This window comes from Arachis hypogaea, chromosome 15, assembly GCF_003086295.3.
Source record: "Arachis hypogaea cultivar Tifrunner chromosome 15, arahy.Tifrunner.gnm2.J5K5, whole genome shotgun sequence".
Taxonomy (NCBI): domain Eukaryota; kingdom Viridiplantae; phylum Streptophyta; class Magnoliopsida; order Fabales; family Fabaceae; genus Arachis; species Arachis hypogaea.
This window is the reverse complement of record NC_092050.1, coordinates 141314333-141386421: the sequence shown is the minus strand read 5'-3', so window position 1 is coordinate 141386421 and position 72089 is coordinate 141314333. Positions and strand designations below refer to the sequence as shown.

The window sequence follows — 72089 nt, the reverse complement described above, 5'->3', positions numbered from 1 at the left end:
GTAAAGAAAATATGGTACACTCATTCTCTTTGTATCTTTTTTCTTTTTGTTTGGTATATGCACGATAAGAAATATATATGCAAACAAAAATAGAGATAAAATAATTGCTAAATATATATGACTCTATTATGTAGTAGCTAGTAAATGCATAATTTGAACTTACTCTAGCATAGTACACAAATGGATACTAACGTGAATTTGATCGATGAAGTTGTTATAAGTACATTATTATTATTCTCTTTTAAAAGTGGTACTAGATTCGAGTTTTAAGAAAGAAAAACTTCGTCATTTGAAGTTTTTTATTTTTGTTTTACATGATTTCATTTGGTTGGTATAGTTAATTTCTAATAATAAACCCTAAATGTTATATTATTAATTCAATCGAGACCTAAAATAGTACACAATTGGACACGTAATTTTACATAATTGTATGAGAATCATCTAATGTGAAAACTTAGGAAATAATTTTTTTATACACGAAGGAGGAATGCGCACTTTATTAAATAAAAAAATTGAAATATTTTAACTTACATTATATGGAGTATTACAAAATTGTCATAAGCAAATTTAAAAAAGGATAGTTAGTTAGTGTTGGCTTAAATATAAGACAAATGTAAGAAGAAAATATTCGTCACCTAATATTTTTTATATTAAAAAAAAGCAGAAATTTATTGAAAAAGAAACATATTAACTAATTAGTGGGCGTTTATTTCATAGAATTTTAATTTTATTGATCGGAAATTGTCCATGAAAATAAATTAATCTCATGTTTGTTTAAACTCTTAAAATCTAATCATTAGGAATAATTTCTTGCTTAAAATATAAAATTTTATTTTCATTCAAAAAGATGAATATTTAATATTCTCGTGTCAAATGAATAAAAAGATTATTAAAATAAACAATTATTATTATATCCCTCATCAAATATTATATTTTTTCATGGAGATATATATAATAAAAACAATTATATTTTTAGGAATCTATTGTATTTCTTGTCATGGGAATATGTATGATAAAAATATGTACAGTAGATTAAGATATAAAATTATATATTATTATATCCTTCAATTATGATAAAAATTAAGAATCTATTTTCTATATTTTAACTTATTCTTGATAATATTAAAAATATAATCCTCAACTATTTGTAGTACTAAATAAATAAATTTTAAAATAATACTCAAATATAATATTTTCAAACATAATAACCGTAAAAATATAATTCCTTAAAATAATTTTTTAATTTTAGAACACACACCCTGACACCCAGTTATATAGACCAAATAAAAAAGTTAATTCCTCAGTTTTTTCCAAGTTAAATTTTTGTTGACCTTAACGTAATCATAAAAATTAGAGATTCCAAAATCCACTAATAACCATTTAGTACTACTAATGAAAATGTGTATGTAGGTAACACAAAAATAAGCATAGAAAAATACATTATTCAGTATTCACACACACACAAACCCACACAAAGCTTTCTCTCTCTAAAACAAGACAGGCTAGTCAACCTCACGTCCTCGTCACTTTGTCCCATGTTGAACCAACACCTCATCTCTTTCTCTCTCTTCCCACATGCTTTCAATAGTGAGTGATCAATCCCCATCTCTGAATGTCTGAGGCACAACACACACACACACAAAATACTTCAAAGTTTCAGCTCAAACAACTTCATTTTCAAGAATGGTTTCTTTGCTATACCCCTATAATACCATGTATGAACTTTGTCCACTTTTCATTTGAAGTATAGCTAGGACTTACCACAATTTTTTCATGGTCCCTCTTCCCCCCTTTGCATGCTAATACCACCTACCTATTCTCACTCACCTCTCACAACACTTCTCACTCACTTTTTCTTTTCTCTCTCTCTCCTCTTTTTTATTTTTATTTTTATAACTTCAACGCCATTCTAGTATACTACTGCTACATACTCTATCAGATCAACATTTCAATTCCCATTACCAAGTGACAAGGTATAAGATAGAGACACACACAAGTGAGAGAAAAAAAAAAAAACACTATTTAAAGCACTTAAAGCACTCCTACTTTATATGCATAATAATAATAACTTACCCTTTTGTTACATAAATATTCCCCTTTCATTAGTACTAATTCCCATTTATATATTATAACCTATAGTAGCTCCATTCATTCTCCTACTTATAAGCATTTTTTCTATCCATCATCATATATATATTTGCATAACAACTACACAAAAGAATAATAGTGACAAAAAAACCCTAGGTTCTTTCTTTCTTTCTTTCTTTCTTTCTTCATTGGCCTAATAGCTACTATTATACACAAAAAATGTGGATGGTGGGTTACAATGAAGGTGGAGGTGGCGATCATCATCACCATCAGTTAAACATGGTTGTTGATCACCATCCTCATCATCACCATCATCATCCATTCGGAGCTTCTGGAAGGAAGCTAAGGCCTCTCATGCCAAGACCAATGACTTCTCCTAACAACTCAACAACAACGACAACAACAACAACCAATAACAACAACAACAACAACAACCCATGCTTAAGCCTTGTTCATAATCAGGGCAACGATTTCTTCTCTCAATATCACAACCATTTATGTAAGAAACTAAAAGTGTTGTTATGTTATATGCAAGAAATGAGACTGGTAATAACGGTATGCTTTGCTTTTTGTAGCGACAGTGGGAGAGCAGAACAAGAGGGAAAATGGTAACAACAACAATAATGGTTCGGCACCGGTTGTGGTGAGTTCCCGGTGGAATCCAACGCCGGAGCAGCTGAGAGCGCTTGAGGAGCTGTACAGAAGAGGGACTCGAACGCCGTCGGCGGAGCAAATCCAACACATAACAGCGCAGCTGAGAAGGTTTGGCAAGATTGAGGGCAAGAATGTCTTTTACTGGTTTCAGAATCATAAGGCTAGGGAGAGGCAAAAGCGTCGCCGCCAGATGGAATCATCTGATAACACTAACAATAATCATAATCATCCACTTCAAAACAACAATCACCACCGTGATTTTGATTCTTCTTCTGAAAAGAAAGAACTGGGTATGTAGTACTAGTAATTGTTTTATTTCTTTTTTAATTCTTCAATTGTAATAAGCTTTTTCTTTCTTTGTTTCAAAAACAAGTTTTTGAGTTGGTGGTTTTCTTTGTTAGGAATCTGGAATCATATGTTTCTTGAGAGAAATGAAAAGTTGTATTCTTTTTCTGTGCAGCAGCAAGTAGGACAATGGTTGAAGTTGAACAGACCAAAAACTGGGCATCCTCTACAAACTGCACTACTCTTGCAGAGGTCTTAACATTTTCCTTCTCTTTCTCTCTCTCTCTCTTTTGTCTTTGTCCTTTATTCATCATCAACTAATACTACTAAACCCTTTTGTTCTTTTCAACTTGGGATTCATAACTTAATTGACCAAAAAGTTTTCAATGTTATTAGTATCCCATTAAGCAGTGATTATTAATTATTTGCATATGATTACTAGCTAGAGAGAGAGAGAGAGAGAAAAAAAGAAAAGCAAAATAGTGGTAGTAAGAAAGAAAGATCATAGATATTAGCTATAGGGAAAGGACCCAACAAAAGCTTTGTTTGTTGGGAAATGAAAAGGGCCTAAAAGCTGCATTCCTTCCTTTCTGTCGGGTCTGCTCTATGTTTATGAAACTTAGTTAATTGGTCTTTTGGGGCTTGTGCATGCATATTCATATTCATCTCTTTTACCTACCTTCACTCCTCACTCCATTTTCTTTTCTTTTTCAAAATTCTCTTGGGACACCCCCTACAATATTCTTTAGTACTACTACATGTTTTACAACATTATATTCCCACCCCCTTCTTTAATTTCACTTCTCTAGTTACACCAATACACACGCCTATAACAAACTTTTATAATTCCTTACTTTATCCTATACTCACAGATCAATTTTTTTATCAATTTAAAATATATATCAGTAGTTGTTAGATTTCTTTGTTAGTTATATATATTTAATAGCACTAGTCTTCATTTATTCTCTTACCTTGTTAGTTAGTGGTAGAATTCAAGATTGAATTCATTACATCTAATAAATAAAGCCATAAATAAACAATAAATGGCATCGTGTGTTGTACAATATACGTGTTTTTAAACTAATTTAAAATTTTTTAATTACTATTTATTTTATTGTGTATATAAATATCATATACATAAAATAATAAATATTAAATTAAATAAGAAAACTTGTACTATTACTTTGATATCATCATTTCATATTAGGAGTGGCTAGTTGAAATGTTCCCTCCCCCTACCAAAGATTTTTTTTTTCTTTTAAACATATTATTATTATAGTGTCTAAACTCTAAAGATATATAATTATGAATGCGTTGATTTATTTAATGATGGAATGAAAATTACACACAAAACAGGAATCTGTTTCAATGGAAAGAGAGGGAGGAGCAGGAAAAGCAGGAGTGGCAGAGTGTAGAGCAGATGGATGGGTCCAATTCGAAGAAGGGGAATTACAACAAAGAAGGAACTTTATGGAAAGGAATGCCACGTGGCACATGATGATGCATCATCACTCCCCATGTGCTGCTGCTGCACCACCTGCACCTGCACCACCTGTCACACACCTCATAAATGCCCTTACTCCTCCTCCTCCTCCTCCTTCTTCCTCTCTTCCTCTTCTTCTTCCTCTTCAACCATCAAAGCTCATTAATAATAATAATAATCTCAGCTTCTTTATTTCATCAGAAAACAATTACAACAACACCACTCTTCTCCACTTAACCACCACTCGTAGCAATGAAGATGATGATGATTTTGTTGATAATAGTATTATTAACATTCATCATCATCATCAGAATGAGAATCAAACCCTTCAACTTTTCCCTCTAAGGAGCGGTGACGATCTTCATCATCACATTAACGGCAAAGGGACAGAGATATCAGCATCAAATGATGCCATCACCCCGAACCACCATCACTTCTTTGAGTTCCTTCCTTTGAAGAACAACTAACTAACTATTTCAGGATATTATATTATATTTATTTGCTGTGTTTCCTGTTTAGTTTCTTTCTCTTTATTATTATTGTTAGTAGTAGTAGTAGTAGTGGTGATGTTAATGTTACAAAAAATTAGTGTTGTAATAGGACACTGAGTATGAAGGAAAATTTTAAATGTGTTACCTTAAAATGCATTTGGACTATGTTGGTTGAATCAAATTAAAATGACTAGCTACCTATTTTTATTTATTTTCACATACTTTGACATTTAAAGTAACTTGAAAAACATAGCTGCATGTGGAATCTGAATAATTGAAGCTAATAAGGTGAGTTTCATTAAGAGTGTGTGTATAATAATAAGGGAATTTGATATGAAGGTATATATGATATGAGACATATATATTGTATCTGAAATTAGAACATGGACGTGACAGAATTGCATGATGATGTTGAAGTAACTATTAGTTTGGGTTGGGGAATTTTTTTTTGTTCTTTTGTTACATACATGGAAACTATATATTTATTCAATACATACAGGTGGTGGTGATGTTTGTATAGTGTAGTTTTTAATTGACAATGAAGAAATCACATCAATGCTAGAAAAAGGGACAGAAACTATAGGTGCATTTAAAGTAAAGTTCATGAATTCAATTGAAAGATGCTTTCAATCTCGTTTGAAATGTCAAACCAAGGCTATATATATGTCTATATATATACCTAGCTTTCAAATGTCAATTAGTTCTAAAACAATTATTTGCATAACGTCACCTATATATGTTGTGTTGTGTAGTTCAAATAAACAATTATTGTTTCGTAAATAAAATTATTGTTGTTCTTGCTTTACAACAAGTTTGACCAAAAATAGATAAATAAATGATAAAATATAAAGTAAAGAAAAGAAAAAGAATCAATTTCAAAAGGTATCTATCTTGGGTTTTTGGTTGTTATGTATGGCATTTGAAAAGTAGAGAAAGTGAAAGTAAACGCAAAACGTTTTCGACCCGAGTACGACGATGACGAAGGATTCAAATTTCAGAGTCTTACATACACACATTATTAATAACAATAAGTCAATGAAAGCAAGTTTTGTCTATAATAATTTGGCACACATGTGAGTATTATTTCTGCACATAAGACAATAAGATCTCATAAACAAATGAAAATGTACCACTAAGAGAGACACAAAATTATTTAATAATCATCATAAGACAAAAAAATATATATTTAATTATGAAATGCGAGTATGCACCAAAAGTAGATTTGCGTAAACATTTCTCGGTTTTCCAGATTTCTACTGTTTAGATAATACTCCTATATTCGCACAGAAAAATATGCATAATCGATAAATCCCCATACTTCTACATACGGTTGTGCATACCTCATATACCATTTGCAATGTGACATTTTATTTCCTCTAGATAATGAAAATAGAAAAAAAGACTTGGTTTGTATATTTGTTTTGTTGTTGTTTTTTATTTTTAAAATTTTATGAAAAAAATAAAATAAGAGATGAAAATAGAAAATATTTTTTTTATATAATATGCAAATTGATAATATATTTATATATATGAATTAATTTTAATATATTGTCAATATTAGTTTTACATGTACATCAAAATACATAACATTATATTAACAAAAATAACTATTTTTTATATTAACTACATGAATAATTATTTATTAAAATAGATATGATTACAATAATGTAAAATATTTTATACTATTAGTGTATATATATATATATTCCATATTAATAATTTATGGTCTCTAATAAAGTCCTACCTATTTCAAGCTTGAACTGGTGGCACACTGTGCCTTCAGATTGATATATATTAGCCTATGATTATGAGCTTGCCGGATAAAAAAGAAAAAGAATATCTACCCAAGTACCCAACAAAAAAAATTGGTGGTTTTTAAATTGTTAACTCGATGGATAGGGTTTCCAAGTGTTTCGATTGTGTGGTGCATATTGTATATGCCTATATGGTAAAATAAAACTAGTACCAATTCTTATGAATATATAAAAATAAGATGTATCGATCTGAGCAGAAAAGTGCTGAAAATTCCATGAGCAAGTTGTATGGACAAGCTGTTATTCAGTTTGCCTAGGGTTTATAATAATATTCCATGCATATACACATGATATGATTATGTTATGATCCCCATTATATATCATATGTTCATTCAAATACCCTAAAGGCTAAGACTAAGACGTGTCACATAAGAGCCGTCACGGATCACCAGACATCAGGGGCAAAATAACCCTCCAAAATATTCCCGCTACTGCCATTGAATAATTGAAATCTAACCTCTTATATTGTAGGGGACCATATAATAATTTTACTACTGCTAATAATAATAATGTATGTCCATGCATTATTATTAGAGAAAATAAAAAGAATTTAATTTTGATGCACTATCAATATAAAATAGTTTTATACATGTATTTAATTACATAATGTCGTATGAATAAAAATAATTATTTTTTATATTGATTGCATAAATGATCGATCATCGAAAGGAATATATGTGATAGCACAACGGTATAAAATGTTTTATATTACCAGTATATCAAAATTAAACTCAAGTAAAAAAATGTACATTATTTTTTAAAATATAAGACATCTAAATTTTATCTCACACTTTAAAAAATTAGAGACATTTTTATATTTTTAATTAACTAGAGATTTATTTATTTTTAAATTAAAAAGTCATAGATTTACTTATAAATTTTTTATTATTAATTTTTTATTTTAATTTGAGTGTACTACACAGTACGCAGATTTGCCTAGCTAGTTAGTTCCAAAGGTTTACCTAGCTAATTAAGTGATAGGGGGGAAATCAAATGTGAAGATTCTTTCCTAAGAATAATTAATATAATTGATTCTAATGTTTAATTGTCTGAAACATTGGAAGATACGTGCCCAAGCAAAATATACATAATTTTCTAAGGTTCTTTTCCAAAGTAGAGAATGTGGCTAAAGAAGAATATCCGTTTGGTTCTGAACTCCAAATCCAAGACAAAGTAAATTGTTATTGTTAGTGATGAAGACAAGAATTAATATATATAGTATTAATTAATGAGGCTTTCATCAAATCCATATATCAGAAGGACCAATTAATGTGATCAGAAAAAGGGGTTCATTGATCTACACACAAATTTGCAGAAGATAGAAGATGCCTTTTCCCTATATATTATTAACCCCTTTTTATATACGTTTCTCAGCATTGGGTCATTTAATCTCTGACCACAGTGCTTGCTCAGATTTAGCATAATATGGTTCAAATATCTTTATCATTTTGGACCCCTTAAAAATGAATCAAATAAAAAATAGTCTAACATTTTGACAAGAGAAATCAAATGTTGGATTCTAATCTCAACTCTCTCAAACACCAAAAGATTGATGAATAAATGACTCAGTTTAAATCAACTAGAATATAACTCACTGTTGGGGCTGTATCTACTAATTGAATTAAGTGATTTCTGAAAAAAGCAAGATTATTTTGACGAAAAATTTTCATGAAATATCCTATGCAAACAGATTTATTTGTAAAAAACGAAAGTTCATTTTGTATTTTAAAATTTAGTCTAAATAATAAATTTATCTATCAAAATTTAAAAAAAAAAAAATTCATGTTACATTACATGTATTTACTCTTATTAATTTAAATTTTTGATATAAATGATTTCATGACAAATATATTTGTTTTTTAGTAAAGCTTTTGAAGATATTAAATGAGTTTTTAGTTTTTCAAAAATAATATTTTTTTATGATCTTTTGTGAATATTTTTGTTGATATAAAATATCTTTTATAAATTCTTTTGTCATTTCTTTCTTTAATTTGTTGCTCTAATAGCCTTATCTATTCTGATTTATGAAATTATCTTTTCCAAGAATTGAAATTACTCTTTAAGTAAATATGTATTATGTAAGATGAGTGTTAGAGAATCAACAAATTTTGTGATTTGTAATTATTAATTAATTATTATTAATATTTTTAATAATGTGAAATTATATTAAATGATATAGAGAATTATTTTTTTTTTTGTTTATTAAGTGCTAATCAAATTTTAATAAAAATGTTGTCCTTTAGACTTTTTCAATATGTAAAAATAGACGATTAATTTTTATATCTAATATATATGGTCTTTTCTTTTTAAGAGACACATACAAGAGCAAACAAGGATGAAGCAAAATTGTTCCCATTACAAAAATATTTGTGATTTCGAAAAATAAAAGAAACAAAAAGAGTGATTGATTATTTATTTTTAGCTTAGCTAGGTTATAAAATGCACTCTTTATATAGTATAATTGTTTCTTCTTTACTCTGTCTGTGTCTATATATATAAACATATGATAATAGAAAAAAGAAAAAAAAAAAAGAAGAAAAATTCATGGCTAAATCATATATATATTGTAAATTGTGACTATTTATAATTATATCTAGTTGTATTATAATTTTTATTAATATAACTAAGATATATAAAGAATGTATGAAGATTTGTACAATATTTAAATTGATCACGGGTGGGGTTTTGTACATAGAGCAAAGGGTTGATTACTCTTTAGTCTGTGTAGCAAACATAACAATTTGGCACTGCATCATCATCTGCAAACATAACATAGGTACTGTATCTGTAATAATCTGTGTTTTCTGAAACAAAGAGAAGAAATACCCAATGCTACTACTGATCCCTTTTAAAGAAAGGTAACTGAAACAAACTTATTGGGAAAATCGTAATTAACTAGGACACTAGTTTGGAGGAGCTAAAACATTTTCACTTTTTTCCCTACCTATTAATACTCACATTCAGCTTACTATGACACATCATTGTTTTTCTCTTTTTCTTTAAAATAAATATTATTTTTTATTTCTAACCCATTTTTGGTGACTGGTTTCATGTGTGCTTCTGGGTGCATGACCCTATTTAATTGCGGAAATAATCTATTATATTATCACATCAACTCTACCAAATACTTTCATGAATTTTTTCGCATTTAATATACTAATGAAAGCACACATGATCCAACATTTCACTTATCATTAATGAACTTGAATAAATATATTAGTCAAAGATTCCATATACTTAATTATTATTACGAATTTAGTTATTATGTGTCTTAAGGTACATTAGGCATATAATAAGTTTATCGTTAATAAAAAATTTTAAAGATTTTTATTTAATAAATATAAAATAAATATATTATTAAAAACTTAAATTTTTTATATTTTGAATAAAAAAATATTTAATTTATAAATTTAATATGTATCTTTAAAATACAAGACGCGTAGTAGGCTGTAAATTGTTCTTGACTGGGTCTTAATTCGCCAGGGGGAAATTGTCCATTTGTCCATGCCACGATTCGTATCTCGTGCATGTTTTTCCACCTCAACTCAAATCTAGCAACAACAGCAAATTTTCCAAGCTGAAAGAAAAGAAGAAAAAATTCTAAGAAAGGGTCACATACATGTAAAAGGGAAAACATGGGTTGATGCGAATGCAAGTGTGTTAAAGAACTATCCATGTCCATACAGTTATAACTCAATGTTCGACACGATGATATTTACATATGGACTAGGCATGTCGATCTCCAATCATAACTCTTACTCTCTGAAAAATCTAGAAGCAAGGATAAGAATAATTTCCAATGCACTGTGGACCCCCTACTTGTCACAAAATAATGCCCTTCTAAAAGGCAATATTATGTGACACTTGACACAGATTAAGTAGTTATTAATACTGAAATGCTCCAATAATGTAGCTTTTTCTACTGGATTGTCTACTCTCCACATATAATTGAGCTCGACCCAATCAAGCAGCAATCATCCGTAACAACCGTCTAGCTATTTGATATGATATGATATGATATGATATGTGATATATTTAAAAAAAAAAATTAGGTGAAAAAATTTAATAAAGTGAAAAAGTGATGGTATAATTATTATTGAATTTATAATTTTTGTGATGTGAGTCTTATTATCTTAATTTAAAGATAATTAATTTTTATTCTACTAATATTCTCATTTTAAAAGAATTTAATCCGTAATTTTATAAAAATTATAGAGTATTTTTGTTTTTTTCTTTGTTTTCGTTTTTGTAAGAAAGAAATTGTAGAATGTTAACAAGGAAGTCGGTTTTTTAATGAGTCTAGTGTTTAGGGCTTTTCAGCAAGTGTCTGTCTATAAAGTAGTTGGGTGGATTGGGCTCTGTTTGGTTTCTTTTTCGGGACCTCAGATTGTGTTATGATGCCTCATAATAAGAAGAACAAATTTTAAAAGGCCAGACCAAAAAACAAACAAAAGCTTAAGAAGGCTACAATGAGTCCTGTAAAAAGAAAAGCTACAATGAGAAAACTTTAAATGACTATCCAGGCCCAAAAAAAAGAATATCATTTTTTTGTTGTGAAAATATTATGGTTCAAACTTTAGTAAAAAGTCTTGTTCAAAACACAAAAATATCAAGTAAAAACTAAAAATTAGTATTAACTTAATTACTTTTTTGTTTAGTAACCAAGTTGGATTGGTACAGTAATTATAGTTCACTTTGTGTATGTAACAACACATTAGTCAGTAACAAACTCTTGATTAGCTCACTTTTTTATTTACTTCTCTATTTTATATTTATCAGTAACAAACCCTTTTTTGGAGGGGTTGGAATGGTGCATAACTGCATACAATGCTACGAATAACTGTAAGTAAACTTTACATTTGCAATAACACATACAATACTAAAGTCATCACTTTGATAAAATTTTACCAAGCCATACATCATTCCTTTCTTCTTAAAATTGCATGCACAATTATTAAAAATAAAATAATAAATTGAAGGGAAGCCTTGAATATCCATTCAATATATTTTCAATCAAATATTTTAGGGACAGGTTCTAACATATAATAAGACAATAAAGAATACTCCACGCTATCCATGCCTGTATGGACATAAGCAAACTCTTAATGATCTTTCGTTATCTTATTCAAGATAGTAAGTTATAGTAGTTGGTTTGATTAAATACACTATATGTTTGTTTGTTTTAAAAAATGGGTAATTAAATAGAACTACCCAAATAAAAAGAGTAAGGCCAAATTACACACAATTGCTACATTTTAGAAAAGTTAAATCTAATTCTCTTATTTCTAGAAATGTACATTGACTTATTCTTTTATATAATATTATATTCAATATATTTGTATTTTTAAAATATTAATAAATATTCATATAAAAATAACACTAACTACAAAGGCGTAAAATATTTAAAGAAAGATCAAGATAAATAAGTATAAAAAGTCAGAGAGTACAACAATAATTAAAATCTTATCTCATTACGTGAGATCGGCTATAAAAGTGCACAGTAAATCTTAGAAAAATATAAGTGTAGTTTGATCAGAGTAAATAATGTTGGTTGGTCAAATATTTAATTATAAGAATCAGCAGCATGCCACATTATTTAATTAACTTTGATATTTTATCTAAGTTGTGAGAAATAGCAAGTAATAACCAAGTGTTCAAAGTTGCAACCATAATTACCTGTCATACAATTTTTTTTTTGGCCAAACCCATCTCAATAATAAAGACATCTAACCACAAACTCATGATTACCTGAAACACTACTAAGTGTTAATTTCCAAAGTGGAAGTAACTTGAAATCATTATCCTTCAACATACATGTTACCCATGGATAGCTATGATATAAACCAATCACGGAATGCCACATAAGCATGATAGCCCACTTTCCAATTTGGCATGGGACATGTAGAACAGACGAACAGCTTCACAGGGAGTTGTTTGCAAATATACAAATATTAAGGTGTAGTACCTAATAATAATGTCTTTGTCAATAGCTTAATTCGTTTCACATGTAGATACTCAATACCCTCCAAAATCAACTACTCTAGAATTTGATAGTGCTTCCACTTTAGTTTTTCAAATCCATTACCCACACATTTTTATATATATGATCATGACTTTTATGCACTCCTCTTACATATCATAGTTTTCTTCCTCTTTCCCTCTATAGTTCAATTCATAACCAAAAATTTTTGTATCCCCCCCCCCCCTTCTCTCTTTCTCTTGGATACAAGTTTCTTCACGTCTTCATTAAACTCCTTTTGAGCATAGATAATCAAAAAGAGACATAGACATCATGTTATTTTAACTTAACAAGAGGTCTTGAGTTCGAGTCTGAGATCATACGAAAGAGAAAGAGTCTCTATACCAGAGTAACTATATTTTCGTCGAACAGGATCGTTTTGATTCTAGAGTATGTGAAATTCAAAAGGAAGCTAAGGTTGGGATAGAGAGAAAGTTGTGATCATAAATATATATGGCTGATACATTTGATGAACAGTGTGATTATCTATTCAAAGCAGTTCTAGTTGGGGACTCTGGAGTTGGGAAATCAAACTTGTTATCAAGATTTGCAAAAGATGAATTCCTTTTAGATTCCAAACCCACCATAGGTGTGGAATTTGCTTACAGGAACATAAGGGTCAAAGACAAACTCATCAAAGCACAGATTTGGGACACTGCTGGCCAAGAAAGGTAATCATTTCTTTTCTATCATCTATATCCATTTCCCAATAAATAATAATAATAATAATAATAATAATAATTATTATTATTATTATTATTATTATTATTATTATTATTATTTGTTTTTCTTTTCAATTTGCCATCACTTAATTATAAGTGTTATTTATTTATTTATTTAATTTGCCATTTTGTCTTCACATAGGTGAACCAAAATTCATAAGTTTCATAGAAGCAAACCCTTTTGTTTTCTTTTTGCCGTTCTTTTAGATGTTAGTGTTTTCTTTTCTTATTTAGTTTCTTCCTTCTTTGTCTCAATCCTATTAAAGCTTTTTCTTATATCCGTGATGAAAAAGTTAATGCTTTTTCCAATTGGCATTTTCAATTTCAAAGTGTCTCCACTCAAAAACTTGGTTAGCTTATCATAGAAGTATTTAATAATGAATTCGGCTAATTTGACTTAATTATTATTAGACTTCCAACCCTTTTCAGTTTCATCTCTTATCTCATTCTCCACTAGCAACTTGTTCCACTTTTCAACATTTTTTTTAGCCGGCAATTTTTGTTAGCTAGCTATGTTGCCCTGTTTGCTTTTGTTTAGTGTCTATAAGGGAGGAGTTGGGGAAAGAAAACAATAATAAAGAAAGAATTGAAAAAAAAAAAAAGAGAAAAAGAATTAATTTGTATACAGTATTTTGCAACTCATATATCACAGGCTGAACTTGATCATATCTCGGATAGGATAATACAAATAATAGTCCAAGAATTTAAATTTTTATGCACCGCCACAAAATTTTATATAAATATTTAATAAATTGCTTATTATTTTAAAAGTCTCATAAATACAAGTATCTAATTCAAAACTTTTTTAATATTAGTGTATAATAATTACACTATCTTCACAAGTACAAAGTAAGCGCTGCAAGCTAACTGAGTAAAGGTTTGGTTTTGTGATGAAAATAATGTATATATAACTATAATCCTTTTCAAATGGGACCCGGAAAATACTGGAATAAATATTGAACTATGGATTACTAGCTTGGATAATTGGATTTGGTTTTGTATATGTGATTTCTGGTTTAATTAAGATTTAAGAGATAAATTCTTAAAAATGTGTTAACTTCCATCTTAAGGCAGGGGATTTTGTTGGAATAAGACCTAAGCTTCTCTCCTTTATTCTGCATGCTTCATGCAATATTATTAATTATGTACAAAGAAAAAGGGTTTCATACTTAAAAAGGAACTTTTTGAAAAAAAAAATCATAATAAAACAAATTAAAAGTCTCTTTCCATCTCCATACCTCTGTTGATATATTTTCTTTTCCATCATATCCGTTTTGAGTAAAAACTAAAAAGCAATTATGAATTCTCACCAAGACGGCAAGACCTAATTGAATAGATAAATAGAAATGCTTTTTTCTCCTAATAAATCATTCTAAAATATTTTAATTATCAAATAAAATATTAATTACTTGTAAAAATTTTAAAACATTGATTATATTTACTTGTTAATTTTGTTTAATATTTAAGAAGGTGTTTAAAAAGATTATATCATTAGTCTAGTTAATATAATGGTCAATTCTATGGTGTCTATGAGTTGGTGTCTAAATTTTGCCTAACTAATTTTTTATAATAAATTTTGATTTTTTAAAAATTATTTATTTTTATATATTTCATAGTGCCTGTGAGTTGGTGCCTAAATTTTACCTAACTTACTTTTTGTAGTAAGTTTTGATTTCTTAAAAATTATTTACTTTTATATTTTTTAAATTAAATATTAATTTTTAACTTTTTTTTAATAAGTAGGCACAATCTTTTAGACATTATAGCATTTACTTAATATAATACTTAAAAGGAACTGGGATGTGGGATCTCACTGGCAGCATAGTTGAAAAATAAATTTATCAGTGTACTATATGTCCCATTTATTGACCTTAAATTTGAAAGAAATGATATAAATTAAGTGAAAGTTGTAGAACTCACTATCAAGTGTAGACTGTCCAACAAATCACTAATTATTTATTTTATTTATTTATTTAGTTAAAGTTTAATGCATACATAAATAAACAACATAACTACAGGGTAAGCCGGGTCCAAGATATGGGTTGGCCATTTCAGTCTTTAGCCTAAGCTTAAGAAAATGAAGGTTAGAACTTATAAATGATTGTGACAAAGAAATTAGGCAAACAAATTCATGTGAGGTGGTGAAGGTCTCGGATTTGGTCACCAACCCCACAATCACGCACACTCTTAACTCTAGCTGTTTATGATCATGTGATATCCATCTACACCAAAATTCTTCATTTAAATCACAAAATCTTGTTAGGTGCAATAGATTTAACACGAGCAATATTATATTCCTTGTTTGAGCAATGTTTTTTATTCAATATTATATAGGATTGGCTTAAAACAATTCACATAATCATGTATCATGTCTTCAAAAAAGAATAGTATGTTGTTTGTGTTTCTTTTTGGCCCAAAGATGAAAGTGGAATCGGTATATATCAAACCTCTAATCCAACATTAACAATCCCCCAGCACAAGATTTAACAGAAAAAGGAAAAAAAAAAGTGTGAATGAGTTATAATTCATTGCCTCGGTGGAATTATTTTAGTTATGCTAACGATGTATATGAAACATTTAATATTATAATGTTCTTTCAAGTTTTTTTGAAACATTGCTTAATTTGGATTTTAAGAGTGGATTAACATAATAATTCAACCAAATGGTTATGTATTTCACTCTAACAAAGCATACATAAAATTTTGTGGCAGATTTAGAGCTATCACAAGTTCATACTACAGAGGAGCCTTGGGAGCAATACTAGTCTATGACATAACCAGAAAATCGACTTTCGGAAACGTGAAGAAATGGTTGCATGAGCTAAGAGAGTTTGGAGGTGAAGAAATGGTGGTCGTTCTGGTCGGAAACAAATCTGATTTGGTTCAGTCAAGGGAAGTTGAGAAGGAAGAAGCGAAAGGGCTTGCGGAAACAGAAAGGTTATGCTTCATGGAAACATCTGCTATGCAGAACCTGAATGTTGAGCAAGCATTCTTGCAAATGATAACTAAGATCCATGACATCACAAGCCAGAAAATGTTGGAGGCCAAGAAAGAGAATGGCACAACATTGAGGATTTCAGGTAGGAAGGAAATTCATGTAACTGATGAAGTCACTGCTACTAAACAAGCTAGTTGTTGTTCAAGATGAAAACATACACATCATTGAAGGTGCAAATACTTTCTGTATAGGAATTGTTTTGTATGCTCATTTTACTATCTCACACTCCATCTAATAGTATGAGTGTATGTTAGCTCAATGTAGGTGACAATAATGAAAACAGATAACACATCTCATTTGTATAACTGAGTTCTTGTTTCTTCCTACTTCCCCACTTCTTCCTTTCCTGTCTTTTTTGTTTTTTTTTTTTCCTTTGTCTTTTAGATCACTTGATAGTAGAATGTAAATGATGATTTTAATGTTGATTGTGTGTGTACTAGTGTTGGAATTAATGTCTCGAGTAAAGTAATATCCATGGAGTAGAAGAGGGAAACATTAGAAGATTTTATCATCATAATCTTCAGGTTTTCAAACAATTATTATGAACAAATTAACAAACATGGGCTGATTAATAACAGTTCCAACATGCTTTTGTACAGAGACACTACAATCTGTGTGTGGAATTGTAGACATGATTTTACCTCCTTTATTGAAATAAGGTGAACAATCAATGTGTCAACAAAATGTGGCATACTCATGACTTCCAAAGCTTCCTAGTACAAATCAAAAGTTATATTCATGACTTCACACAACTACCATCAATAATTTCTTTTGTAACAAAAATTTGATCATTTAACTAATAAATATCAACATACTCATCCCCCTTGTATAAAAAAAATTAAAACATTTTATCTTTGCTCACAAGAATATCACCCTATTTTTCATTCCTGCAGTGTTATTATGGCCGGGGATAGCCTTAACTTTTTGAGAAGACCTCACTTGAATAGTTTAAGGTAGCTTGAAAATGATTTTTGATAGTTAGGATGGAGAAATGGAAGACAATACTTCAAGTAAAGATGATCCCATATCAGATCGAGGTTAAATGCGTCAATAGACTCAGCTATGTGACGGTGATGACTTTGCTATCTTTGCTTTTTTCTTGGTCTGAGCCTCTTAAAGGCCATAAAAGTAACTGCTGCAGAAAGAGAATACCTGCTCCAAACAAAAATAAATAAAATCAGATTCATAAAGCAAAATTTGATTTTTAAAAATACAAATAACACTATATTTTGATTAATGCTATGGTTAGTTGATTTTAATAACATATTATTACTATATTGATTTATTCTAGAATAATTACACTATTATATGACCAATGATTTAGCCTTTTTAACTAAAATACAGGCAGTCAGTATCGTGAATGGCCTATGGATGCCTGCAACCATAGTTATCAAAGTCGAGAGTTCATCAACAGTTGTGGAGCTTAGGTAAACTTGAATTGTAAAAGCCAACACGTAAACTCAATTTTATGACCTAAAGAATTATCAACTAAAGTACAAAAGCATAGGTAACAAGAACCATAACACAAGCACAGTTGTTCGATAAGCAAGGAGAGAAAAATTTACACACCATGTCAATGTGTAGTTCAGGTGGTCTTGAGGCATTACTGAACTTCGAATTAAGGTATTGACATCCTTGGGAATAGGGTAAGGATTACTTGGATTCACATTTTCATTAGCATCTTCAATATAGATAGTATTTTCAGGAAGACCACAAGCACGCGCAATGGCAGGAACATCGACATAGAACCACTGGGAAGATTCAGGATCATTTGCCGGGACAAATATGCTTGGTTTTTCACTTCCACGAACTATGCCAACTACTTCTTTCAGTGTAACAGAAGGGGTGTGATCCTGTAAGTTACGCAAAATCAAAGTAAGTTTGAATCTTCAATCTTCTTCATCAAAAAATGACCAAGGGCAAGAAAAAAACCTCCGCAACGATGGGCTTTTTAGACCAAAACCTCCTCCGAGATGTAGTTCCATCATCCTGTGAAGGAGAAGGAACTGCATTCGGGAACTTTTCATCTAGTGTAGCCTCTACAAATTTGTCTTTCCAACTACGAGGAACCCATCCTCTGTTAACAAGAATGGGAAAAGTGACACTACAAGAAGACAAGTTTAAAAAGTTATAAAAAAAAATAATAATTAAAAAAAAAAGACTAATGAGCAATGACTAACCCAATAAACATGTGACTGATGCATGCATAGCAACATATGTAGCAATCTGTAGCTAATGATTCAGATACAATTCTAGTTGGTATAAACATGTTATCTTAAAAACTTGAGGACTTAAATCTTATGAAATATGAAGCCTAAAAAATTATGGCCAGATTGTGCCCATGAATATATTGAAGCTTTTCCCATGAATGGATTATTTATTTTTGTTATGAGTCTTAATTATTAACAATTCATTCCAATAGTTTATTAAGGTTTTCCTTTTTCTCTGTCTCAGATCTCTTTCTTTTAGCTACCGGCCCAAACAAAAGAGATTATGAGCAACAATTACAATTATCAGTTTATATCAATTGGTATCTGTATTAGTTAGCCCTAACAATAATCACAATTTACAAAGCATTGTGAGATATTGAAAGTTTATGACTTGAAAATTGTTTTAGTAGCTCAAGCCAATAATAATTTAAGAAAAGCACTATTCATACACCCAACACTCTTGACACCCGTATAAAAATACGGTTTTTACTAATTAAATGTGTATTTAAATTATTTTTTAATTAACAAAACAAAGAGAACCCCTGTTTGGTTGCTAAGAAAATAATGGTGTCAAAATGGCGTTTATTATAGGGTGTACACGTAGCGGGATTGATAATTTAATACTGATATTTTACCTGTCTGGATGATTCTCAACTGGCATAAGAGGTGTTATAACATAGTAGCCATTTTCAGTAACTCCTGAAATGCTTCTTGAGCGGGGTCCTACAAAGATTGATTTTTTATCATCAAAAACTCCTTTGCATACCACCTTCCTAAATTCCAGAGTGTCCAATTCCTGAGTTGAAGGATAACTGCGGAATTGTAAAGGTTCCATTTCCAGCCTCTTCTCTCTATATTCCAACAATTTAATCTGTAATATTGAAACAGGGAAGTAACAGTCAATGTGCTAATCCGCATGGCTAGTACCAAGACATGCAGTAATGTAAGTTCATCTAAAATTGACTGGATTACCAAAATTCGAGCAGAATATTTATAACAAACTATTAGGTTGAAAGAACATGAATGAGATCCCTATCAACTACCTTATCAAACTTCCATGATCCAATATATGTAACTTACTAGTGAAGTATATGGTTTTGAATTTAATACAATCATTACATCCAATACAATCTCTATTCTATCAGTCAATCATGGAGATGAAAATATAGACGGCATAATCCAAAACATATATTTATCATTAGGAAGGGTTTTGCCTATAGAGTAAGGGGTATACCGGCACAAGTATTATAACTGTAAAGTGAAAATAAGAGCAAAATGCCAACATATATTGATTGTAACAAACCTAATTAAGTTACCTAGTGAAATCGCCAGAATCAATTTGAAATTCACAAACTACAATTAATTACCAGTTCTTAGATTAGTCAGTAGATACTTCCTAGATTGGTCCATATGGCTTGATTAGTAGCAGAGCACATCACATTTCATGTCAGGTTAGTACTTTACTTGAGCCTCATCACAAACACATTCATATTTTGCTGAATCACTTGCCAGGACCTTGTTGACAAAGCGATTCGAGAATAAAATCAACATAATGTTATTTCCACATACTTTCACTTATACAACTCGCACAATATCAATCAACACCATTTGTTCCATGGCTTCCTTCCCTCTTCTTACAACTGGATGCTTATGTGAGACTATACGAACAAAAGTTATGAGAAACTGGCCTGGTTAGTTTCAAAAATACATCTTCCATTTACTTTTTCTTTTTCCTTTTTTTATTTGGTGGTGGGATGAAATGATGAAGGAAAATGAAACCATAAAGTCAATGTGTTACATTTATTTGAATTCAATCTTAATAAACCATCCATAAAAAAAATGCACTATTGTGATACCAGTAAACAATCTCAAAAATAAAACTGTATGCTTAAATGAAATTGAGGAACTCTTTTAGCTCACCAAAATTAATCTCTTTTTACCACAATAAAAAATGAGAATATATATATGCACCCTAACATTTTCCTAATCATGATGAAGTTAATGCTACTAGTAGAAGAAAAGCACACCTTATCTTGTCTCCTAAAAATCTGCCAAGTCCCAAGGCCAAAAGTGATTGCTCCAGGTAGAAACAGCAACCATCTAGATCCTTTTCCTTTCAAAAAATAAAAATAAAATAAAATAGTAAGTTTAATAAAAGAAGAAGGTTGCATGTTTGTGAACACAAATTCAGCATTGCGAAAAACAAGATCGACCGAACAGATAAAGAATCAATAGAAGGCGCATGAATACGTACATACCGTTTGATCCCGAAGAGGAAGAGAGTGTTTGGTCGGAATCAGATGATGTAGCGGAAGCGGCGGCGGAAGTAAACGGCTTAGATATGAGGAAGTAAGCGTAGCTCCCTCTGCTACTAGTGGCGGCAGCGGTGCTACGACGGAGGTGTGCTAGCGTTCTGGCGGTGGAAGCCATTGCTGTTACAATGTTTGATGTGAGAGCGGAAGATGAAGATTTGAAGGGTTTATGGAGTTGGAATATGGTGTTTGCGAGAGCACTGACCGCTTTGGTGGACCTTACAGAAACTCCTTTTTTTTTTCTTCCACTTTGGTGGGCCTTTCGGATTTTATACGGGCCTTCTACTTTTTTTTTGTTTTTTGTTGTTTTCCTACATAACTCCCCTCACTCGGGTGGAAGCACTCATCAACCCAGCGCACTCCGAACTACCCAGTTACCAACAAACAGCAGTTTTTCGAGTTAATACTCATTTTGACCATGAAATTATCGAGCGGCCTCAATATGGACCCCAAAATTTATAGTTACCCAATTAAAATCTTGAAATATTGAATCGTGACCCACGTTTGTCCTTGTAGCTATCTCCATTAAAGTAACGCTGATGTGGCACGTTAAATTGACACGTAGGAAAGCATAAAACGTCGCCGTTTTATGTTCTCTCCCAGTTTTAACTCAATGTGACGTCGTTTAAGGACTTTATTGGGTTAAAAAAAGTTGGGTCAACGTGTAGATGAAGTCACAGACGTAGATTGACCCTTCTTCTTCCTTCTCTTTGTCTTCTATTCTTCTTCTCCACGTTGTTGTTCTTCTCCATTGCTTGACTGTGAAGAAGGAGAATCAGAGTAACATTGTTGGTGTATTGGACTGCTGGGTGAGGTTGCTGACGAACTAACATGGGCGCAAAAAGAAACGAAGAAGATCAGGTTAGGAAGTGAAGTTTTATTTTTTTTTTCACAAATTTCTTAATACTCTGTTTTTGGCTTTTGTTTGGGTTTTTGTATTGCATTGTTATTGTCGAAGCAAGGTGCTGGTTATATTTAGGGCATTAAAAATTGTTGCATGTGAATGATGCTAGGGGTTTTTTTTCTTTGATGAAGAAGAGAATGTCGATTTTATCTTTTGCTGTCTGTGAAAAAATGTTATCATGTGTGTGTTATTGCTTGTGTTTAAAAAATTTGTTGTTTTAAAATGAATGATGACCTATTATTCTGTTTGGAGTTTGAAGTCAGTTAAGTCAGTATGCTTTGTTTTTTAAAATTATTGTTGAGATTTTTGTTATTTTGCAATGTAGATGGATGATGATATAACAATTGTCATCCACCATGAAGGAAGTTTTGAGACAAAAGAAGATGGAGAAGTTGTATATGTTGGAGACTAAATTGAATAGTTATTTGGACTAGAGGAAGATACATTGGATGTGTTCTCAATAAGAAATTATTACAAGGTTCTAGGATATGACAACTTGAAGGAGTGCTGGTGGCTAGCTCCTGGAAGGCCCTTGAAGACTGGATTGAGAGCACTGTCACATGACAAGGAGCTCTTAGAGATGTGCTTTCACGCAAAGAATAATGAAGGTGTAGTGCATGTATACCTTGAGCATGGAAATTCTGAACATAAAGGTGATGAGGTTCCACAACTGGTCCCTATGACCCTCAATCCAAAAATCATGGTATCTGACACCACCTCAAATCCATCCTCATGTATTCCAAATACAGCCCTTGAACAAAATACAATCACATTCCCTGAAGCAAATTCTGTACCCCCAGGCCAACTGAACTCTGCTCCTCCAAGTTAGCCCCACTCAAAACCTCAAACCAAACCCACCTCAAATTATCCAGCCCAACCCACCTTTGAACCTGTAGCCCAACCCAAGTCAAAGCCTGCAGCCCAGCCCACAACCACACCTCCAGCCCAGCCCACATCCACACCTCCAGCCCAGCCTAAACCAATGCCTATTTCTAATCCATGTTCTTCTAAACCAAAAAATAATAAATCTGAGAAGTCCATTCCACCCACCACTACAAAGAAGTCTGAAACAAGTGTCAAAAAGAATTCAAAGTCTACCCCAAAGAAAGGTACTGTGAAGAAGGTACCGATACCACCACCAAAATGAGTGACACGATCAGCTTCAAGATTTGCACCCAAAGGGAAGAAGGTTGTTGGTGAGGTCCCATCCGTGACATTAAGCAGTGACAGTAGTGACTCGTATGAGAGTGTGGAAGATGAACTTTATAGGCCTGGACCCGAGGCTTTTGAGAGTTCAAGTGATGATGAATCTGATTCTGAAGTTGCTACAGCAAGACCCAGGGAGTTGAAAATGAAAAAAAATAAGGCAAAAGGTAAGATATGTCTCGAAGACTTGTGTGAAGAAGATGAGCTGATAGTTCAGAATTCTGATGAGGAAGTTGATCTGGGCCAAGTGATTGGAAAAGCCCCTGAGGTCCAGCCACCATATGACGCCTTTGATGCATACCACGATGATTCTGATGGAAATGACTCGTGGAAATCTGAGGAAATGAAGACCCCACCTAATTCGGACGAAGAATCTGATGCGGATGAGGACGATGCTTTTCCAATGTTCATGGAGGGATGATAAACCACTATTTTATGGTTTATATTATGTTTAATTATGTGGTTTTATCATGATCCTTACCCACTTATTCATTAAATTAGCATGCATTCAGATTTCCTTCCTGAATTTATTACATGTTTGAAAACTGCTTCCTAGAGACTTTAATTATTTATTTTTAATTCTCCTTTATTCCATTCGGTGCCGTGATCTGTGTGTTGAGTGTTTCAGACTTTACAGGGCATAAATGAGTTGGAGATTGGAAAGGAAGCTAGCAAAAATGGAAGGAACACAAGAATTTGAGGAGATAACCAGCGAGAAGTGACGCGGTCGCATAGCTCACGCGACCGCGCGAAGGAGAGCAAATCGCAGTGACGCGGCCGCATGGCTAACGCGACCGCGCGGATTGGAAAAGCTCAGGCGACGCGGTAGCGTGGACGACGCAAACGCGTGGCGAGGAAAAGCGCGAATGACGCGTCCGCATGGACGACGCAATCGCGTGACATGTGCGATCTGCATAATCTGCAGAATTCATTGGGGGCGATTTTGGACCTTGATTCGGCCCAATTTTCGGCCCGGAACAGCAGACTAGAGTCAGAGAACATGCAGAAACAAATAACACATTCATTCAGTCAACAGTGGAGAGATCTAGTTTTACTCTCTTAGGTTTTTTTCTCTCTAGGTTTTTAGAATTTTAATTTTCAATTGGTTTTAGCATTGGAACATTGAGAAGAGTTATTTCCTTATCAAGACTTCATCATTCTAGTTTGTTTTCTTAACTTGGTTTCATTCTTCCATGTTCTTTGCTTTGTTCAATTTTGTCATTCAGATACTTTTATGATTATTTAATGCAAGGATTATTTCTTTTTAATTCAATTTCAATTCCAATAATCATGTCTTCTTTTAATTCCCTTTCATGTGCTATGGATTCTTTATTTACAATGCGTGAGTAGTTTCCTTACTTGATGGGGAGTTGATTAAAAGGAACTCTTGAGTTGGAAGGATTGAAAGAAAATTTGTAATTGGGTTAATTGTTGGATTGCTATCCTGTCACCGACGCCAATCCCCTTGAACTAAGTGGGTTGCAACTTGTGAACAGATCTGGCATTCCAACTTGTTTGACTTTTCCTTACCTAGTAAAGGATAACCAAACAGAACAACCATTAATTATAAATTAATCTTACAATCACCCCATCAATAGTAGAAATTCCAACCAATCAACTCCCAGTCAAGGCTTTTATTCATATTATTTAATTTTCCTCAATTTACATTCCAATTTACTTAACTCAACTTCTTTGAACATCTGATTAATAAGATAGCACACTTTTCTGCAACTCGTTGGGAGACGACCTGGGACTTAAAACTCCCAGTGATTTTTAATTTAACTCTCTGTGACATATTTCTAAATTGATAGGTAGATTTTCGGTGAGTTAAGAACTATACTTGCAACGTAACTATTTTAATAATTTTTAATTCACCAGCTTCTGCGTCTCATCAATTTTTGGCGCCGTTGCCGGGGAGTTGCAATAGAGTGCTAAATTTATTAATTAGAATTTATTTATTTTCATTTTATTTTATTTTGCTACTATGAGCTGCATGTTTCTTCCGTCAAATGACGCGCTCACTTCCTGATCCGCGCTTGCTAATACTCGATCCTGAAATTGAAAGGACAATTTCATGAATAAGGCGAGAACAGCGTCGGTTAGCCCGCTCTGAGGGCGGATCTGAAAGTGAATCTGAGGAAGAAACCAGCCCCCGTTCTACTGATTCGGTTGTTTTACGTGCAGAAAATATGGCAGCTAGGAGAGTTACCATCCAGGAGGATGGAGCCCCTGATTTTATAATGCAACTGTTTCAAGCGCATCATCCGGCGGTAGCTACAGATTTTGAAATAAAGCCCGCACTGCTAAATTTGATGCCTAAGTTTCATGGCCTACCTGCTCAAGAGCCTATCAAGCACTTAAGAGATTTCCAGGCAGCCTATTCTACTGTCAGGCGTGATGGCACTGATGAAACTTCAATTCTGCTGAAAGCTTTTCCGTTTTCTCTTGAGGGAAAAGCAAGAGTGTGGTACTACACTCAACCTCTAGCAAATGTATCCAACTGGGATACACTCAGAAAGGAGTTTCTGGAGAAATTCTTTCCATTTGAAGTTACTGATAAGCTAAGGAAGGATATCTCCACAATTATTCAGGATGACAATGAGACTCTCTTTGAATATTGGGAGCGCTTCAATAATCTTCTGGAAGCATGCCCTCACCACATGATTGAAAAGATCGTGCTACTCAGCTATATTACACAAGGTATGAGGCCCCAAGATAAAACCATATTGGAAAGTGCCAGCAATGGGTCTATGAAGAAGTACAAGACCACCGATGAAGCTTGGCAATTGATTAGTGATTTAGCTGAATCCACTAGGAACCATAGACAAAAGCAAGGCCATTCAAAAGCTGTTGCAGAAGTATCCTCTAGCAGAGAGACTGCTGCTCTAACTCAAAGCATCTATGAAATGACCAACTTGTTGAAACAAATGCAGTTGAATCAACAAGCTCAGCAAGCTCAACCTCCTCCACCACAGCAAAGCCAACAACTAGTCCCACAAAGAATTTGCAAAATCTGTGCTGATTATAGCCATTACACTGATGAATGCCTGCAGCTCCAACAAGAAGACAACATGGTGGCATCCACTCATAACTTCTATGACCGCCCCAACCAAGGGTACAATCAAAGTGGAAATAATAACCATGGATGGCAGGACAATTCAAACCAGAATTGGAGGGACAATAATAACAGAGGAGGCAGAGATAATTAGGGAAATCAGAGGTGGAATAATAACAACAACAGGCAGTAAAATCAACCTTACAGAGCACCTCACCTGAGGCAGAACCAAGGACCACAGAACAATCAGCAGCAGACCTCTCAATTTACTCATTCTTCGTTATCTTCTAATGAAGATCTACTACAATCTTTTGAGAAAAGACAACAGACCATGGAAACCAACATCATGAATAGTATCAATGCCAGTCTGAATGGTCTCACCTCTACTATGCAAGCTTTTATGACACAGTTTGTACCAGCACAAAATTCCAGTAACCAACCTTCAAGCACCACTGGAATCCCCTCTCAACCATTACCCAACCCAAAGGGAGGCATTAATGCTATCACCCTGAGGTCCGGAACCACACTGCAGGAGAGGAATCAGGAGGAACCAAGCTCACCAGAATACGCCTCAGCTGAAGAGGTGGTAGGAATCGAAGATGTTGAAGAGGAAGAGGATATACAGGACATAGCTGAAGAAGAGATAGCTCAACCACAGGAGGAAGCACCAAAAAGCGCATGCACCACAGAAAACACCACTCCCATTCCATTTCCACAACTTGCAAGAAAGCCCAGGAAGCAGCTGGAACCCGATCCTAAAATGATAGAGATATTCAAAAAGGTTGAGGTAACTGTTCCCCTTTTTGATGTTATTCAGCAGGTACCTAAATATGCAAAGTTTCTAAAAGACTTATGTATCCATAAAGATAAAATTAATGAATTAGAAACTATTCCTTTAGGTAGTTCTATATCTGCTTTAATGGGAGGATTACCTGAAAAATGTAGTGATCCAGGTCCTTGCATAGTTAGTTGTACTATTGGCGGTGTAGTAATTTATGATTGCATGTGTGATTTAGGAGTATGTGTCAGTATAATGCCTTTGTCTATATATGATGTTTTGAGGCTCCCTCCCTTAAAAAGGTCGGCAGTTCGTTTTGTGTTAGTAGATAAAAGCATTATTACAGTGGCTGGAGTTGTTGAAGATGTTTTGGTGAACATTAAAGGGCTCATATTTCCCACTGATTTTTATATCTTGGAGATGCCCCACAATGATTCAGATAAGCCATCATCAATCCTACTTGGAAGACCATTTCTGAAGACATCAAAATTCAAATTGGATGCTTTTTCAGGAACATACTCCTTTGAAATAGATGGCCGCATAGTAATCTTCAATCTGAATGGAGTCATTGACAACCCCCCAGAAGATCGTTCCATCTTCCAGTGTGATGTCATAGACGAAAGTGTGGCTGAAGTTCAAAAGGAAGAGTTTGAAGAGAGGCACACTGGACAAGGTCCAAGTGTGGGGACCCTCTTAACTGATAGTGAGGGCACTTCGCCATTTTCACAAGCCCCAGATAATCCAGAGCCCGCCCATGATCAAAAGTTAGAATTGAAACCTCTCCCTCCACATCTCAAATATGCTTATCTTGAGGATGAGCAGAAGCTTCCGGTTATTATTGCAAGGGAACTGACTTCTCAACAAGAAGAGCAGTTGCTTGATGTACTGAGGAAGCGTAAGAAGGCAATTGGGTAGAGTTTGGCAGACATAGTGGGAATCAACCCTCAAGTATGCGAGCACAGAATATTTTTAGAAGAGGGAGCAAGACCTGTCCATCAACCCCAAAGAAGATTGAATCCCACCATCTTGAAAGTTGTCAAAAAGGAAGTGACCAGACTATTAGAAGCAGGTATCATATATCCCATTTCAGACAGTGAATGGGTAAGCCCAGTACAAGTGGTGCCCAAGAAATCTGGAGTCACTACAGTGAAGAGTGAGCATAGAGAGCTCATAGCAACTAGAGTTCAGAATGCTTGGAGAGTCTGCATTGATTACAGGCGTCTCAACCAAGCTACCCGTAAGGATCACTACCTACTTCCATTCATTGATCAAATGCTGGATCGCCTGTCAGGTAAATCACATTATTGCTTTTTAGATGGTTACACAGGTTATTTCCAGATTCATATAGCTCCTGAGGATCAGGATAAGACTACTTTCACATGTCCTTTTGGGACCTATGCTTATAAGAGAATGCCCTTTGGCTTGTGCAATGCACCAGCTACCTTTCAAAGGTGCATGATGAGTCTTTTCTCTGATCTTATTGAGGACTGTATGGAAGTTTTTATGAATGATTTTAGCGTTTATGGTGATTCTTTTAGTCTTTGCCTAGATGGATTATCTAGAGTATTAGATAGATGTGTTAATACAAACCTTGTATTGAATTTCGAAAAATGCCACTTTATGGTAAAACAAGGGATTGTATTAGGACATGTGGTATCTAATAATGGCATTTCTATAGACCCAGCAAAGGTAAATGTTATTTCTAGTTTACCTTACCCCTCTTCTGTGAGGGAAGTCTGTTCGTTCCTTGGCCATGCAGGTTTTTACAGGAGATTTATTAAGGACTTCAGTAAGGTAGCACTTCCCTTATCTAGATTACTGCAGAAGGATATTGAGATCGAGTTCAGTGAGGATTGCAAACAAGCGTTTGATAAGCTGAAGACTGCTCTAACTCAAACCCCTCATTGTGAGAGGACCAGACTGGAGCCAGCCGTTTGAAATCATGTGCGATGCTTCTAACCATGCAGTAGGAGCAGTGCTGGCTCAACGTGAAGGTAAGGATTCTTTTGTTATTGCCTATGCGTCTAAGACTTTAGACACTGCCCAGTCCAATTATACTACTACTGAGAAAGAGCTTCTTGCTATTGTTTTTGCTCCGGATAAATTCCGAGCTTATTTACTTGGTACTAGAGTAGTAGTGTATTCGGACCATGCAGCTTTAAAGTATCTATTAGCTAAAAAGGAATCCAAACCAAGACTTATATGTTGGATACTGCTGTTACAAGAATTTGATTTAGAAATAAAGGATAGGAGTGGTAATCAGAATTTAGTAGCAGACCACTTGAGTCGCCTTGAACATATTAAGGATGATTCTACTCCTATAGATGATAATTTTCCTTTTGACAACCTGCAAGCAGTATCTGAGGTAGTCCCTTGGTATGCACCCGTCGCTAATTATTTAGTTAGCCGCACATTCCCTCCACATTTTTCTAAACATCAAAGAGACAAGCTGAAAAGCGAGTCTAAATATTATATATGGGATGACCCATATTTATGGAGGTGTGGCGCTGACCAGATCATTAGACGGTGTGTGCCTCAATCAGAATTCCAGTCTATTTTAGAGGCCTGTCACTCATCTGAGAGTGGAGGACATTTTGGCCCTCAAAGAACAGCAAGAAAGATCTTAGACTGCGGATTCTGGTGGCCTACTCTTTTTAGAGATGCTGCTGAGTTTTGTAAATCTTGCCCCCCATGCCAGAAATTTGGTAATATATCCAGGAGGGATGAGATGCCTCAACAATATATGCTTTTCTGTGAAATTTTTGATGTTTGGGGCATTGACTTCATGGGTCCATTTCCAAATTCTAATGGATATTTTTATATATTGTTAGCTGTGGATTATGTTTCCAAATGGGTGGAAGCAATTCCTACCCGCGCTGATGATGCTAACACTGTTGTTTCCTTTGTGAGAAACCATATTATATATCGCTTTGGATCACCACGAGTGATCGTGAGCGATCAAAGCACCCATTTTTGTAACAGGAGACTAATAGGATTGATGAAGAAGCATGTGATAATCCATAAAGTTGCAACAGCTTACCATCCCCAAACTAATGGGCAAGCCGAGGTGTCGAACAGAGAAATCAAGCGTATCTTGCAAAAGATAGTAAAGCCTCATAGAAAAGACTGGAGCACCAGGCTACAAGATGCACTGTGGGCATATAGAACAGCATACAAGACACCCATTGGGATGAGTCCCTTCCGCTTGGTTTACGAAAAATCTTGTCATCTCCCAGTTGAAATAGAACACAGAGCCTTCTGGGCAGTTAAGGAGTGCAACATGGGAATTGGGAATGCTGGAGCTGAAAGAAAGTTGCAACTGCAGGAACTGGAGAACCTTCGCCTAGAAGCTTATGAGAATTCCAGAATTTACAAGGAAAAGGCGAAAGCTGTGCATGATCAAAACATCAAGAAGAAAAGTTCCAACCTGGAGATTTTGTCCTTCTTTACAAATCTCGACTGAGGCTCATGCCCGGTAAGTTGAGATCAAAATGGGAAGGTCCATACAGAGTAGAAAAGGCTGAACCGTACGGAGTTTATCACCTAAGCCATCCTTCAAGCTCTGAACTTATTATGGTTAATGGACAACGCCTGAAGCTATACCATGGTGAGAAGGTGCAGAAAAATAAGGAGCTTGAGATCTTCCGCTTGGAAGATCCCCACATAGCAGCAGATTGAGCTAGTGGAGCGTCCAACTTACGGACGTTAAAGCAAAGTGCTTGGTGGGAGACAACCCACCATGGTATGATCGTTCTTTTCTTTGTTTTTCCTATTCAATAACTCTTCTCTTTATTAGTACTTTTGTGCATTTGCATTTACATGTCTTTATATTTCTTTTAAAAAAAAAAAAATTTCGCCACGCGACGCGATCGCATCAGCGACGCGTCCGCGTCGCAGAGGGGGTGAAGAAAAAAAATAAATGAACAGAGAGTCCGGCTGGATCGTGGCTGGAGGCGTGCCAATGGCACAAATCGACCCACGCGACCGCGTCCCTGACACGTTCGCGTCGCATGGGAATCATGGCCTTCCACGCGACCGCGTGCCCCACGCGGCTGCGTGCCCTGAGTTTTCGACGTAAAAGGGTGCACATCAACATTTTGTGCGAGAGTGATGCTGGATTGGTGCTGGAAGCACAATCCTTGTCACGCGATCCCGTCGCCGACGCGACCGCGTCATCAGTTTTCTGACGCGCACTCATGCGATCGCGTGACCCACGCGATCGCGTCACCCCAATTTGGCAATTAAATTAAACTGAACAGAGAGTTGTGCTGGAGCGAGGCTGCACTCGCGCCAGCAGCGTAACACGGGTCACGCGACCGCGTGACCGACGCGATTGCATCCCCTTACCTGACGCGCACTCACACAAACGCGTGTCCCACGCGGCCGCGTCGCATACGCCGCACAGCTCAACCTAAATTGCCAAATTATCTTATCTTTCTCTCTTCCAAATCCTAATTTTCCTTTTCCCTCCTTATTTATTCCTTCCCCCTTCCCCTTTCTATCTCACCTTTCACTCTCTATCTCTCTCACCACCATTAACAAGGTTTTACCTTCTTCTTCCTTCTTCTCTTTTTCTATCATTCTTATTATATTATGTATATATATTATTATTTTCTTTTTCTTTTCAAATTTTTATTTTTCTTCTTCTTCTTTTCTTTTCTTTACATGGTGTTAGAAACCTTTTGAGTCATCATCCCTCATTATATGCTTGTGGATTATTGCAAATTGTTTGACAATTATTTTTCTCCCATTTAAGGGATTGCTTGCATGTTCATCTTCATATTTTCTATACCCTATTCACCATGCATGCTATATGTTTGTGAAAAAGCTCATGTGGCATTATGCACTTCTCTATGTTGCTATACTATTCAATGCTTGCTTTTCACAACTTTCTCTTATTATTTTATTAATTAAATTTAATTGTCAATACAAACGTGATGGTTTGTTATGAAGTAATGCTTGGTCTATGCTACTCGTGCCCTTTGCCAGCATGCCAATAAACACCTTGCATTCACTTGTTTTTATCTGCACTAGCTATTTTCCATTGATGGCTTTTCATATGTACTCGAGAGCATGTGTTCATGTCATCTACATTTTACTGTGCATCCATCACCCTCTTTTCCTTCCTTGCTGTATATCTCTTTAAATTTAATTTTCTTTCTCTTCCCTTCTTTCAGGATGGCCACCAAGAAAGGAAAGAAGAAAGCAACTTCCAAACCACCAGCAAGAAAAGGAACTAAAAGAGCATTAGTGGCAGAGCCTTCTTCAACCGCAGAATTGAGCGAAGACAATGGGGTTTCCTACGGAGACAGCCAAGGCAGGTCAATCTTTCTTGGGTAGTTGAGTTCTACTCCAACTTCTACATGCCGACCCTGCAGTCTGTTTATGTCCGGCAGAAGCAAGTCCCCATCACAGAAGAGGCCATTTAGCAAGCTCTGAGTCTTCCCCCCATTCCAGCAGGAATGGACGCTTTTCAAGAAGCCGCCCTTCAGCGCCAGAGATACCAATTTGACTGGAACTCTGTTCTCGGAGTCATCGCATTACCTGGCAGCCGTTGGATCTACGGATACCACCGTACCCGCCCTAAGGGAATCTTGGCTTCAGCACTTACCTTGGAGGCTCGCGTATGGGCACAGATCATGTCCCATTACATCTTTCCGAGCACTCATGAGTCCTCTTTCACTGCGGACATGGCTGTTCTACTATGGTGCATCCTTACAGACCAACCTCTGAATCTCTCAAGACATATCTGGAATGCTATGGAACACGTACAAATTGCGGGCAACCTACCTTTCCCCGCCTTGGTCTCAGATCTTGTCTCAGCAGCTGGAGTCTCCTACAGAGCTGGGGACACCAAAGCCATGCTTCCACGAGATGATCAATATGTCCCTAACGGAAAATACCTCAGACTCTCAGCAGCCACTACAAGCCTTCCTACTGCTCCAGTTGAAGATAATCCTTCTTCAATACCACAAGCATCTACAACTGAGAAATTACTCCAGCAGATAATCGAACGGTTGGATCGACAAGAACAGAAAGCAAAGATAAGAGAGCGCCGTAACGAGCGCCGATTCAAACACCTCAAAGAGCTACTCAAGGGACGCTTCAGAGACTCAGACACCCCGGACTCCACTTCCTTTACTAGCACTGGGAGCCATGACGGTCCCGATGATAGAGATACTGCTACCAGCCCACCCCTGTTCCTGACAGATGGCACCGAGGACGGTGCAAAGCCTTAAATGTGGGGAGGTCGGTCAGTACCTGACTTTCGGAGGTAATTTCTCTTCTCTAGCACCAATAATTAGGATATTTTAGTTAGATTTTCTTTCCTTTATAGAATAGAATAAATTGCATAGGTTAGAATAGTTGCATGCATGTTCTACTTGATTGAAAAGACAATAAGTTTCTTTTAAAAATCTATCTTTGGAACAAAATTTCACTAATTTTTCAAAAATTCTTATGATAAATTTGCTTGAGTTGTATTTGGAACATGATATTTAAGTTAAAAAACACACAACCTGTGAAAGATTTGAGCCTTTATGAATGGTTACATTATTTAACCATAATTATTTCATTTCTGTGTGTTTACTTCTCTATGATTGTGATCTATATTTTGTTTTATCTTATATGTCCAATAGCTATTATATTTGTATGCTTGCACATGATTGAGGCCATTATTTATTTAAACTCACTTATCCAAATTAAGCATACCCTTTTAAATTATCTTTGTTAACCACTTTGAGCTTTTAATTCCCATTTGTTCGATATTTCACCACATTACTAACCTTAAGCCGAAAAACAATTGTATATCCCAAATTGAATCTTTGGTTAGCTTAAGATAGAATTGTGTGTGCTAGTTAAGTATGGGAAATTGTGGGAACAAAAGTTGTTAAGGGAATGTATAATGAAAAATTTTAAGGGAATTTGGATACCTACTCATGTGAAATTATAAGAATGAAAAATCTATGTGCATTGATAAGCTTTATTTATTTTAAGCAAAAAAAATTGATAAATAAATAAATAAGGGGACAAAATTACCCCAATGTTAAATTCAGAATTCAAAGATCAGTGCACATATAATAGAACCAAAATATAAGTTGATACATGAGTATGGATTGAAAAAGGGAATTCTGGGTAGCTAGGTATGAACTTTAAAGATGACATTAAGTGTATACAAGTTATGTTAGAGCTTGGGTTAATTAAAGATTCAATTTATTAGCTCACTTGACCAAATATACACCCCTACCTATGCCTTAGCCCCATTACAACCTTGAAAAGACCTCATGATGTTTGCATTGGTATATTAACTGTTGTTGATTGGTTAGGAGAAGAACAAAAGTTAGAAATCATGATTAGAGAAGGATAGAGTGACCACCCTATACACTAGAGGTTAGAGCGTACATACATTATCAGCGAGGGTTCAATACTTGAATTTTCAAGTTCCCTGCTTTCATGAGCTATCTTCTTGCACTTTTATCTGTTTTATTGTGTAATGATAAAATTAGTGGAATTTGATTTGTAATTATTTTGAAGAGCTTATTTACTTTTGATCAAGTGGACAAGAATCATATAGTTGCATTTATTTATATATATATATATATATGGGTTTGCATTGCATTTCATGAGTTTCTACATGTTCATACTTATTTCCTTATCTCCTTCAATTAAGCATGAGGACATGCTAATGTTTAAGCGTGGGGAGGTTGATAAACCACTATTTTATGGTTTATATTGTGTTTAATTATGTGGTTTTATCATGATCTTTACCCACTTATTCATTAAATTAGCATGCATTCAGATTTCCTTCCTGAATTTATTACATGTTTGAAAACTGCTTCCTAGAGACTTTAATTATTTATTTTTAATTCTCCTTTATTCCATTCGGTGCCGTGATCTGTGTGTTGAGTGTTTCAGACTTTACAGGGCATAAATGAGTTGGAGATTGGAAAGGAAGCTAGCAAAAATGGAAGGAACACAAAAATTTGAGGAGATAACCAGCGAGAAGTGACACGGTCGCATAGCTCACGCGACCGCGCGAAGGAGAGCAAATCGCAGTGACGCGGCCGCATGGCTCACGCGACCGCGTGGATTGGAAAAGCTCAGGCGACGCGGTAGTGTGGACGACGCGAACGCGTGGCGAGGAAAAGCGCGAATGACGCGTCCGCATGGACGACGCGATCGCGTGACATGTGCGATCTGCATAATCTACAGAATTTGTTGGGGGCAATTTTGGACCTTAATTCGGCCCAATTTTCGGCCCGGAACAGCAGACTAGAGTCAGAGAACATGCAGAAACAAATAACACATTCATTCAGTCAACAGTGGAGAGATCTAGTTTTACTCTCTTAGGTTTTTTTCTCTCTAGGTTTTTAGAATTTTAATTTTCAATTGGTTTCAGCATTGGAACATTGAGAAGAGTTATTTCCTTATCAAGACTTCATCATTCTAGTTTGTTTTCTTAACTTGGTTTCATTCTTCCATGTTCTTTGCTTTGTTCAATTTTGTCATTCAGATACTTTTATGATTATTTAATGCAAGGATTATTTCTTTTTAATTCAATTTCAATTCTAATAATCATGTCTTCTTTTAATTCCCTTTCATGTGCTATGGATTCTTTATTTACAATGCGTGAGTAGTTTCCTTACTTGATGGGGAGTTGATTAAAAGGAACTCTTGAGTTGGAAGGATTGAAAGAAAATTTGTAATTGGGTTAATTGTTGGATTGCTATCTTGTCACCGACGCCAATCCCGTTGAACTAAGTGGGTTGCAACTTGTGAACAGATCTGGCATTCCAACTTGTTTGACTTTCCCTTACCTAGTAAAGGATAACCAAACAGAACAACCATTAATTATAAATTAATCTTACAATCACCCCATCAATAGTAGAAATTCCAACCAATCAACTCCCAGTCAAGGCTTTTATTCATATTATTTAATTTTCCTCAATTTACATTCCAATTTACTTAGCTCAACTTCTTTGAACATCTGATTAATAAGATAGCACACTTTTCTGCAATTCGTTGGGAGACGACCTGGGACTTAAAACTCCCAGTAATTTTTAATTTAACTCTCTGTGACATATTTCTAAATTGATAGGCAGATTTTCGGTGAGTTAAGAACTATACTTGCAACGTAACTATTTTAATAATTTTTAATTCACCAGCTTCTGCGTCTCATCAAGGGAGCAAGATTTGGTGAGCTAAAGTTGGAGGTCGGGATGAAGTTCAATAGCAAACATGATTTTATTGAGGCCGTGAGAAAGTTCACCATACAAGAGGGGAGGCAAATCAATTTCAAAAGAAATGAGAGTTATAGGGTGAGAGCTGTTTGCAAGTACAAGAAGGAGGGTTGTAAGTGGGTTGCATATGCCTCTATGGATCATGAAGGGACTTGCTGGCAGATGAAAACATTCAACAACAACCACATATGTGCAAGGAGAACTAAAAATAGGGCAGCAAATAGGAAGTGGTTAGCCTCAAAGCTGGTAAAGAAAATAAGAAAATATCCTAACCTGAAACATGGAGAAGCGTCTGATTACTTCAAGAGGAAGTGTGATATTGACCTCAATAAGTCCTCTCTGACTAGAGCCTTAAGTGATGCAAGGAACATTGTATATGGAGATGCGGCAGCACAATACACACTTCTTAGAGACTATGCAGAGACACTATTGAAAAGTAACCCTGGATCAACTATTAAAATAGGAGTGAAGCCGCAGCCTGAAGGAGAACCAACTTTCGAAAAAATGTACATATGTCTCGATGGATGCAAGAAAGGATTCAAGGCTGGGTGTCGGCCTCTAATTGGGCTAGATGGAGCCTTTTTGGAGGACAAATACTAGCCGCAGTTGGACAAGACGCCAGCAACCATATATATGTCATCGCTTGGGCCATTGTAGAGGTTGAGAACAAGGAAAACTGGTGATGGTTTATGGAGCTTCTGTTAGATGATCTGGGTGATGTAGCCTCTAAAAAATTGTGCTTTATGTCTGACATGCAAAAGGTAATATTTAAGCTTTAAAAAAATTTGACTGCAACTATCAAGGACTCTGTTGGGACATAATTTAAATTTAAGGGTTTAGATAGAGTCATAACTGTTTATTTGGGGGGCTTAATTGGGGCTCGATAACAGTAATTGCTAACAGATAGAGTCATATGATGGCAGGGGTTAATTCCAACAGTCCGTGAATTGATGCCTGGAGTGCACCATAGGTTTTGTGTGTGGCACCTATGGAAGAACTTTAACAAGCAGTGGAACACACAAGAGTTAAGAACCATGTTATGGGAATGTGCAAGAGAGACAACTAGGCATGGTTTTGAACAGAAAATGGAGAAAGTAAAGAGAAAGAATGAGGAAGCCTGGGCCTACTTGAACAAATGGCCAAAGGAAAGTTGGACGAAGGCATACTTTAGTCATGATCTGAAGCTGGATAACATTTGTAATAACGCGTGCGAGGTCTTCAAAGCAAGGATAAAGGAGTATAGGAAAAAGCCTATACTCACTCTACTAGAGGAAGTACGCATGTTCGTGATGAGAACAATTGCAAAAAAACAAAGTGAAGCTGCAACACCACATTGGCAGGTTACCTCCTATTCAGAGGAGCAGACTAGAGAAGATAAGGAAGGAGTCACAAAAATGGCGTCCGGTGTGGTGTGGTGATGATGGCTATCATAAATTTGAGATTCATGGATTTCCAACAAACATGGCTGTTGACTTGGAAAAGCATATATGCACATGCAGATTCTAGCAGATCACAGGTATAAGATTCTTTTTTTTTTCTTACTTGGTAGTAGTTATAAAATGTCTTAGAAGTACATATGAGGTCTCATTGGCAACTTTTGTAGGAATTGTAACGTTGATTGAAATATAAACTGTTTGTGACGTGAATGAATATAAACTATTTGTGACTGAACCTCCTCTTTGATTGAATATAATCTGGATTTCAGGCATGCCATGTGTCCACGCATGTGCTGCAATAGCTAGACTCAATGGGAATCCTGAAGACTATTGTCACAAGTGGTTGACAATGGATTCATATAAAGAAACATATAAGCATTCCTTGAATCCCATCCCTGGACAAGCAATGTGGGAGAAGTCTCAGTATAGTAGGCCCCAGGCTCCCAAGATTCGGAGGAAGCCAGGTCCTTTGAAGCAGAAACGACGAAAGGATGCAGATGAAGAGCCTTCAGGAAGTAAGAAGAGTAAGACAGATGCAACAAAGCTACCTAGAAAGTACAAGGAGTTTTCTTGTGCTTACTGTGGGACAAAAGGTCACACGAAGAGAAGTTGCTCCCACAGAAAAGCTGATGATATTGCAGCTGCCCTTGCTGCTACTGCAGCAGCTGTAATAGCTAAGGAGAAACAAAAGGGTGCTAATGCAGCAACTAATGTTGCCACTTCTGCAGCAGCTGGTGTTGCCACTTCTTCAACAACTGGTGTTGCTACTTCTGCAGCAACTAATGTTGCTACTTCTGCAGCCCCAACAAATGCTCCTTCGGAGATTGTGCTTTCACAGACCCATTTTTCACAACCAGATAATGGAGATCAGGAACAAGTAGGATTCCGATATGTCCTATTATTTGTGTTTTTAATGGTTATTTAAAAAAAATATCTATTTAAATTAATTTTAACTTTGACTGACGGGGACTTGTATTATACTCATGCAATCATAGGTGACTCCTGCAACGAGGCCCGACAAATTACAGCCTAAGAGGAAAGCATTTCCAGCCCCAGGATCATCAAGTGTTGACCCATTGCAAGGAGCAAGTGCTGGAACATCTTCAATGATGGCTGAATTCATGAAATTTGTCCCAACACCAGGAGTGAAGCCAGCATTCAAACCTCCTAGGAAGAAATGAATGATGTTTAGTTGTGATAGACTATTATAGTTGGGGTAGTTGTTTTCTTAATTATGTTTATCTTGTGTCACTGGAACATGGTTATATGTGTGTGTCCAAATACTTGGCTATTTTGTTAAAGAATTTCTGGATGTATTTTGTTAATGACTTTCTGGATATTTGTTCAGTTGTTGGCAAGCAATGCTTTTGGATATTCACTAAATGTAGACACTTTATTTCAGGTTTATGAATGGTACAAATATGTTTAATATTTAGCTTTCCTTTCTTACTATTGCAATATGACATATGTACCAGAGGAGCTAAAACCATGCTTCTTTTTCATGAAAATCTGAATACAATACTTTCATTCACCCTCAGAGTACACACCTTCAGGCCCACACTTTTAATCAAAATTTAATCATACTTACACCATACATAACAATCAGAAACACAACTAAACAAATAACCAAACTTAAAATACTAATCCATATTTTCAAACACCTAATTTCAACTTCCGTTGAAGTAATTCTCCATGCTAAATTCATCTTCCAACTATCATCACTGCTTGTAGGTTGTGTTTTGTCCACTAAACTCTGTTCTTCTTCACTGTCTGCCCACATAAAGAAACCACACCACATTCTCCCAGAACTTTGCCAATTTTGCAACAACCAGCAAAAAGAAAAAATCTTAAGATTACTCATCAACCACAAATACCAGTAGCAACACATTGAGGAAGAAGAAGACGACATTGAGAACTTACATTATAATTTGGACACCCATAAAAGGAGATCAGGATTAGCATTTGTTCCAGACCAGCGAAGCACTGGACGCATTCCACAACCACACCAGTTAGGAATCTTTCCCAACCTCCCACCATTAAGGTTCCTCAGGGAAGCCCCATGAGAACGTGATCGTGCAGAACTCACTACAGGTTGGCTTCCTGAACTCATCATTTCTCCAGCACAGTCTTCATCGTATTCGAAAAGGAGGGTTGCAAATTAGGGTTTTATCATCTATGGAGGGGTTAAATTGAGTTGATTCAAATTTGGCCACATCATTCACTCATCAAGAATCCACCCTGGCAAGCTACATGACACTTGGATACACACGCTGGCGACTTAACGTGCCACATCAGCGTTCCGTTAACGGAACTATCGACAAGGGTAAACGTGGGGCACGATTCAATATTTGAGGGTTTTAATTTGGTAACTATAAATTTTGGGGTCCAAAATGGGATTCAACTCACAGTTTTTCACTTCATAATTAACACCATGACAAATTGACAAGTAACTCATTTAATTTCTGACAACACAGACTGGAGTAGAAGAGTTGAAGAAGAGGAGGAGTAGAGTTTGAAGAAAAGTGCTCGGCAATTGAAAATGAGAATCAAGCTAGGATTAAAGTGGCAGGAAGAAGCATAACTAAAAGCAACACAACTTCAAGAGAAAAATTATAAATTGATGCAGACACAGGGAAACCAACTTGTTAATATCAAGGCAGTTCAAATTTACAATCAAACATGAACAATATAAATTCATATCTGCCTACTACACTTACACATGCAAATATGTACCAAACTAAGAATCTATTGTTCCTCAAACACAGTGAATTTATATACTTACCATCATCATTTAGTTATAGTCACCATGAAATTAATCGATCAACCACCTGTCCACATCCTCAAAAACAAGACCTAATTTCTAACTACAAGAGCTTCATCAAACTCCATGTAGTTTTCATAGAAAATGCAAAAAGAATGGAACCTTGATGCGTTTGGAGTAGGTGGAAGAAGCAGAGGTGGAGGAAGAAGGAATGAAGTCAGAGTTAGTGGCCAGGAAGAGAAACAGGGCGGCGACAGTGAGACACAATGCACAAACAGTGGAGGCGGAAGAAGACAGACGGCCGAAAACGTCAAGAACCCTAACATTTTTTTTTTCGGCTTAGCTAGGTAGACAACCGAGCATCTGAACAATATAAATAGGGGAATGCTAGGGGAACAATGACTATTTTGAACAACACGAACAACCACCAATCAAATAAAAACACACTACATCTCTAAATTAATCATCTAAATTTTAATATTAAAATAACCATTCGTACACTAGTAAAATGAACATCTGATATATCTATTGTTTACATTGTTTAATATTTTCATTGTCTACCTATACTTTTCCATATAAATAAGAGTGAATACCTCACTCGGCCCCTGACAATTATCTCAAAAGGACAACGAGGCTCCCAAGAAAAAAAAACACTAAATCCGACCCCTGATCTTTTTTTTTGGAACTGATTAGCCCCTGTGCCAAAAAAATTACATTGGCGTTTTTTGGCACAGGGGCCTCGTTGTCCTTTCGAGGTAATTGTCAGGGCCAGGTTGGATTTTTTTTGTCAAGGGTCTCGTTCTCTTTCGAGGTAATTGTTAGGGGCTATTTTGGATTTTTCTCTATAAATAATGGTCTAGAAATTTGGCCGAACAAAGATAAAAAAAATACTACTTAAATTATTCAAACCAAAAATTCTATTCAGTTATTTCAAAATTTTAACTTTTATACCCTAATTTACCAAATCAATATTTCCCTCGCCCAACATTATCGAATCGAACAAAATAACTATCCAATTAAGAATTAAAATAACTATCTGCATACTTATTGAACTGAACATTGAGCATGTTTTACTTGTATTTACTTAAACTAACCATCCTCATAAGAAACACAATAACCATCCGCCAGTCTAGTGAATTGAACAACTAGCATATTATTCGTTATCAATGCATGAACTTTCGCTGCTTACCTTATTAGATTGTTCACTCTCCACATCAATGGACACGTGAGGAGGAAGGCACAGGTGCGACTGTGGCTGTGGAGGGAACTGCTGCACACAGTGAGGCTACGAGGGTGTCAGCGGGGCTTTGGTGGCGTCGGCATGGCCGGGGAGTGCGGCGACAAGGGAATGCACGGGTACGGCTGCGGAGAAATCTGCCTTTGCTATGAAGGGACAGCGGCACGAGGTGAGATTTCGACAGTGTCGGCGAGAGGCTGCAGCGGCATCGATATGGCTGGAGAAGGGGTTGCAGCGGCACGGGGTTTGGATGAAGACGAGGGTGTTTCTTGTTCTAGATGTTGTGTTGTTGTAAGGACTAAGGAAACATGAATAAGTTGAAGGGAGGTTTTGGGTTTGGTGGTTGGAGAAGGGGAGATGCGGGAATGAGATTGAAAACATCAATATTGATGGGAGAAAGGGGAAGGGGAAGAACAATAGAGGCGCGAAACCAAATACACCTAAATATCTTCGTGTTACATCCAAATATTTTCGTGTTACACCTAAATTTGCTATAAATACAGAAAAAAAAATTCTCTAATGCTGCATTTTTCCCCTTTTTCTTCTTTTTCTTATTTCTTTCTTTCTTTTAGTTAAATGAATGCAAGTTTATCATCTTCCAAGTAATTTTGTAGTATTATGTATTTCTTCTTCTTCTTTGTTTGATTTTTTTGTTTTAATTCTTGTTAAGAGAGTAAAACAAGAAGAAACTTGAGAAGATAAAACCAAAAAGAAAAGATGAATAAAAAAAAAAAGAAAAAGAAGATGGTGATGATGATGATGATGATGATAAAAAAAGAAGCAGTAGAAGATGAAGAGGAAGAAGAGGAAGAGTTTTGAATTATACAGAACTTATCAGAATAAAAATACACCCAAATATATTCGTATTACACCCAAATTTGCTGCAAATACAGAAAAATGTTTCTTTTAATGCTGCATTTTTTCTTCTTTTTTTCCGTATTTCTTTCTTTCTTTTAGTTAAATGAATGTAAGTTCATCATCTTCCAAGTAATTTTGCAGCATTATGCGTTTTTTCTTCTTCTTTGTTTGATTTTTTTATTCTTGTTAATAGAGTAAAACAAGAAGAAATTTGAGAAGGTAAAACAAAAAGGAAAAGATGAATAAGAAAAAATACTACAAGAAAAAAGACCTATGACTACGCTTTTTTCTTGTCACGTTTTTATGAGGGTGGTGATTGATTAGAGATTTGACCATATTTTTTCTTGCTACGCTTAAAAAGCGTGGAAAAAAGGCCTATAGCCATACTTTTATGAAGGTGGCAATTGATTTGAGATTTGGCCACGCTTTTTTCTGTCACACTTCAAAAACGTGACCATAGAAAAACACAGAGACATTTTTAAAACGTGGTGAAAAGTTTTTGATATTGAAACGTTTTTAAAGTGTCCCCATTTCCAATAACTCTATTAGTACCCCTAGAAAAGCGTAGCGAAAAGGTTCCCTTAAAAAAAAAAAGAAACTACCAAGTCCCAAACGCGCAACTAACTCATCACTCATCAGACTTAGCTTCTACTCTTCTCCCCTGTAAGGCTGTAACACCATTACGCCAGCGCTCTGAAAACCCTAACACTCAGACAGAGCTCATCGGCGTCGCTTGCACTCTCTCATCTATCGGCGCTCCCTCCGTCGTATCCCCTAACCCGTCTTTGCTGGCGTTCACACTCCCTCGGCGCTCATTACTCACCGCGTCGGTCAGCCAACGGAGATCGCCTTTCCTACCTCCGCGCCGCCAGTCTCTGCCCTCCTTCCTCTATTGTCTCTTCTCATCTGCTCTACCGCCTTCTCAGCCAACGGGAACGGTGGAAGTTTCGGTTCAGTGAACGAGGACCTTCTCCAGAACATTCTGGCGAGGCTCCCGGCTCGTTGGTTCGCTTCCGCTGCTTGCGTCAGCAAATCATGGATCTCTGTCTGCAATCGAATCCTTACTCGTCCAAAGCTCTCTTCTGCCCTTTCTCTCAATCCTTCACTTTTCGTAAGTTTCACCTATTTCCCCCAAATCAAAACATTTCTTAAAAGCTATGGTTAATTGAAAATGGAAATGGAGCTTTGTGATTCTATCAGCTTGTTTTTGGAGTAAAATTTTCAAATTTGTACTCAAAATGATACATGTTATGTTCTGATAAACTTGATTAGTTCTGATTCCGAGTCAGATTGTGTTCAACTTTTCAGGTTACACTGAAACACTTGACCAGAAATCTGATATTGTGGTCCCTGAAGATGATCATGGCCTCTATGCAATTGATATTCTAGATCCATCCTTGGTAATTTATTCAATTGTTAATTGATTAAACCAATAATCAACAGTTCAACATAGCCTATTTTATTTTTTGTTATTTTTGGGAATTTTAATTAAGTGATCTGATTTGATTTGATTTTCTGCTGTTATGTGAAATGTTGTTGCAGTTTACGAAATGTATACATTTGACTGAGGTGTATCATTTCCATGATATGATTGACATGCTTGTTGGGTGTGGCTACAAGAAAGGAACCACATTGCTTGGTTATGGTTATGACTTCAGCCAAAGCAATAGGTAAATTGCTAGGCCCCTTCAGCATAATATCAAGTTTAATCAGTGATTTATTTATTTGTTTAGTGGTTTCCCATGGGTATTCCACCTTTCAATTATCAAGGAAGGAAACTAATCCCCTTCAGCATAACTATGTGCCTTATTTTTGTTTGTGTTGGCAGAATTGACAAGCTGATGGATGGCCTTAAAGCCAAGTTGGAAACTGCTTACAAAGCCTCTGGTGGAAGGAAAGTTAACTTGATTTCCCATTCTATGGGAGGAATCATGATCCTGTGTTTCTTGCCTCTTCACCGTGATGTGCGCTTATAAAACTCATGCTATTTCTACGATATATTGCATAGAGTTAGAGAAGAAAGTTATCCCATGTAGTTTGAAAATACTTACCAGTGAGTTTGGACATTGTTTTGGCAGGATTTTGTCAAATATGTGAATAAGTAGAATTGCTTGGCTTGTCCTTTTCAAGGTAATTCCTATGTCTTTTTTTTTTATGCTCTTCTTAATTGGGTATTTGGATGTGTGGAACTAAACTCATCTTCTAATATTTCACATATTTTTGTTGTGCTATCAAATATTTTGATTACTCTATAAACACTCATTTAGGCAGAAACTTGCCCATCTTGAAAGTCGTACATATGGTAGTCCATGCTGCATAATTTCTTGACAATAATGCTTTTCTTCAAATTTATGAAGTGATAATGCTAAGGCTAAATTATCATGCCTTTTCACTTCAAAGCTTCGTTTTTTCTTTAGTTCATTATGTTCTTTGGTATGACCTTGATCTTTTAATGACATTTTCCCCAGATTGCATAAAAATAAGTACCAAAGCATGTTCATCTTCCATTTTTGTTTGCTTCCTATGAATAACATGTCACTTTTCTTTGATGACTTTTTTTATTTATGGTCCAGAGTATAAATATAGTATGTGATGATGAAAGTTACAAAAGAATGCAGTTGGTTGTAAAAATTCCCATACTCTGGGTCATGGGCTTAGCATTCTTTTCCTTATATACTCTTATGTTCCTCCTTTCTTGATTCCGTAACCTTCCGGATTTACGTTCCTCATGAACAGGAGCCCCTGGATGCATCAATGATACTTTATTAACTGGACTAGAGTTTGTTGATGGCTTTGAAAGCTATTTTTTAGTATCAAGGTGGACTATGCATCAATTGGTAAATTCTTGATCTCAAGTGATTTGTACGGTCAGAATCTTTGTCTGTTTGAATGATGGCATGATGCTGTAACGAAAGTTTAAAGGGATCTCCGTTTGTTGAATCATGAAGGATGAGATAATTATGTATGCCTTAGTTAATTTAGTTGACTTTTAATTTGAGCTTTCTTTACCATATACGTGTAAGCCCCTTTTACTTTCTTATATATCTTAGCCTGCAAGTGATGATGTTAGTGCTACGTAATTAAAAAATCAAACTACTTCTATTGTGATTTTTTTTTTTTTAATTATCTCCCAGTTGTCATATCATGTGCTAGTCTTGCCCTGGCTGATGCTGGAATAATGATGAATGACCTTGTTGCATCAGTTTCTTTGGTATGAATCTTTCTCACATTTGCAGTCTTCTGAATGCGTGTAAACCTGTTTTATTAGTGCTTAAGCTGTGTCTATTATAAACTTTGTCTTGAAATTTTGATTTACTATCAAACTTGATCTTCTGCAATCTTCTACTTAGTTTTGATTTTCCCCAAAAATTACATGTTTCTTTATTTAACGATTGCAGTCCTGTCTCAGTAGTCAGTAAGAATCCTGTCTCAGTAAGAATCTGAAAATAATATCAGTGCATAAAGTTCAATGCTAAAATAATTATGAGTCAAAACCAAGAACCAAATGTTCATTATTCTGAATTTGAATTGAGGGAAAACATTTGCAATTGATATGAATGACAAGGGTGTCAACCCGGGGAGACATTTTTGGCATTGTGAGAATAAATCAATGAAGAAAATAATCGTTCTATTGTATAAATTAATTGTAAAATTTAATTTAGGATTCTTTTTAAGCTTGCTAGAATTTAATTTGGGAAGCTGATCAACTTGCAGATCTTGTAAGACCTTTGTTCCATTTATACTTTTTAATGATATGATTTTTTCTTGATTTTAATTATTTCTTAAAATCTGTTTCTGAATATTACCATTGAAGGGTACTGTCATCAAATCAGTTGACCGGGAACTTACCATCGGCACTTTGAACTTTCCCCACCATACTCAACAGAAAATGGAAGACACCGCTCCTATTTCTAAAGGTCTCCTCCTCCTATCAAAGATGTTTCAAGTACTTCTCTTCCTCCTTCTTGTCCTAATAATAATAAGCCTAATAGAAAAAGCCAAATCCTAACGTGTTAAGTTTTAAACAAAAGGTGTTGAGGACTTGAGGTAGATAAAGCATCTGACGTGACATGGTTAGAGGAGATTCAACCGCCGGAAAACTTGATGGTTAAGAGAAGGCAATACATAGGTCCTACTATAAGAAGACATTGACGGCATAGATAAATATAACTAGTTTGTAAAAAATTAATTTTTTTTATATTTTTTGTTTTTTTTTGTTTTTGCACGGCTGTGTTTGGTTTGAAGAGCTTGTAATCATTTGCACTGTAATTTGAACTCGAAATTTATTTTGTATTTGAATATTAGTTTTTTAATGTATTAAATAATTATAGCAAAAATTATATTTCACTAATTACTGTTTGATTTGTTTTGTAATAAAAATTGCATACTATATTTATAGGTTTGGTAATAAAAAAGGATTGAAAATTTATATTGTGCAGCGATGAAGGTAAAGTCAGAAAAATGATTTTTTTTTTTCTTAATTTGATAAGGCTATTGCCATGCTTTTAAAGTGTGGTCGTATTTCTTACTATCGTCACGTTTTAAAAACGTGGCTATATCTCGATATCGCCACACTTTTAAAGCGTGACCACAGCTCTATTGGCACGTTTCATATGACCACGCTTTAAAAGTGTGGCCATATCTCTCACATAAGGGCAAACTTTTAAGCGTGGCAATATATTTAAAAAACGTGGCAAAAAAAGTGTGGCAATAAGTCACCAAAAGTGTGGCGATAGAGCAACCGCCATGCTAGTAGATGTGACCCTTTCAAAAGCATGGTGGTAGTTCAAAAAGCATGGCGATGTGACCCTTTCAAAAGTATGGTGGTAGCTCAAAAAACATGGCAAAAATCTATCGCCATGCTTTTTTCAACTTTTTGCCACACTTTAAAAGCATGGCAATAGAAGTATTTTCTTGTAGTTAAAAAAGAAGAAGGTGATAATGATAAAAAAAAAAAAAAAGAAGCAGTAGAAGATGAAAAGGAAAAAGAGGAAGAGTTTTGAATTATGCAGAACTTATTAGAATAAAAATACACCTAAAATTCTTAAAATACACCAAAATATCTTCTTGTTACACCCAAATATTTCCGTGTTACACCCAAATTTGTTGCAAATACAGAAAAATGTTTCTTCTAATGCTACATTTTTACTTCTAAATTGAACCACACCTCAACCACTTGATTGGATTCAAAACAATAAAAAGAGGAGAAGAAATTCCAATGAAAAAAGAAGGAGGCAAAGGAGGAGAAGGAAGAGGTGGTGTTGATGACGACGATAAGAAGAAGAACGTGCAGTAACGGCACGAAGCGCGTGAATATAAATTACTTGTAAAGACTTGTATGGGAAAAATGCTTGTATATAGAGAATAATTCTTTGAAATAATGTCATCGTATTCTAAGGATGAGATTAATTTTCATAATTTAATGCGAATCTTCTTATTATTTTGTTTGTCATTTGAATACTATTCATAAAAAATAGTTACTAAAAGTAAAATACTATAGAAAGAGAGACAGAAAATTTTTAGATTTATTATTCTGCTTTGTTTCTTAATCCTCACTTAATATACTCAAATTTAATAGCTTTGATGGTGGTGAGTTTTTGTAATTAGTTACAAAGTTTTAACTTTCTCTTTCTCTCTCGCTCTCTCTATGATTTTAAACAAACTCAATTTTGTTATTAAATAATTTTTTAAGTTCAGAATATTTTTAACTTCCTATATAATAAGTATCTTTTAAATTATCTAATGCATAAAAAGATCCATCTTTTCATTTATCTTAAAAGTTAAAAATTAAAGTTAAATGATATTTATTCTATTTTTTTAAGCAAAAAAATAAACATAAAAACAGAGAAACTCCATAAAAGAGTAATATTAAATTTCATGTTTTTATATATGAGAACATTATCGGTTATGATATTATATATTATCTTTATGCCAAATAACAAAAGATAAAAATCTATGATTTTAAACAAACTCAATTTTGTTATTAAATAATTTTTTAAGTTCAGAATATTTTTAACTTCCTATATAATAAATATCTTTTAAATTATCTAATGCATAAAAAGATCCATCTTTTCATTTATCTTAAAAGTTAACAATTAAAGTCAAATGATATTTGTTCTTTTCTTTAAGTAAAAAAATAAACATAAAGACAGAGAAACTCCATACAAGAGTAATATTAAGTTTCATATTCTTATATATGAGAACATTATCAGTTATTATGTTATATATTATCTTTGTACCATGTAACAAAAGGTAAAAATCTATTTCTTCTTTTTGTTACGTATTCTTTTTTCTGTCTAAATTAGCTTGTATATTATCAACTTATTTCTATTATCTATGTAATATTTTTTTCTGGTAGTTATCCATTAATAAATATTGAATTAATAATTCTGTTTATTATTGTACTTCAATATGTTTATTTCAATTAAACTCAGAAAATTATCAAAATTTAAACTTATTCCCTTGAACTATTTTTTGATCATATGGCTGGAATCGTTTAAATGGAAGGTTTTAGATCCTAAAATTTTTAAATTTAAATAAAAATATAATAAAATAAATTAAAAAACCTAATAAAATAAAATGGTTTAAAAAATAGAATATATATATAAAAAAATAATAAATTAAAACTTACATGGCCCATGATTTAGAAAAATAAAGAGAGAAAAATAATCATGAAGGTTGAAATAATAAAAAATATATAACACAATTCTTATCTTACTACATATAAATGTTATAAGTCAATCTAATAATCAATAAAAGAATAATATTATTTAATATAAAATAGATTTAAAAAAAAGAGATTAACAAAATTCTTATCTTAGCTTGCTAGATTATTTAAAAAATCAATTAACAAAATTATTATCCAACGTAAATAGATTAAAAATAAAAAAAGAATTAACAAAATGCAAAGAGATTTTCACTCTACTAATAATAGGTGGAGGTTTTTTTTTTCATCTTTTATATGTCAATCATGTGACAAATGAATAATATTAAATTAATTAATTTTTTTGTAATATAATTTAAAAAATTAATAAATATTAAATCTAGTGCTCTATATAATTAAATGCTAAATTTAGTATTTTACATAATTTTTTTTTTACCAAAGATAGGAGACTCGAACCCGCAACCTCTTAATTGAGTATGGGGAGACTATGCCATTTGAACTCTTACTCATTGGCATATTCTACATAATTAATAGTTTAAAAAATTAACATATTAATGTTTTTAACGAATTCTTGATAGGTGCAAACTTTCTTTCTTACCTCCTTTATATATGTCAATCAAATATTGATGGACTTTTTGATGCCATCATTTTTCTTAAATCAATGATAGGGGGATTCAAACCATATCATTTGAATTATAATCTATTGACTTCTTAATGTCATCATTCATAGATAAAGACATGTAAAAATAAATAAGAACGCGTATAAGATAAAAAAATTTATTTCTTTCTGCATAAATTGACAAATAGAGAAGAAGACATAGCACTATTTTTTTGTACGTAAAAAATTTGAAATAAATTAAAAAGATAGATGAATGACTGAAAATATAAATTAGAAAAGTAAATTGAAGAAAAAAAATGTAAGTAGAAGTTATGCATGAAAGTAGTAGCAGCTGCAAAACCAAATGAAATTTACAATGGCAGTAGATAAAGGCAATGAAGCCGAAGTAATTGAAAGGTATTGAAGAAAGGAGAAGAGCTACACCAAAAAAAATACAGAAAAATATATCAAAAATAAAAATAGTAGATTTTTTTAAGAAATTACAAAAAAAATTTGAATAAAATAATTAGTATAAAACTAAACTATTGGTGAGAGTACAACATATTCAAAATAAAAGGAAGAATGTGAAGACAATGATAAAACAAAAGATATAATTAAAATTAACATAAAATTAAACAAAACATGAAAATGATAAAAATTATGAAAATATTGATATTTATATTAGTCTATTTTTTGATTTATTAGCAATTTGTAGATAACTTATAATTTTTTTTGGTTGAAAAATATACTATTATTGTTATAGGAATAATAAAATTATTTTTATTTTATTGAAAAGTTATTGAATTTTTTAAAATAAATTTTATAATTATTTTATTTTTTAATTTACTTTATAAAATAATTTGTTAGAGAATAAATATAATTCAAAAGAATTAAATACTAAAGTCATGATCAACTATTTGTATTGTGTTTATATATTGTTATAAATGATAGATAAAAGACCAAAAAAAAAAAAAAGATAATATTAGCCATAACTATAACGTTGATAACGGTAGTTCTCATAAGTTAATAATAGCAATTACGTTACATTACCGAACAAAGCAGACATTTCACATTTAAACCCTACAGCTTCCTGCCCACATCACACACCATAAACATTGCAACGTGAAAATTGTCGTCCCTCCAGAACCCCGAAGGCGCGATCCCTCTCAATTGAAACCATTTTGACTCCTACCGTTTTCGAACTAGCTTGATACTATTCTCACTCTCTCACGTGGAAGCACTCATCAACTCAGCGCATTCAATTTTACCATACTCTCACGAATCATGTTAAGGTATGCTCTTCAAATCCCAAATTCTGTTTCCCACTCTGCTCTCCGTCTTTCCTTCCCTTCAACTTCATCCCTACACTCTCACTCTCAGCCCCAATCGCTTGATGAAGCTGTTGATTCCTTCACTCGCATGCTCTCTATGCGTCGTACTCCTCCCATCATCCAATTTAACAAGATTTTGGGATCCCTTTCCAAGACGAACCATTTCCACGCTGCCGTTTCCCTTTTTCAGCAATTGCAAGGCAGAGGAATCGCTCCCGACTTATTTACTTTGAGCATCGTAATTAATTGTTGTTGCGGCATGGGTCGTATGGCGCTTGCTTTCTCTATATTGGCCAAGATTTTCAGGATGGGTTTTCAGCCTAATACCATAACGTTGAATACACTCATTAAAGGTCTCTGTCTCATTGGTAATGTTGAAAAAGCACTGCACTTTCATGACAGAGTGCTGGCTCATGGATTTCAGTTTAATCAAGTCACTTATGGGACCTTGATCAATGGCCTCTGTAAGACCGGACACACATCAGCTGCTATTCAAGTGTTGAGAAACATCCCACGGTATGGGATTGTTCCTAATGTCGTAATGTACAGCGCAATTATTGATAGTCTGTGCAAGGATACACTTGTAAGCGATGCTTTTCATTTATATTCTGAAATGCTTGCTAAGGGAATTTATCCTAATGTTATCACATACAGTTCTCTCATTTTTGGATTGTGTCTTGTGGGTCAATTTAAGGAAGCCATTGATTTGCTAAGTGATATGGTGCTTAAAAACGTTACTCCCAATGTTTATACTTACAATACTTTGATTGATGGGCTATGCAAGGAAGGAAAGATCAAAGATGCTAAGAGTGTATTGGCTGTAATGGCAAAATCTGGTGTAAAACCAGATGTAGTTACTTATACCAGCTTAATGGATGGATATTGTTTGGTTAATCAGGTGAATAAGGCAAAATATGTATTCAACACAATGGCACAAAGTAGAGTGTCACTTGATGCTCAAAGTTACACTATCATGATTAATGGCTTGTGCAAAAGTAAAATGGTCGATGAAGCCTTGAGTCTCTTTGAAGAAATGCGTCGTAAGTACTTGGTTCCAAACACTATAACCTACAGCACTCTTATTGATGGCTTGAGCAAATCAAAGAGAATCTCTTGTGCTTTGGAGCTTCTTGTCAAGATGCACGAAAGAGGTCCACCCGCTAATGTAGTCACTTACAATTCCTTGTTGGATGGGATGTTTAATATCAAACAAGTTGACAAGGCACTTATGTTATTCAAGCAAATGAAAGAGAGTGGCATTGATCCAGATATATGCACGTACAATGTACTTATTGATGGCCTATGCAAAGGTGGAAGACTTGTAGTTGCAAAAGAGATTTTTCAAGATCTTTCTGTGAAAGGCTATCCTCCAAATGTGAGGACATACACTATTATGATCAATGGGCTCTGCAGAGAGGGCTTGTTTGAAGAAGCATTGGCCCTGCTGTCGGAAATGGAACACAATGGTTGCTTACCAAATGCTGTGACTTTTGAAACTGTTATTCGTGCTTTGTTTGAAAAAGATGAGAATGACATGGCGGAGAAATTTCTTCGGGAAATGGTTGCTAGAGGCTTATTGAATTGATAAAAGAAGGTAAGATACATCAGCTCAAATTGAAAGTACATCTCATTGTTGCTGAATATGTAACATAGTTCTGTAAATTCTGTGTCTGTTGGGTCAGAGGACTTTGGCAATGCCATAACATCAATATAAATTTGCACTTTCGATTTTTGCAATTGCTATCATCCTTTTTAAGTCCACTACTTTATTGATTCTTTAGATGATATTCCTAGTTATAGCTTACAGATTTAGTGTTTAAGATCTCTTTATAGCAATCGAGTGTTCTTTACTGTTATTCTCTGAGATCATATATTTATCATGCTATAAACTAAGCAAAACTAAAAAGATTGAAAATTTTGTTTTGTTGTTTGTTCTCTGTTATTCTGTTGTGCAACTTAATTTTCCGTAACTTTGTAGGTACCAAATATATATATATATATATATCAGACTAATTCCTACTGTTTTATCATAAGCAACCATGAGCTATTGTTTATTTGATTGAATCCTCTGGGAATTGTTGTAAAAGGAAATTTAAGTAGGTAATAAGGATTTATTCTTAGGCTATATAGTTTTCACTTCCATCTTAAAAATAAACCCACCTTCTAAAATGCATGTCCCCTCTTTTCATCAACCTAAGCAACATCAAGTCAAGGTTAATATGGTTCAGTTATCTCAAAATTTTTGGCCATTTTCTTAATTAATGCTACTCAGTTGTATTGCTTGGAAATTGCTTCTGTTGAAAATATGTACACTATGAAGTACTTTTTCAGAGAGTTTTTCTGTTAATTCTTAGATAAATTACCTCGTTATTTCCTGTGTAGACATTATTCTATTGTCTCTGTTTATTAGCATTTTCAAAAAAGTTACTAGCTTGGAGTTTTGTTACGTGGTGTTTGAGATGGGAGTGTTAAAAGTGAAACAATATAGAATTCTTTGGACTTGCAGTTGATTTTATTTGGTGAATTTCTTTGCATAATTATTGCATTTATTTATTTATTTATTTTCAATCAGATATTGGACTATGATATAGTTTTATTGCTGAATATTTCATATTTATGAAACTGATTTTGATCTTGTATTGGTGTTTGCAGTTTCTCTCAATTTCTTCACGCCATTTCTGCTTCTTTTCAACTTCTCGTTAACTCCATCCACTGTTGCCATACTTCTTGGTCTGTTTCACTTCCAGGGACTCCAATTTCAGGTCTGAGCGAAGTGGACCATGACTGACCCCAGCTAATTATGCAGTGTTGGACTGTTTCTTCCATCATGGTACATCTTCGACAGGTAGCGGGTATTGTTCTGATTCTTCCATGGAGTTGTTGGTTCACCGGCAACCCCTTGTGCATTACATTCCAGAGGAAGATTCTTATTTTCGGTTGCACTTTCAGGTCCCAAATAGAAGTCCAGAGCTTCTTCTGCTGGCAGTGGAGTGGCATCAGTTCAAGTGGAGGGTGGTAGAACTGGTGCGCCAGTAACTATCCTGAAGCCACGGTGTAGCAACCCTTTTTCTCCCTTGGGCAGGTAACAGAATCATCCCCTTCCCCAATTTCAGTTTGTAAAACATTCTGTGCAATATCTGTACTGAATTGTTCTGCAATGAGCTGTTGGTTCCATTGCTTGTTTTCGTTTAGGAGTTGATTAACCCAAATTAGTTGTGAGTTAGTAGGAATTAACATCTGAGTAGATAATGCTTGTCGATTTTTTATCCAAGAGTCCTCCATTTACATATGGGTAAATACCAATCTACCATGTTATATGTATAAATTCAACTGGCTACACGTTAATCCAAACTATGTTGAAGCTCTCTAGTGTGAATTTTTCCTTTATACTTTGATTTGTATTTGGCCCCTTTCGTAATCACTTGTGAGACACTAGAATTCTTCTCAACTTATTTGGTTTCTAGTTGAACCCATACTCACTAGATTTTAAACTTCAAAAATCACTTTTCTCATGAAACTCAAACAAAAATCACTTCATCTCAAACGGATGAAATATTGCTGTTGCTATAAACTTTGCAAAGCCAATCTTTGCATTATAATTTGGTTCTTCATTTATATACTTCCATTCTAACTTTGTGTGGTGCGTGCTGCATAAAACAGTTTTTAGACTTAAGCAAACAGTACTCCAAATAATCATTTGATACTGCAAAGGGAATAATTTTGCTTTATGGTGAGAGTATATGATATACAATGTGTTTTGGATATTGCAAGTTCATCAAGAACAAGATGGCTCTGTCATCAAGAGTTGTTTGAGACTCTACAGAAGGGGGAAATTTTAATATAGTTAACCAATTCTTTGTTCATTTTCACTGACATACAAAATGGGAGCTCAAGTTGAATAGTATTTTTTATTTATTTATTTTTTTTCAGTTTTCGTTATGCAATCTACAATGCAGTTTTGTTCAGGTTTTACCATTTGTAGGCATAGGTAATTTAACTTTTGTTATGTCATTAAAAAGTTGCGATTCTACCTTGGAGCAGAAGAAAAAATGGTTAACTATATTAAAATTTTTGGTGCTGGTAATTGTTGGCGCTATAAATTGTGACCGCTAGTATATTTTATATGTAGTATTTATTATGAAATGTAACTATAAAATTTATTAATATTATATGATAATTTTTTGTGTCAATATTATATGATAATTTATTATTTATTGTTAATTTTCTAGTATTTGTTCCTGCAAGATATCATAGGTTAAGTTAATCAATTTATAAGAAGTTATTATATTGTACATGTAATAATTTTTTATATTATTGAATTTGAATTATATTGTTTATTATTGTCTTATATATTATTGAATTTGAATTAAATTAATAATAATGTCATGTGACTTTGGATATAGTCTAGTTAATACAATATAGTAGAAACAGATATTACAGTAAAAACATGAATGACTAATATATTTCTAATCATGTAAAAAAGAACACGATACTTGAGTGTTTTTCTTCTCCACCACTTCAATACATCAAATCTATTAAAATCTTTGGTTACATCATCTTCCAAATACCTATCTATCTCATTCTTATTGAGTTTACTTGGCTTTATTTTCTATGTTTGCTTCCATTTTCTCAAAGGATCTTTAATCATATCGCTATCACTTTTACTTATTTTTAAACTAAAATTTGGTGCGATATCTGAAGAAAAATTTGCATTTTGAGTGTTCGCTAATTTTGTCTCTAAATACTAATTTTCCCTGCACATATCCTTCGAATTCCTAATTTTTTTATCATCATTCAATCATAATTTTTCTCCAAATAATTTTTTTTATCACCATCATTCAACGATGGTGAACACTTTCCGGGCTCCAATAATAGTACGATAGCTCCAGCATCTTTGTACTGGTTTTGTTCTTTTCAAATTTAATACTCATGCTTTACTTCAAAATCTTTTGTTCGATAAATTTTTATTTCAGAAGTCAATTACATTATTTTTTGTCAATGTGACTTATTCAGCCATCATAACCTATTCGAATAATATACATGTTATGTAATTTTTTTTTGTCATTATAGTACTAATTCTATGTTATTATTTTTATCGTATTTGTTATGTGTATAAGGGCATTTAAGTAAATTCTTCTTCGCAGGAATTTCACATGTTTCCGTTGAGCGGTACCTCATCCCCGTGGGGATTTTGCGAGTTCCTTTAAAACTCCGGATAATCTCAATAGATATCCATGGGTTCAAGGTTTTTGGCCATCCCTATATACGACATATAATGAACTAGTGATTCAACTATTCAGATTGTTATAGAATTCATATTCAAGAATACTATCTTCTTCAATTCTGCAGAATCTATTCTGCTTTCTTTGCATAAAAAGAATGTTAATACATTGATGAAGATACTGTAATATGGCAAAATGATCAAAGAATTAAAGAATCATTGAATTGCTCTATGATAACTCTAAGTACATGCGTTTTGGTTGGACTATTAATCTAAAATAGAGCAGCAGCCAACAAAGCAAAAAAGCTTGCATTATTAATTTTGTTGCACTTGATGATTCAGTAGGGGGACCAAACATTTTAGGGTCTAACTTTACAGAAAAGCTCTGCATACAAGTGATTAGGGCTTGTAAGCATTACAAGTCAATTAACCAATACCCCCCAAAACGCGTTGCAAGTGTTACGTCCCATACACGCGCTATATAAAGATCCCGCGTATATATAACTACAAAATTTAAAAGATTTGTTTCCTTCTTCGTTCTCCTTCTTTCCAAGTTTGCTCGTTCTTCTTCTCCTTCGTTCCCCTGCTTTTTCGATCGTTCTTTTTCTCCTCCTTTCTCAGTGGTTTGTTCTTCGTCATTGACGTTAGTTCCTCTCTCTGTAACTTCAACTTCGTTTTCTTTTCGATTTCTGGTTTCTAAAATCAAAGTTTGAACTCGTTTTGAAGATAATGGATGATTTAACCTCAGATTGTTAGCTGAATCAGGGCGAAGTGGATTATGAATTTGAATCTAACGAAGTTCCTGAGGTTTGATTTACATACGATTACTCTGAATTTTGTTGCAGTTATTTGTATAGCATTGTGTAGCTGAATAATTCGTGAACATTGACTGTGAAACTAACGCGTGAACATAAATCTGTGGATTGAATCAAATGTATTAGTTTTGATTAATTATCTGCAATTTATAGCAGACGCTCGGGTGTAGATCACAATTTTGTAGGTGTATTTTTGGGAAAAGTGTGGGTGTATTTACAGTTTATGGCTTTTTTTGTTATTTTAGTTGAGTTGTTGTCGTTCGGGTGTATTATATCAGACATGATTGGGTGTATTTTTAGTTTTTGACATGGTGTATTCTGCAGCCTCTCTCTATTGTTGATGACCAGTTTGTTCCTATTTTAGTTGATTCGTTGTCATTCGGGTGTATTATATCAGACATGATTGGGTGTATTTTTAGTTTTTGACATGGTGTATTCTGTAGCCTCTCTCTGTTGTTGATGACCAGTTTGTTCCCAAGGTTGGAATGACCTTTACCACCTTTGAAGATGCTGGAAAATTTTACAGGAACTACACCAAGGCTGCAGGCTTTTCTACAAGAGTTCGGAGCACAAATAGGAAGGGAAATGAGATTAAGAATCAATTGATTACATGTAGCAGAGAGGGAAAAATGGAAATCTAAAATATCTCCGACCGAGAAGACGAATCCGACAGCCGGTTTAAACTGTCCTGCAAGAATTTATATACACACATTGAAGGATGTTGGTGCTTGGATCATTTCAAAGGTTGTGCTGGATCATTCACACCCTTGCTGTCCAAGTAAAGCAGAGATGCTCAAACAGCACAGGGAACTAAGCATGTCCATTAGTCGTACAATAGAGAATAACGAGGAGGCTGGTATTAGACCAAGCAAAACCTACCAATCATTTGTTGCGGCTGCCGGGTCATTGCGAGTTAAATTTTATTGAAAAGGATGTGAGGAATTACATTACGAGAGAAGTGCGTAACGTTTCTGAACAAGAAGATGCAAAGGAATTCGAGAAATATTTGTTAAGAATGAAAGAGAAGAATCAGAATTTCTTTTTTGAGCTTGAACTCGAGGAGGATCAATCGATTAAGCTTGCTTTTTGGGCTGATGCAAGAAGTAGAGCTGCCTTTGAGTATTTCGGAGATGTTATTTCATTTGACACCACCTACAATACAAACAGGTAACAAACTGTCCCTGTTTATGATGCTAAATTAATATATTTTTATGAATCTGCGGCAGAGGTGTATATTGGGTATTTATGGGTGTATACAAAGCATTTGTTGGGTGTACGTAATGATTTTTCATTCTGCACTATGATAATTTGTTTCAGGTATAATTTGATTTGTGGTTCTTTTGTCGGGGTGAATCACCACGGTCAGTCAACACTTTTTGGATGTTCTTTGATAAAAAACGAAGAAATTAAATCATTCAAATGGTTATTTCAATGTTGGCTTCGTTGCATGGGAGGAAATGCTCCGAAAGGATTTCTCACCGACCAATGCGCATCAATGAAAAGGGCTTTAGAGGCCTGTATGCCAACAACAATTCATCGTTGGTGTATTTGGCACATCATGAAGAAGATTCCAAGCAAATTAAACGGGTACAAGGGACATGCAGAAATTGAACAAGAAATAAGCCAAGTTGTTTGGAACTCTCATAGTAAAGACTCATTTGATAGGAATTTGAATGATTTTCTGCTGAATTTTGGTCTTGTGGACAATAAGTGGCTTTCAGGTAATGTTTGTTTAAAATCTGCAGCAGAGATGTAAATTTAATTTTTTTTTCGGATGTATTTATAGTCTGTGTTTGGATGTATTGCAGATCTCTATGAAGACCGTCATATATGGGTTCCAATCTATCTGGATCACCACTTCTGGGCAGGGATGAGAAGTACACAAAGGAGCGAGAGCATGCATTCATTTTTTAACAAGTTTATTACCCGAAACAGCTCGCTTATTCAATTCGTCAAACAATACGATAATTTCCTTGGAAGTAGGGAGCAAGCAGAGAGAGAATCAGATGTTGCAGATTTTCATACGGTCATACCGTGTGCAACCAAATCCTCCATTGAAGCTCAGTTTCAAGATGTGTACACTCATCAAAAGTTTAGGAAAGTCCAAGCACAATTCAGAGGAAAGGCGAATTGCATCACTAGATTAACGAATTCTGCTATAGGCTATTCAGTATACGAAGTTGGAGAACAAGTTTTCAGCTCAATATTCAACAAGTTTGTGGTTACTTACGACTCAGTAGCAGCCGAAGTAAAATGCCAATGCTTATTATTCGAGTCAAGAGGGATACTGTGCCGTCACGCACTAAGCGTGTTAAGCTTTGAACAAGTAAGCCAAGTGTCACCTAGATATATACTGGAACGATGGAGCAAGAAGGTAAAGAGGCGACACACACACATCAAGAGCAGCCACGACGAGCCACTGTTGGAGCCAAGAAGCAAGAGGTTTGACCAATTGGTTTTTCGTTCGCAAAATATTTGCGAATTTGCATCCGAATCGGAGGAGCTGACTGCAATTTTGCACCGTGCGTACGATAACGTCATGGTTGAGATGGAATCATTGAAAGCCAAAAGGAAGGGCACATCTTCTTTATCTCACGAAGACGCCAACTTGGAATCCGTTAACGAGCTTCAAAGCCCTCCAAGGATTCGAACAAGAGGACGTCCAAAAAATAGGCTAGGTTCAAAGTTGGACAAACAGATTGCAAATGCCACAAAGAAGAAGAAAACGAAAGGTTTAAACGAGGTAAAAGTGCTGTTCTTTAAATATGTGGTGATTGAGTTTATTTTTCTCGTTAATAGTTTAGCTAATATGTGAGTTTGTTATATGCAGTTAAACCTCTTTGATGCTGCATCAGTGGTGCATTCAAATTCCAGCCAATATTAAGGACGTGTTATGAATTATCAGTTCAGGGTACCAGCAGCAACGGATAACTCTTTGGGTATATAGTTACAGAATATGGGTGTAAAAGCACTGTTCTTTTGAGTGTATTTCTGAATTTTCTTGTATTTCACATTTTACATATATATACATATATATACTTCAGAATCTTGTTTTTATGTTATAAAATACTATTTGTTTTTTTTTTAACAACGGTTTAAGGGTTTTAGGTATTAGGGTTTAGGGTTTTAGGGTTTACGATTTAGGTTTTAGGGTTTACGGGTTAGGGGTTAGGGTTTAGGTTTTAAGTGTTTAGGGTTCATGGTTTTAGGGATAAAGCATCAGGGGAATAGATTTTTGGGTGTATATTTAACTTTTTTTGGGTGTAAAAAATGGCAAGTTATGGGTGTATATTTGGTTTGATGTTTTCCTTCATATTATAGTACCTGTAATTCATACATTTTGAATACAGCAGAGAGAGTTTAATTATTGAAAGAAATTTTACAATAAACTGGATTATAATTGGACAATTTTTACAGCATTTGTTCAATTTGTTACAGAACTATATAATATTTACATTAATCAGTGTCAACATCCTCAGAATCTATCTGATAATATGGACTCAATAACAACGAGGATGGCTTGGACAGTCTTATTGCATTACTTCCCCTAATGGCTTCAGCTTTGTCTAGATTTATGTCATGGAATAGAATCCGGGAAGCATATTCCACTCTAAAGTGGTCCACCTCATGCTACAGTGAAAAAGAATATTTTGTTTAATCAACCATGTTAATTGAGTAATGTAATACAGAGTTATTTAGTTTTAAACATATTTACCTGGGTCCAATTGTCCCACTCATACTTCCGCCTTTTAATGTTTGCGGGCTCAAATATCTCAAGCCACTTCATTACGTAGATAGCACAGTTATAGCTGAAAACAAAGAAAATAAATTACAAATTACATATAGGAAAGTTTAATTTTCAGAGTGAAAGATTCATACCTTGTCTTTTGGCCCGAGATGTGAAGGTATGATGGTTCAATTTCCTTGTCCTTGTCCCTTGATTTCAGAGGTGCCCCCAGCATATACTTTAATTCGTGAAATTACATATCCCTTAAAACACGAAAGAAATCAGTAATACATGAAAGGGATACACCCAAAGGAGCACAAAGTTACACCTTATATTGAACAGAAATACACCCAACTATTAAAATACAGAACACAGAACCAACTTACAATGAATGTGTTCAGGGCAGTTCTCTCATCGGACGGAGATTTCGTGTGATATGGGTCGACTATATAAAATTTCCGCTTTCTTGTATCAGCTAACCATAACCACCAATGTTGTGAATGGCAAACAGGTGCAAAAATCTGAAATATGTTCAGATTGAACACTATTTTAGTTTATTTGGCACATAAGTAAAAAATGGTAATAAGAATTTTTAGAAATGAAAACTTACATAACGATGTGATGCTAATTTTTTAAGGTCCAAGAAGGGTATAAACATTGGGTAGTCTTCCACCCTGAACGGCTTATTGTTTTTAGGCTGTAAGAATACCCCCTATGGATGATTCGCAATGGTCATGTTCTGCAAAAATTGTGAATCACCAAATGAATACAGAAAATACACCCAAATAAATCCAGAAAATACACCCAAATGAATAAACAACTAACACCCAATTGAACATAAAAAATACACCCAAATGAACACATTAAATACACCCAATATAAGACAGAAAATACACCCGAAGGAATGCAGAAAATACACCCAAAATTTGTTCAAGCAACCCTTACCACAATATCAGGGGGGAGATAGTATACTTCTTCTTGAAACCTTTTAATCTTTTGTTAGTTTAGGATGAAGCACATGGCAGAGACAATCTAGAAAAAGATGCCGAAATCAATTTTACATCAATCAGGATTATAGTTAATTTTGGTGAAAAAAACATTAATTTTGTTGTAATATTACCTCAGCTTCTATATGCGTTTCAGGCGCGAGTGATGCAAGGTGGAGTTTTGACAGAGTGTACCTATCTTGGGTTTGGAGTCTGCAGACATTGTCAAACTCATTAGTTAGCCCATTTGCGTAGGTCTTCACTCGTATAGCCCAGAGGTAGCATTTCTCTTTCATGTCAGAACTATTTTCATTTGTCCTCGCAGGAGTTTCAAACTTCTCGAAACTCTCTGCCCCACTCTCCTTTGGAATCTGCGGACTTTTTCTTTTGTTGTCACCCCACCACTTGCAATTTTCTGTACCAGATCCCCTAATTGTTCTAGCAGTTTTGGGATTTCTGGAGTTTTTGCCCTGCCTCCATCTTGCGTTGACGCTCCCTCCTGCGTTGCTGTTTCTTCTTGGCTTGAATCAGTTAAGCCAAGGCTGAATGATGGCATCGGATCTGTTTTAGGAACATACGATGCTGTCCGTGCCATCATCATCAGCGCAGCAGCGTCTTCTGGGGCTGGATTACTATGTGATCATGTATAACATATTATAAGAATAAGAATATATGGATGATAATCAAACATTGATTTTACTCTGACTAACTTACATTTTAGATGGAGTTGGGGGAAGCGTGGGTGTGCTTTCTTCAAGTTGTTGGGGGGGGGGGAGGGTTCAGGAGTGCTGCACGGTACATAAAATTAATCATGATGTAAAAAAACTAGTCATGGATCAATCGTGAAAATATGCATCCCAACAGGGGCAATATACACCCAACACTATTTCTTACTTTTTGTACTTCCTTCAATTTGTAGCAGAGGGGTTTGTTCATTTTCTGTCTCAGGTATTTGTTCAATTCCAGCATAGTGGTTGTTTGGGACAGTGGTAGACAAACTTGAATTGGAACTCTAAACAAGAAGAAAAATAAAAGGTTAATAATGCCTTTGAAAATAAAAAGGTTATAAGGTTGAAATATTTTTGAAAAACTCACATTGCAAGCCCTTCGGACGGTGTCTCTTTCCTCACAACCATCATACTCTCTTCAGCTGGCTCACTGACTGACTCTTCAACCAGATTCAACCTAAAATACACCCTAAGAAAGTCAAAAATACACCCGAACAATTCAAAAGAAAGACAGGCTTTGTTTTTTGAGAAGTTACATACTTGCAGTTTTTGCTTTTTTTTCTGCCTTTTTTTTCTCGAATAAAACAATAAAGAGCTTTTTTTTTCTAAAAAAAATATATACAGAATTAGAAGTAGAAAGTAATAAAAGAATAAAAGCAACGGTTATTTGAAAGAGAAATTACATGCTCTCCGCCAGTTTGTTTACACTACTTTGTTCTGTGTGTCCTTGAGAAAAAGGATCATCACTTTCCAAGTTTACGTCCGGTATTCTAAACATAATAGAGTACATGTTATTCACAAAAAATACCATACTGTTAAATCATGATAACAAGATTTTATCAAATAAAGCTTCTTACGTTTCAGATGAGACATAGTGACCTTCCGTCGATCGCAGGTCAGCTTCCTTCTTCCTGCGAAACAAGAAACCATTATTAGCAAAGAAAACACCCTAAAATCTGAAATATACACCCCAACAAGACATACCCCTCTGCAGCAGATTTTTCATTGTTTTCCCTTAAGAATTCATCTAAATCTTCACTTCCAATTTCAGATCTGACAGTGCATGCATAAAAGAACATGTTAACAAATATAATTTTGATGATAGACGGTAATATAGCTTACAAAGTACTGTACTCATGATAGGATTGAGCTTGCTCAGTAGATGAATCATCAACAACGATCTTTTTCTTTTTGGATTGTGTCTTGGGGGAAAAAAACAAGTATGAATCAGAAATAAAAAATTAATTTGATCACAAAAAACTATCCAAAGAAGTGCTTACTTTTGTGGTGTTCTCTGAGTTTTTTTTCTTTGTTTTTTGTTTCTCCACTGGTGATGATTCTTCGCTTCTATAAGTTAATAAGAGACACTCTGTTAATACATGAAATCTTGATAATAAACCCAAAGGAAAGGAGTAATAATTTCAGAACATTACTCATCAGTTGATTCAGATTCTGAATCAGAATCTTCCTGAATCTTCTTTCTTTTTTTGGACTCCATTCTGGAAGGCAAACAATCGTTATTTAAAAATATTCTAAAAGGGATAAATTACACCCAAATGAATGCACAAGATACACCCAAATGAATGCACAAAATACCCCCAAATGGAGAAACAAAATACACCCAAATGGAGAAACAAAATATACCCAAGTATGCTACTTACTTTTTGGTCTTTCGACTGGGTTGTTTTCTTATTGAATCCTCTGAGTCTTCTTCAGTCTCAGACTCAGAGGTAGAATGGTCACTTTCAGTTGTTTCAGTATCAGATGATGATGTTGAACTTGCCTTCTTTTTTTTTTGGTTTTTTTGGTTTCTTCTTTTTTTTTTCTTTTTTATTTATTTCTTTCATTTTTTCCTTTGTTTCAGCCATCTTTACAATCCCCTGAAACATTAAAAATTTTAATTATCAGCATTCAGGTAAATAAAATACACCCAAGATATTTTGTTCACTTATCATATGTTTCTCAATTTTTGCCCTCATTCTTTCGACCAATTGCTCCTTTGTCCAGTTGGCAATCCAGGGTTCTGGAGGTCTTTCTGCCCTCTTCTTATCTTTATTTTTTGATAGATGAAAGTAAATTATCATCAGGGCAAAGAGACAGCCATCAATTGCCTTTTTCTTTTTCAGCTTGTAATCTGTTACGCCCTTGATGATAAAACTCAAAACATGCCCTCCCCAGTTCCGCTCCGTTATTGTGTCCATCTCAAAAATTGGGGCCAGATGCACAGGTGAGATTTTGTTTATTGTCGTTGGTAACAGAAACGCCATTTGTTTATTGATCCTCTTGAACATGAGGCGATCCTGTTCATTATCAACGGCAATAGCCATCATCTCATCTGTCAGATTTTTGAGGGTCTTACCCTGAAATCTTCTAAAAATTTCTTTGTCATCTTCAGAAAGATCCTTATAATTGACTTTTTAAGGAAATAGATCTCCTACAAAAAGGAAAACAACATAGTATAAAAATTAGTTCAAATACACCTAAGCATCAATTGAAATACACCTGAATATGGCTCATATACACCTATAATTTTTAGCAAGTTACCTGACGCGTTGATGCCAAGTGCAGCCCCTATTATTTTTTGTCTTACTTTAAATGAACAGTAGCCAGTTTCCAGTCTATTTTCCCCTAATTTTAAGGAGTTAGCCAACTCCCTTAATATTTGGTGATGCACCCTTAGCGGCAGGATGTGCATCAGGCCACCAAATCCCAAATCTCTAACAATTGTTTTCTTCTCCTCGCTCATGTTTCTAAATTTCTCACTTAACAAATGTGTTGCACACTTAAGGTCTTTGGTTTGCTGTAAACAAAGCAAAATTATAGTTAGATATATTTCTATTATATAAAACTGATTTCATCTAAGACATATATTTGTTCTTACGTTTTTTCCAGCTTGGTTTCTGCCTGCCATTTTTTCTGAAATGAAAAATACACCCATAGATATCAGTAAGATACACCCATAGATTTTAGTAAGATACACCCATAGATTTCAGCCAGATACACCCATAGATATGAGTTAGATATCACTCAAACATGCATTAATGTACAAGGTCAAGCAATATACACCCATAGATATCAGTAAGATACACCCATAGATTTCAGTAAGATACACCTATAGATATCAGTCAGATATCACTCAAACATGCATTAATATACAAGGTCAAGCAATATACACCTATGGACAAGCAAATATTAGAACAGTTGCAACTGTTGACTATATTACAGTATATCAGTTCAGAAATATACATCCAACAAATTATGTCATATACACCCAACAAATTACTTCATATACACCCACCAAATTACGCAATATATTCCCAAAAATTAGTTACCAGAAGAACTAGAACAACAAGAACAGTAACACCTAGAACAACTAAGAAGAACAGTATAACCTAGAACCAAGAATAACAGTAAAACCTAGAACAAGTAGAACATTAAAAACTATAAAATGAGACTCAGAACAAGAAGAACAGTAAAACCTAGAAGAACGTAGAACAGTAAAACCTAGTTCTTCGATTTCGAAATGTGGAAAATATACAAGATGAGTAAAATAGTAACGTAACGTACCTTCAGTATTATAACTTCATTTTTTCTGGAGATTGTTGATGGAGAGTTCTATGTTGTGTTGATGGAGAGTTCTAATCTTCGCGACGAGTTGTATCTCTACAGTTTGCAATGTTGCTCGAAAATGGACGGTTTGTGTTTTCTTCGAATGGCTTGGAGAAGTGGAAGAGTGCGCCATTAAGGAGCGCTTTTCGCGAAGCGCAACTGTTGAGTGGAGCGCGTGAATTTTACGCTCCATTCAAAGTAATTGAGTGCGCGTGTGAGTAAAATGTGGGCTGAAAACTTGTATAACTTGTAGGGCCTTTTTGCTTGTATGTGTAGCAGACCCGCTAACTTTATATTTGAAACCAGCAAATGTAGTTTGAATTTTGTTATTACATATGTAATGAATGAGTCTTTGATAAATGTACAATTGACAAACTAATTGATTTGAAATTAATAATAAATTAATTTATTATTATTATTATTATTATTATTATTTGCACAACGTGTATTTTTTTGTATTTTTTAATGATAAATTTATTCATTAGATTCTTATATATATAATCACTCAATAATAATAATAATTATTATTATTTTATTTTATTTTTGGACGAAAGACTATTATGTCTAACAGAAAGAAATATTGGGGATTGATTTGTACATTAATTTTTTTTGGGTACTAAAATATCTATTTTTAAAATCTTTGGAAACTGATCTGGGTAATTACTCTGCTGGAAAATGAATTGGGGACTGATTTGTCTGCTCGAGTAAAACTTTGGGGATTAATCTGTATATTAATTTTTTTGGGGACTAAAATGTCTAATTTTAAAAATCTTGAGAACTGATTTGGATAATTACTCTATAATTTTTTTATTAAACCTTGTTGTGAGAGCCGTTTAAATTTTTTTCTTAAAAGAATAATCTCCAATAAATTTGATACTATTCTCACTCTCTAATATGTTTAGTTAAAAAGAAAGAAATAGAAAAAAAGTAAGAAAAAAAGAAATAACTATGTGATGATGAATACCTATCTTTAGCCTCGGCTTATGTTATGTTCAATTTATAATACAATTACAAGTTCTATGTGCCAAGAAAATGTCGATTGAATAGGGTTTGAGAGAATGAGAGAAGGAAGAAAACACAGTGAGAAAGAAAAGAGGATTTGAAGAGAAAGACAAGAAATTTATGATCTGCATTACTAGTGAGCTTATCACTAATCTGTGCTTATGTATAGAGAAGGGTAGCTTGCTGTGCAAGCTAGTACAAAAGGCACAACAGTCCATTCATTCTTAAAGTTAGTTATGATAGCTGTAACTAACAGCTCTCCTATGTAGCTGGCACTGTTCTAACAGCCAACAGTTCTTTCATAACTAACTCTTGTAACTCTTCTCTAGACTTTACCAACTCACTCTACTACGATGAATGGTCTTTGGTAACAAATGAGCAAATCTTTCTTAATTTTGTTGAGGCCTAAAGTTATTGTTTGGTAAGAGTTTCAAATAGGTCTGTGTCCTCTGATAATTGCCAAATGGGGCCTTAGTGTAACTACATGCTTTTCATCTCTACCTCAAGCTCCTCTCTTTTGTATGCGTGATCAGTTCCAATATTCTGCACGTATTTAGTTTTGCTGCTAAGCGTTTGTTTGGCATTGCAATATATTCATTTTTTATGACATGTTTGCAGGCCGAGTGGATGGTGCCTGAAGTGTTAAGAAATGAACCTTCAAATGAAAAGTAAGCTCACTTATCATTGGTTTTCGTCATTAAATTTTTCTTTATTTTGCTTGTGGAGGAGGATTTCATAGTCTTTGTTCCTCTCTGACCTGAATCATCTGGCATAGGGAAAAATAAGTTGGAATTTTTATTACATATAAGTGTTGTTCTTTGGCTTCCTTGTCTCGTCGTTCTTCTCATTGGTTTTGCCACCCTTTTAAGGCATTCATAATTTTATGATTATAACAAGTGGTGATTGGATATCCAGGTGCGATGTTTATAGCTTTGGAGTCATATTATAGGAGCTCTCTACTTTGCAACAGCCCTGGGGTGGAATGAATCCGATGCAAGTTGTGGGTGCTGTCAGTTTCCAGCATTGTTGCCTACTTGCCTTGTCATTCCAGATGATATGGAGCCTGCTATCACGGATATTATCAAGCAATGCTGGCAGACGTGAGTGTACTCTTCAATCATTTTATCTGTATTCTAAGATAACAGAACTCTTGCTTATAGCATTATGAAAACCGCTTGTTCTATCGGATATGAATAATCACATGAAAGGAAATACATATTTGATCTTGTCAATGTACAGTTTTGTTTCAATATAACCATTTTTTTAATAAAAAATCCTTATAAAATGCAAGCCAGTTTCAAGAAACCTCTGTAATGATGACTCGTTTTCTCGGAAAGATTTTTATGCATGATAGGGACTTGATTACACAATTTTTAAACTAGAAGACTTGGTTGAAAACTAGGGACTTAAGGAGTTGTATAGTATTTTTGCTCATTCAGTCCTATGAGGCTGTGATTCTTTTCAGTTTTGACCCTTTCCTTTTTTTTTTTTTTATTTTCTTTCTTCCTAGTTACTTTTATTTTTTTTTTTTCAGTGGAGCCATTATCAGTTTGTACCATTTGTTTGTGTACATAATTCTTTGTAATTTTGCTGTAATCAATTCTAAATTTTGATGTGCATAAATTATGAAATGTTGGAGTTGTAGCTTGAATGGAAAAAAAAATTTGATAGTGCGTGGAAATTGTTTGGTACTGTAAATGCAAATTGGATAAGCTTTTTATTCTTTTTTTGTTTTTTATTTCTTTATTTGGATGGGTCCAAGACTCCAAGTGTTATGTCTAAGGCTTTGCCTTGGTAAAATTTTTTAAAAAAATGTTTTTTATTTAAAAGCATAAATTTTTTATTTTGCATTTGGTATATAAAAAAGATTATGTATTTGTATTTATAAATTTTAAAAGATAAAAGTGTTTTTAAAAGTATTTAAGATGGAATTTTTCAAAAATAATTTTGTATATTAAAATTAAAAATCTAATATAATCTTATACATTATTTAATATCTAAATATAATTTTTATATTAATATATATTATAATATTTTTATATTTTAAAAGTTATTTTACTAAATGCTATTATTACTTGTATTTATTAAAAATTAGTTTTAATTTAATTTATTAAATATAAATATTATAATTTTTAAAATATTATTTTTTAAAATTTAATTTCTATAAATTACTTTTAAAAAATAAAAATTTTACTAAACAAATCCTAACTTCTTCACCTTTCTTGCTAAAAAAAATAATATTGTTTATATTTTTATCAAACTCGTAAAAATAATATCTTTTGGTTTAAATTTGATGAAAAAAAAATATAAAAGTGCTTTAGTATTTTATTATATACATATATTTAATACGTGATGTTAGATTTATAAAAATAATATGAATAGTTATTTAAGATATAAAATAATTTATATTTTTTGTATATTAAAATTAAATGATTTTATCTTTTAAAATGACTTTATTAGCGGATTAAACATAAATTTTTGTAAGTTTAGTCAACATTTTTTTTTCTTTTAGAAAAGTATTTGAGAAGCCAATTCGAACATATTAATGGTAGTAACAAAGAAAAAAGAGTAAGGGTCCGTTTGGGAAACACCAAAAAGCTACTTTTTTTTAACTTTTAACTTATAGAAAGTTATATTAATGTGTTTGGTAGAATTTTTTAGATAAACTTTTAACTTTTCAAAAAGTTATTTAAGAGTTTTTGAAGAAGTTAAAAAATGTGACTTCTTCTATTTTCAAAAGCTATTTTATCACTCTTATTTAATGCACAACTTTAAAACAAAGACTTCTATAATAACTATCCAAACTCAAAATAACTTATTTAAAAGTTATTATTAATAAAAGTCCTTATATTTTAAACTCCTTTTTCAAAAGAACTTATTTAAGAAGTTTAGCCAAACTGGCCCTTAATACTCAAATTGGTCCTTAAAAGATTATTCGATCTCCAAATTGATCTCCAAAAAATAAAATTAATCAGAATTGTCGTCAAAAAATTTAAAAATTTAAAAATAGTCACATTAATGTCACGTGTCAACAAAAGTTTCAAAGGCGTCATTTTTTTTGTCACCCTTTTCAACCATTTTTCATTACGGTCTATTCCATCGTTCTTCTCAAAACAGAACATCTTTCTAATCCAATCCTTCGTCTTTGGTTCACAAACAGAAAAGGATGTTTGGCTTTGTGACGTTTATTGATGCACAAACTGTTAAAACCATTTTAGACAAAGGGAATTCCCATTATGTTCGTGGGTCTCGGGTGCTTGTTAAACCTTATCGGGAGAAGTCAAGGGTTATTGAAAGGTACTTCCTTGTCTAATGTTCCTTCGGTTTTACATTTTCAGCTCAGAATTGAATGCTTAAACTCTGAGCTTAAGCTTGAAATGTGGGTACAATTGCACTTGACATTAGAAAGGATTCTTGTTATAATTTGATTGTTTATTGGTATAAATGTATCAATATCTGATTATCTTAAAGTTAATTTAGAAAAATTTACATATGATAATAGTATATATTAATTAATTTACTTTCATCCTTTGTGTATAAATAAAATTTAGTAATTTAATTTTATCCTTTGATCATGCTAGTTATGTTGACAGATACCTCTTTTTTAAGAAATTTTTCATATCAACTTTAATTTGGTCAGAAATTATGCTGATAGAATTCAGCACTCTATGTGTTACTCACCTCACCACATAGACATGGATTCTGAAATGAACTCAAGTGAGTATCATATTATTTTGTTTGGTATCTATATTACTTGTCCTATTCATATGACTTGTTCTATGATCATTTTCTCATTAGTCACTAAAATAACCTTTTTCATTTTTTTTGTAGTTCCAAGAAGTTGTGAGAATGCTAGATCTCTTAAAAGACAACTGATGGAAGAGTAGGAACAGGCTCTAGAACTAGTAGAAATGCAAAGGAGACGTTTGACAATGTTGCAATTTGCCCAAAATTCTCTGTCTACTTCACCCCATTTTCGCTTCTCCACGAATGGAATGAGAGCTTCAGAAGGTATATAGTAGTAATATGAATTGCATTTATTTATTATGAATATATTCTTTGTATCATTTTTTATAAGGTTACTTTACATTTTTCAGATCATTTTAATTTCAACTTTCATCCTCAAGAATCTTTAAAAAACACACGCAGAAAGAAATATAGACTTTAAATAGCCCAAGGCCAAAGGCATCAACTTTCTTTTGATACACTTTACAGTATCAAGTAGTTTTGAAGTTTAGTCAAAATCTTTGGCTTTTAAAATGAAGGTAGCAGCAGGAGAATTATAAGTTATTAGCAGGACTATATATTATATTATGCATAATTTTCAACCATAATGTATCCTTGTCTAGACTTTGGCCAATTAGACGCTGCCCATGATGCAGTTCAACAACAATTTTAGCTCTATAGAATCAATTTGTTGCTACAACAACAATGGGAGAATAAGGGATTAGGGTTTATTCCCTTTAGAAATAATTTGACAAAAATTTTTAAACATATCTTGTCATTCGCTATTCTGCACCAACCTGTCATGCTGATATGACACACTAACGGCCACATAAACAAAATTTAACGTTGTTACTGACCGGAATGAACGAAAGGGAGACAGAAAGACTAACGTGACCATTTTAAAATCTTTTGGAGACAATTCTGATTAATTTTATTTTTCGCAAACTAATTTAAAAATTGGGTAATTTTTCAGGACCAATATGAGTATTTATTCAAAGAAAAAATATATTTTTTTAATTTGCTTTTTTTAATTAATGTTATAAAATAGACTTACATTAAATTATCTTTATATAAAATTAATAGTTAAAATTTATTAAATAATAATTTAGTTAAATTTATTAAATTATTTAATA

The 72089-nt window shown here is 34.0% G+C and overlaps 6 protein-coding genes, 1 non-coding gene and 1 pseudogene across 17 annotated transcripts; 6 read left to right on the top strand and 2 right to left on the bottom strand.

The window, feature by feature from the left end:
* The first annotated feature begins 2176 nt into the window (after nt 1-2176).
* LOC112750962 (WUSCHEL-related homeobox 1-like) lies at nt 2177-5157 on the top strand. Of its 3 annotated transcripts, none has more exons than XM_025799904.3 (4): nt 2177-2587; nt 2670-3032; nt 3203-3279; nt 4384-5157. In XM_025799904.3, the coding sequence occupies exons 1-4, from the start codon at nt 2308-2310 to the stop codon at nt 4975-4977; spliced, it is 1314 nt and encodes a 437-aa protein (XP_025655689.1). In that variant the 5' UTR covers nt 2177-2307; the 3' UTR covers nt 4978-5157. The 3 variants fall into 3 exon arrangements, with proteins under 3 accessions (XP_025655689.1, XP_025655687.1, XP_025655686.1); XM_025799902.3 differs by having other exon boundaries at nt 2664-3032; nt 3206-3279; XM_025799901.3 differs by having other exon boundaries at nt 2664-3032.
* Nucleotides 5158-12810: 7653 nt separating this feature from the next.
* Nucleotides 12811-16879, top strand: LOC112750961 (ras-related protein RABA6a). The gene is made up of 2 exons (XM_025799900.3): nt 12811-13505; nt 16268-16879. Exons 1-2 carry the CDS (start codon nt 13288-13290, stop codon nt 16701-16703), a joined length of 654 nt encoding a protein of 217 aa, XP_025655685.1. The 5' UTR covers nt 12811-13287; the 3' UTR covers nt 16704-16879.
* A 288-nt stretch (nt 16880-17167) lies between these two features.
* Nucleotides 17168-21274, bottom strand: LOC112750960 (surfeit locus protein 1). Its single transcript, XM_025799899.3, has 6 exons — nt 21022-21274; nt 20791-20876; nt 19399-19634; nt 18486-18657; nt 18123-18406; nt 17168-17705 (listed from the first exon to the last, which is right to left on the bottom strand). The coding sequence occupies exons 1-6, from the start codon at nt 21191-21193 to the stop codon at nt 17636-17638; spliced, it is 1020 nt and encodes a 339-aa protein (XP_025655684.1). The 5' UTR covers nt 21194-21274; the 3' UTR covers nt 17168-17635.
* Nucleotides 21275-25743: 4469 nt separating this feature from the next.
* Nucleotides 25744-25851, bottom strand: LOC112752629 (small nucleolar RNA R71). Its single transcript, XR_003177056.1, has one exon. It is a non-coding gene; the product is annotated as a small nucleolar RNA R71 (small nucleolar RNA).
* A 10385-nt stretch (nt 25852-36236) lies between these two features.
* On the top strand, nt 36237-36857 carry LOC140179374 (uncharacterized). The gene has a single exon (XM_072218234.1). The coding sequence runs from the start codon at nt 36237-36239 to the stop codon at nt 36855-36857; it is 621 nt and encodes a 206-aa protein (XP_072074335.1).
* A 6242-nt stretch (nt 36858-43099) lies between these two features.
* On the top strand, nt 43100-46900 carry LOC112750959 (phospholipase A(1) LCAT3-like; annotated as a pseudogene).
* Nucleotides 46901-50829: 3929 nt separating this feature from the next.
* On the top strand, nt 50830-56595 carry LOC112750958 (uncharacterized). 9 transcript variants are annotated; one of them, XM_029293332.2, is made up of 4 exons: nt 50830-52736; nt 53795-53987; nt 54092-54224; nt 56287-56595. In XM_029293332.2, exon 1 carries the CDS (start codon nt 51096-51098, stop codon nt 52725-52727), a length of 1632 nt encoding a protein of 543 aa, XP_029149165.1. In that variant the 5' UTR covers nt 50830-51095; the 3' UTR covers nt 52728-52736; nt 53795-53987; nt 54092-54224; nt 56287-56595. The 9 variants fall into 9 exon arrangements, with proteins under 9 accessions (XP_029149165.1, XP_072073114.1, XP_029149164.1 ...); XM_072217013.1 differs by having other exon boundaries at nt 53795-53994; XM_072217015.1 differs by lacking the exon at nt 56287-56595 and having other exon boundaries at nt 50863-51103; nt 51211-52736; nt 54092-54559.
* A 1926-nt stretch (nt 56596-58521) lies between these two features.
* Nucleotides 58522-60224, top strand: LOC140178999 (protein FAR-RED IMPAIRED RESPONSE 1-like). The gene is made up of 3 exons (XM_072217017.1): nt 58522-58899; nt 58987-59921; nt 60009-60224. The coding sequence occupies exons 1-3, from the start codon at nt 58626-58628 to the stop codon at nt 60060-60062; spliced, it is 1263 nt and encodes a 420-aa protein (XP_072073118.1). The 5' UTR covers nt 58522-58625; the 3' UTR covers nt 60063-60224.
* The last annotated feature ends 11865 nt before the right edge of the window (nt 60225-72089 follow it).

Coding starts and splice junctions, on each gene's coding strand:
- LOC112750962 (XM_025799901.3), top strand. CDS start 2,308: ATGTGGATGGTGGGTTACAATGAAGGTGGAGGTGGCGATCATCATCAC. Junction 3,033..3,202: donor TTCTGAAAAGAAAGAACTGG/GTATGTAGTACT, acceptor TTTTCTGTGCAG/CAGCAAGTAGGACAATGGTT. Junction 3,280..4,383: donor ACTGCACTACTCTTGCAGAG/GTCTTAACATTT, acceptor CACACAAAACAG/GAATCTGTTTCAATGGAAAG.
- LOC140179374 (XM_072218234.1), top strand. CDS start 36,237: ATGAAGTTCAATAGCAAACATGATTTTATTGAGGCCGTGAGAAAGTTC.
- LOC112750961 (XM_025799900.3), top strand. CDS start 13,288: ATGGCTGATACATTTGATGAACAGTGTGATTATCTATTCAAAGCAGTT. Junction 13,506..16,267: donor GACACTGCTGGCCAAGAAAG/GTAATCATTTCT, acceptor ATTTTGTGGCAG/ATTTAGAGCTATCACAAGTT.
- LOC112750960 (XM_025799899.3), bottom strand. CDS start 21,193: ATGGCTTCCACCGCCAGAACGCTAGCACACCTCCGTCGTAGCACCGCT. Junction 19,635..20,790: donor TTTTTAGGAGACAAGATAAG/GTGTGCTTTTCT, acceptor TCAATATTACAG/ATTAAATTGTTGGAATATAG. Junction 18,658..19,398: donor GTTGAGAATCATCCAGACAG/GTAAAATATCAG, acceptor GTCTTCTTGTAG/TGTCACTTTTCCCATTCTTG.
- LOC140178999 (XM_072217017.1), top strand. CDS start 58,626: ATGGGAGGAAATGCTCCGAAAGGATTTCTCACCGACCAATGCGCATCA. Junction 58,900..58,986: donor GGACAATAAGTGGCTTTCAG/GTAATGTTTGTT, acceptor GATGTATTGCAG/ATCTCTATGAAGACCGTCAT. Junction 59,922..60,008: donor AAACGAAAGGTTTAAACGAG/GTAAAAGTGCTG, acceptor TGTTATATGCAG/TTAAACCTCTTTGATGCTGC.
- LOC112750958 (XM_029293332.2), top strand. CDS start 51,096: ATGTTAAGGTATGCTCTTCAAATCCCAAATTCTGTTTCCCACTCTGCT.